We start from the raw sequence: 72089 nt of genomic DNA, 5'->3' as shown, positions 1-72089 counted from the left end.
AAACATAATTAGAATATTTTTATATAGTAGTTATTTTTAAAACTTCTTTTTTTGGCAATCCTATAATTTAACCAATGTCACATGCAAGCTCATAGTTACCTTGTAACTCCTATCCCACTTTTTTTTAGGATTCAAAATCAAAACTCTTTTATTTTATAAAAGTTAAAAAAAATAAAATTAACTCTTCATTTTTCTTATCGACAATTGCAATTACATATTTTAGCTACATTTATTTTAAAAAAGTTAAATTCTTTGCGTTGTGTGTGAAAATATTATTCAGAAAGATTTTTTATTAGAGTTTAAGAAAACATATTTAACTACCTAAGATTAATTTATTTTCAATATTAAACTATACTGTCAAATATATCATGAGATAATTATTATATTATATTTAATTTTGCTAAGTAAAACTACAATCGTAGAAAAGATCATGGAAGTGGGTGGTTCGTGTTTTGTGGCTAGCCTCATATTATCGCGTGGCATACGGAATTTGACCACTTGAATAAAGAAAACAAGTGTTTTCTTTAAGGAAATAAAACGTTTTTTTTTTCTTAAACGTAAAATATTTTTATTTCTAACTATATTAGGTATAATCCTTTTAATTAAGATAATATATAACTTTCCTGTTATTCCAAACTATTTTAAACATTTGCACAGCAAATAGTTTTTTATAGTAATTTAAAAAGTATTATTTTAAAGAATATTTTATAGAAGTAAAAAAAAAATAGCTTCCTTCCCTTTCTCATAAAACCTCAACTTCTAAATCTATAATCTAGTGAATTATTATGAGATACCCATAAAAAAAACGCAATTTCTTGAATCATGCTTAAATTTTTTATGTTTTACAAATATATGTAATACAAATGATTTTTAAAAACAAGTAAATACTAGCGGAAACACAGGTCAGTGCCTGTGTATCCGCATTTTTTTATTTTTTTAGAATTTTTTTTATTTTTTAAAAACAATTTCTTTTAATAACATTAAAATGAGAAGTTAAAGAGTAGTAGAGAGAAAGTGGGAAGTATATATAGGAGAGAGAAAGTGTAAAGTAGGATATGTGGGTTATGTGTAGTGGAAAATCATAAAAAAAACATTAGTTTAAATCAGAAAAGTAACGTACCAAATCTTCACTCTCTTTCTAAAGTGGTTCACAAAATATTACAAATATATTTAATTTTTTATTTAATAGAGAAGAAGATCCTTAAAACAGAAAAATAACTAATCAATCTCTCTACTCTCTCCATTCTCTCCACTCTCCAGTTAAATAATAACAAATAAAATAAATTTTAAAAATTATTTTATTAAATTTTGAAATTATAAAATGTCCAAATAACCAAAATAAATTAATACAATAAATTATTAAGTAAGGATAAAATGGAAAAAAAAATTAAGAGCAGTTAAGAGGAGAATAAGAAATGACACAATGACCATAATACAATAAAAAAATTAAATATTAATATAGGAATAAAATAGGAAAAGAAATTAAGAGCAGTTAATAGAGAATCCCTTTATATATAGGTATAGATTTAAAATTTACATTAATAATCATCAAAATCATTTTATTCGGTGATTAGATTTGTAAATTTCAAATACTGTTAAAAAATTATTAAAAGCATAAAACTATATTCATAAAAATAATTTTAAATAAATTAATTCATTAATGAATTCCTAATTAGCCAAACCTATTATCCTATAGCTAATTTTGCTACCATTAATGTTTTTACACAAATTTTATGTATGCAATCATTTTCTTTTCCATCCGCAAACGATATAATTTTATTTTTCTTGTTACAAGATGTTTTATTTTTTATATTCAATTATTAATTCTATTTGTATTATTGTGGTCGATTTTGATTTTGATATGCTACAAAAAGTAAATATAGATTATTTACTATATGGATAATCTCGATATACTTATGAACTTGAAGTGTCTAATCACTATGAGAATTCATGAGGTTTGTTGGATGATAATGAGTGCATTACCAAATCACATGGTTTAGCCCACATAATAATTAATGTTGAAATTCATTACTCTACATTTATAATTCTATTTAGTAATAAAACGTTTTAAGGTCTATAATTGATAGGGTTATTGATTTAAAAATAGTGTAAAAGTTGACACGAAAAGTGATTAAGCTCTGCATATACTAAACGGGGCATTGAATTATAAATTCATAATAAAGTCCAACAACTAGAATTTATAACCAATGGAGACAATTATTTTAGAGTGAGAATATTTTGGAGTTTCAAATCTGACCTTATTTGAAATATGATTCATGAAGACAGGTAGTTGTATGTAAAGGAGTTATTCTGGATTCTCATGATTTAGGGCCTCAAGATTCAAATATTGAGCCTTTCTCCGTTCATACTATACTATAGTATTCTTGTGATGCATGTGCGTGTGTATAAGTCATGCCCAATAGATTTTTATCACACTTAAAAACTTATATTATTTTATTATAATATAATATTTTTTGTTCTATCCAACTTGAGTTCGGTCGGAATCTAGATGAACTTCTAGTGATCTTCCTTTAAACTCTAGTGATTCAACTTTTAAGAAACGAGGAGACTCCTCATATGATAACATTCCAACTTTTAAGTCAAATTAGTAAGAACATAAAATATAATGAGTATAAAATAAAATTGGAGTTGAGAGTACTCCGTGTATTAGATGATCTATTCTGTAGAGCATAATCTGGTATATATAGACCGAGTTCTAACCTCTTCGCTTTATGATCATGATCATATCTTAATTGAGTGATTAAGACTAATTGATTGAGATCCTTTAACTTGTGCTCCCTCGTTAGATACAAAGGTTGAGAAACAACTATAAATGACCAACTATCGAATGAGACTCATGACCTAACCATTTCATTTCAAAAAATAATTGTTTTTTAATACTAGAGTGTTAAAAAAAACTTTATTTATAAGTTATTTCTCTAAGTCACTCTCTTCTTTTCTTTTTTTCTACACGTACATAGAGATAACGTGGGATTAAAGTTATTTTAGTTTATTATTCTTTGAATATATTAGATTTTAATAATTCGAATTTTATATATAACACTGTTCTGGTACGAGTCTCTAATATTAAGTGTGTCATCTGTTTGTAGTTTTGACTATTGTAGGATATTTATATGCACGAGTCTTCCTTCATCAAAGTTTGAAAATAGGGTTAGATTATTACTGTGTGATATCTCAGTTTCTCACCTGTTGATAGAAATGCAATTGGATGTTTTTCGTGATAAAAAATATCAGGTCGAACACTATAAAAATTATTAAATAAAAATATGATAAAAAACAATTAATTATTATATTGATTAAATGAAATATTATTTTATAAATTAAAAAAATATTAATATTTAAATTAATTTTTATTATTAATAAAAAATTATGAAATAGTTTTTAAATTAATATCTAATTATTAACTATCAAAATTTTAGCTATTAACTATTTTATATTCTAAATTAGTCTCTATTAATCTTTTAAAGATTAATCTATAATTTAAAATATTAATAACTAAAATCTTGATAGTTAATTTAAATATCAATTTAAAAATTATTTTATTAATTTTTATTAATAATAAAAACTATTTTAAATATAAATAATTTTTTAATTTCTAAAATAATATCTAATTTAGTTAATAGAATGACTAATTATATTTAATCTTTATATTTAGTTGTTATTTAATAATTTGTTAGTAATAGAAGTTATAATTAAGTACAAACCAATATTAACTTACAAGTTCTTCCAAAAATTACTCTTATAAAATCATTTTATGTGTACCTTTATATATATAACACATGCACACGAAATAAAAATTACGTTTATTCTCTTTCAAAAAATTTAAAACGTTCTATTTATAGTTTTTATGAATATTTAATTATTAAACAAACATGGACCATTGATCACGAGCCGCTTTTGGAGGGTAAAAAGGCAGCGGAGCATGCAGGTTAATATGGAACAGGGTTTACTTTCATACAAAATAATGTAAATTAAAAATCTGATTTAAAAAAGTTATGTACAAGAATCTTTCTAAATTATCTTATAAAAAAAAAGTTAATTTTATATTATAGTTTTGTTATTTCATGAGCAACACAACCTTACGATCTATGAAATTTAGACATTCCTCTTAAATGGTATGTCTGTGTCGGATACACATATCGGATGCGACATTTGTAGGACTCTTATGATTGAAGTGTCAAATTCAAAAAATATTTGTTGGATTTCTGACAATTTTAGCATGATTCTTACATAATTTTTTTTAAAAAAAATATATTAATTTTCTAAATATTCAAATTTATTGTATAAATTTTTATTATGATTATAAAAATAAGAAACAAATCATTTTGAACCAACTATGAAAAACATTTCTCTGCTAAAAAAAAATTAAAACATACTTATACACATAAATCTTTATTGTCGTATCCGTATCATATTGATATGTCTGTGATATATAATTTATGACCCTCCGTTTCAAGCCAGATTTTCTGTTTCGCTGAAACCACCAATCCAATTAGTCCTATTATTATTCTTTTTTAAATATAGAGTTTATTACTTTGGTTACAAATAATGTTTAAATAAATCTACTTTGGATTTGAGTATATACAGTATACTTCCTATTAATAAGTAATATGAGAACAAATTTTAATATACATAAATATTTATGTGTTTATAATACATTATTTTGACGCGTTAAGTTGGTTGTTTTCTTTCTGAAAAGTTGTTACATTTTATGGAAATTGATATATTTATTTTGAAAAGTTAAAAGCTCATTACTTTTTCGCTTTATAATATAAAAATATAAAGCGCATGTACTTTACGCGGTTTTGGAATATTCTGTGTTGGCTTCTAACTTACGCTCTTTCATTTGTAAGCCTCGTAACTGTATATGAACACCGAACACTTCAACGACCATTGCTATTGTGAGTGCCTTTTTCTTCTCTCTCTTTTTCCTTCTATATTTTTAAAATAAATTAATACAATTTTCAAGATAGTATAATAAAAATTAATTAAAAATTAATATTATATAATAATTTTGTAATCAAATACAGTGTAAAATTATAAAGTTTAGACTTTTAATGAATAACTCGTTTTTTCTTTCTACTTTTCACTCATTCAGTCCCATCAATGTATCCAACATCATTTATTTTTCACTATTTTAATTTCATGATTGTGATTCCCTTTGTTTCTTTTAAATTGTGAATCGCGTGAATACATTAAACGTTGTCACTTGTTGGGATAATAGGACCCAAGGAAGCGTTAATTTAGCTTCTCTTTCCTCTATTTCTATGTCTTTCTTGTTACATCCTTATTAATGTAGCAATTATATATTTTTCATTTTCTATTTGTGTATAATTAGACAACTTCTTAAATAATAAACATCACTATACATATCATGAACACCTGAATCAACTTACATTTAATTATTGATACTGAATAGTGGAGTTATGAAGTTGTTTGACCTTCGCAATAGTTATTTTCACCTAAAATAATATCATCTCATGCGCGTGTCTTTATCCAAATAAATAAATATAATCAAATTTTAATTCATAAAAATTAACCATTTTCCTTTACAAATATAAGAACTGAAGATTTATTAACAATTATAATTTTTTAGTGAATTCTAAAGTCCATATAAAGACTTATTTTTTAAGAAGATTAATGTTAAATTAATTTCATTCACTTAAAAATAATACTATTATTTCAAATAATAGTAATAATAATAATTTTCAATTAAATTAACAATTTACAGTTAAATAGCAATATACAGTTTTTTTCACTATCAATATGTATTGATTATTTTTTTTTCATTCAAAATGCAATTAATTTAACCAACTTCCATTTTCGATCCAGCTTTGACAAAGATGTAGGTGCAAAATTTGTAGAAGAGATATTCTAACACTACAAAAAAATTTATAAAATAAAATCAATTTTAGAGATAAAAAATAATTAGTTGTTACAATGATTAAATTAGAGACCACTTTAAAGACTAAATTTTTGTTTGATTTCTAAATTAATTTCTATTATTTTTAAAATGATGTCTAAATTAATATCTAATTAGCTACCAAGATTTTAACTATCAATTATTTAGATCTAAATTTGATAGTAAAATTTTTGGTAGATAATTACCAATTTAGAAATTATTTAACAATAATAAAAACTAATTTAGAAATCAATTTTTTTTTAATGGTCTCTAATTTAGTTACTATACCAACTAATTATTTTTTGTATTTGTGTAAGACTTTTTGAATTTTTTTTTATTGATTTCGAATTTATTTGAAATTATGAAAAATGTTACTCTGAAATTCTCTTTGATGATGTTATGAATAAAGAGAATTAGAGAAGAAAGGGGTATTGGTTTTGATTAAAAATGGCATGATTTAGAAGATTGGGAAGAGAAGAGATGGTTGAAAGAAGAAGGTAGAATTAGTGTGTGGAAATGGTGTTGTGGATGATTGTGCAGTGCAGAGGCAGTGGAGACAAGCACATGCATGGCACGTAATAAACGACGCTCACAGTACAAACAAACAGAATTAGAGTTCATCATTTTGATTTGATAGCATAAGGTTAAGTTCACTGCACATGCTATTCACGTGCGAAGCGTAGGCCAGTGTCGCAAGTCTTAGCTGGAGAAGGATAACGGCAACGTTAACGCAACGGGTCTCGGCGGCGCTGTCGGTGGTTGCCACTTCATTCTCTCCCTGACTTGTGCGGTGTCAGCGCAACCACATGGGAACAACCGACAGAAAATCCAAGGTTGTGTTTGGTTCTAACAAGAACAACCGATATGTCGCCGTCTCGAGGGATGTGAGATTTTCCCATGCACACCTTATTCAACAGTCAAACCCTCTCAATATTTGTTCTTCTTCTATCAATGGCCAATATCGTTCAAAGGAATTTTTAGGTCAATATATATATTATGAGGTGTATAATATTTTATGGATGAAGAACTTCATCAATTATTTTTAACAAACCTTCTCTTTCAATCGTGTTCTTTTATCAAAATATTTCAATTTAATTACGCGATTAAGGAATTCAAATCTAACTTACATATCCCAAAAGCAAAGAAAATTCCTAGTTTTCTTAATCTGTTCCTGAGCCTGATCAGTACGTTGGGTTGTCGGTCTGCAATATATCCCTATTTTATGGCGCATGGTATGCTTTTTATATTAAGATAATTTGAAAATTGTTGTAGTTTTATTTTCATGCCGACTTCATTTCGATCCACACTTTTTTTAATACTATTTTGTACCAAAGTAAATGTTTATGATTTTTCAATAAAAGCATATATTTGGATGCTAGTTATAATTGCCCCCTAATTTATTTTGATTATTCTTTTCAACTTAATTTAAAGGGGATAAATTGAAGTTAAAAACTTATTGATAGTTTTCTTTGATATTTTTAGCATTTTGACTAATGTTAATGATGTACAAATTTTGAAGGGTGCATTATAAAAAGGGTTTCCTGTAGAGAGATGACTACATTGTTGTCGGCAAGTTGGCATTTAAGAGGAATTTGTGGTGATTGATTTGGTCCTAATTTATAACCAGTTGACCAGCCAATAAAGTATTTACCTGGGTTAGAACAATGAGAAGATGAAACAAAAAAGGTATAGAGACTCTCTTTTCTCCATTAATTGCTTTTAGACTTTCTTGTAAGAATCAATTAGGGTAGTTCAACAGCCTTTGTAATTTATATAATAGCATTAATTAAAAGGGCATGCTTATCAAAATCTTGGTTTAGACAACGTCCAAATTATATGACAAAGAACTTTTCTTCCTATTCAAATATTTAAACCCACTGATCTGCACGTGTATGTATGAAACTATTAATATTTTTCTTCTCAACATCCACGAGGCTTATCGTGATGATTTTAGGTTCAAGGACACTTTCTTTTTCTTAAAGATTGAAAGATTATTCGGTTTCATGATTTTTAATTAAGTTACTTCAATTGTTTTTTACTACTCTTTGTAAGAATTATATTTAAACTTTTTATTCTTTTAAATTCTAAATTTTTTCATCAACAAAGAATTAATTAAATAAAAAAGACAAGAAGCATTTTAAGTGTGCTTCAACCTTTATGTATTGAAAAGTTTTAAGAGTCTAAATGAGAAGATAATGGATTAATTCTGAATGTATCAAAGTTCATTAAAAAAAAAGAGTCGAAAAACATCACTCTTCAAATGATCTAACAACAAAGTCTTAAGGTGCAGATGTTTGATAATTGGGAAATATTAAATAAATATCTTGTCTATCAATATATTTGATAACACTCAAAATTGAACAACAAATAATAAAAATTCTAAAAATAATATTTTATATCTTAAGTTGATCAACAACTAATCTATCGATCAATATAATTAAAGAAAGAATAGAGTTGTTTAAACTAGCAATGACTGAGAATAAGTTAAAGAATACCCACAAATATGGTGATTTAGATGTGGATAACATTACACTCGAGATCAATAATTTTCATGGATCTCAATTCTTTTAATTATTTTATGAGATAATAACCAAATCCCATCTTACCTATTATTTTCCAAATTTATGAATAGACTATTAAATAAAAACCATTGTTTGATTAGTGATTTTTGACGATAATAAAAATTAAATACACCAATTTTAAAATGCCTTGTTGAATATGTGCCTAAGATTAAGAAAACCTCATTTTCAGGTAAAATTGAAAATCAGAAAATAACTTGATTGGGATTTACTGTGTTCTCATTGTTCTCTTAACTTAGAACTTTTTTATTTATTTTTAATTTAACCTGTGAATACAGCATGTTTGTTCCCATTAAACCGAGAATTGAGGAATATGTACGTAACCAAAACAATTGGAAAATGGTGCAGTCAACGGTTATTTCCTAGAAATACGAGAATGTTTGAGTGATGTGGTTGCCCATTTTTGTTCATTTGACTCTTTCTAAACAATAAAATTATGTTACAAGTGTTAATAATACACTTCTCTCCATACTAAAATATTATAAAAAATAATAATAGTTAACGCATAGGCCAATTAAAATAGTTAATTAATAACAATTCTTAAGCACAAAAAAAAGTGATAAATGAACTAAGTTAAATTTATTTTTTTATGAAGACTATCTCAATCTTTCTGATTATTTAAAGTAAATGAATCAATCTTCAAAAACCACCTATTCTTTCCTGAAACTAAATCAGAACTTCAAATTTGAACTAACTGGATTCATTACACTTACCCTGTAAGTTTTATGGAAAGTGATGTTTGGAAGGGTGGTATTGAGTATGACATGAGTTGAGTTAAGGGTGTCAACAGCATCCTAGTTAAGGTCTGGGACCGGGCAATAAATAGGCAAGGGACCCGTCTAACGAGGTCAACCATAGCTATACCTTAAGTGTTCTCGAACAAATTTATAAGTTTGACCCTGCCAATATATTTTATTCAAAGCTACAAAAACCCTACCTACCAAAAACAGCTATTCAGAAGTTCTTTGATACATTAGCTGTGAGCCATTTTTTGCCCACGAAGACCACTATAATTTTGTATCAGGCATCGTGATCAAGACAAGACCACTTCAACTGTTACACTATAAACTGAAAGCAAGATATGGCTTTAAATTTAAAAAGGAGATACAATAAAAGATTACATGGTTAGACACTTGATATAGATTATAACAGGAAACGATAATTTTAAAATTACTGACGTGTATTCAGCAGTTTAAACTTTGACTCTAATTTCAAATCTTTCATTCATTGCTGACATATACAGAGAGTTTAGTTAAGCTAAAACTAGTTTAAAATATGATTGTTAGATAAATAATAAACATATCTCTTAAAACCGATTTTACTTACATTAAATCAAACATGATCAATTCACACAGGCTATTGGACTGAGGTGTCCTCATGAGTAAAGGCCGACCTCATTAAACTTATTGGGTTTTCTGTTTCACACTTAACATCGGTAGGGTATGTTTAGAACGCAGATACCCATTATCAATGGGTTCCCATGTGAAGTCTATGCCCAAAAATTAACTACTTAGCCAACAGTATGCGTATCAACTTGATGTGAACGCTTAAAAGCAACAAAGAAACCTGTTTAAGGACATGAACAGCACCGCTCAACCAAACAAGTATATCATGTCATTCAAAAAGGTAGAGCTTTGAGAATAGATCCTGAATTGCTCACTTTTCTAATATTCCGTTACTTCATAAACTGTATCAGTAGACCAGTTGACTGGATCATATATCAAACCTGGAATCATCTCATCCATGACTAAGAGTGGTAATTTAATATTTCATTAGAAACCGTCTAGATCTACGACTCCTTTGAGGAAAGATAAGATGACATTGACACCACTAGAGAGCAATTGTTTGCGATGTCTTGTCCCGTTTTATTCCGCGTTGTTTAGTCTATGGATTTCATTCACAATTGAAGCTTTCTGTGGGGCCTTTATTATCTATCTGATACAGAATTTGGACTCGAACTCGGCTTACTCAGAGACTACTAAAATTAGCATCAGGAATAGAAACTCAAACAAGTATAACCGAATTACAGAGTAAAATATATCCATATGATCACACCAAACAAAACTTTCCCATCAACCTAATATATGGGCATTTTAGAAGAGATCAAGACAATAGTCAACATAAACATAGTTCCTCTTAGTGTCTACTGTGGTGAAACCGGAAGTGGAGACAGGGAGAAACCCGCAATTTATATAAACTATAAACTAGCTACAGATAAAAATCATACTCTAAAGAAAATATATAAGCGCTACATTTTAGATCTAGGTGTGAATAAATTATCCATTTTATTCTTGAGCAGTTGGAGTAGCAGCCGGTTGAATTCTCCGTTGATGCACATCCCAATTATACACACGAGCAATTGTAACCTGATAAAATAGATATATATCAATAACTGAAATTAATTATTTTAAGAACCCTGTGAAAAGATTAGATGATGGATTACCGATACCCATTCTCAACAACATTTATACAAGATACAAAAAGCAGTTCAAGTGTCAATTCATGATATAAAGATAAGATGTGCATGGAAGGAAGATGTGAAAATGAGAGGGTAGAAAATGCTGAGTGGGCATCATTGTACGCTTGTTTTTAAAGAAAACAAAGGAATGACTGGAAATGAATCACTGTTTTTCATTGTTTATTTGTGAGTGTATTTTTCCACACTAAATAATTTTCATATATTTGTTTTTCCATTCCAAATAAAAATTCCGCATTTTCTTTGCCAAAAAATAACCAGTGAAATGAAACTTTTTATCTCAATTTCTACTTCCTTTTTTATGTTTTCTCACATTCTGTCCCTCCTGCTGAGAACTTCCCTTAATGGCATTAAACGGCCTGTCGCCATGCTGCTATATAAGCTCAATGTTCTTATGTTTATTTGCTTTAAATGGGAAGGTGTGGAAAATGCAGAGGCATATGGAACCCTTAGTTAGCAAGCTGACCTGAGTGATTGTCACCTGGTCCCTCAAGAACTGAAGATCAGCAATCAGAACTTCTAAACTGGCTCTAGCATTATCCAGGTTCTTCTGTAGAAGACCCGTAGCCTGAAACAGAAATATATACTTTATTTATACAGGGGGAAAAAGAAACAAAGAACAGAAATAACACCTAAAAACTAACATACAATTACCTCTTCTAATGAATATTCGAGCATAACATTTGCTCCCAGCCACAGGCACACCGAATCAGTTTCTTCTATGCGTGCTCTTGAATATATGCCTTCTGATACTTCAAAATCAGTAATAAGTTCCTGTATTTAAATTCAAATACAAATCTTAAGTTTGTAAAATAACTAATGATTTTCACTTGCAGTAAAAACTTTAAACAGATTACTAGAAATAGAAAGGTTGTATGAACAAATGCTCAATATTAAATTTTTAATGACATGCAATATAATGAGAAATTGATTGACAATAGTAACTTGGGACTCCTTAACAACAATTGAGCCTGAAATTTGGGTGGGACGGGAGGTAACTGGGATTGGAGGGACAGTGATATCCAAAACTGCATTCCAAAATCACACAAGAGTGGATTGGTCGCATAGGCAATCTCACAAATACAAATGAAAACCTAGCATACAATGAACAAAAGCTTCTTTATTGTACATGGATATCAGTCCATCGTCAGTCCTTTCATAGAGTTCATTTTATATCATTTTTTCTTTTATTCCTCTGTTTCCTCTACCGTAATCTTTCTAACCCAAAAGTACACAACTAAGCACAACTTTTGCACATCTTTGTTGTTTCAGACCTGCCAGATTTACATATATGAAAGTACTGGTGATGGAGAATCCTCCAGAAAAATGAAAGCCAAACATTTGTGGTTGGTATCTGCAAGAATCTAACATGTTTGAGCCTACAATGTGAAGGCATTCAAGTACATGCAAAAACATTAATACTCTTGTATGTGTGTCGAATCTAGGACTGGGACTGCTTCTCTATATCAGGAAAAAGATTGATCACGGTATCAATCTTATAGGATATGAGGGATAACACAAAAGCAGATTCCAGTAGCTTGAGATGTGGAATCAACTATTAGGTGATGATGACGATACACAAATCCCAAAGAGTTTTATCATATAGTACAAATCTAACATAAAAACTATAACCAAAAAATAAATCAAAAGCATATGTACAAAGAGATTCCATATAACTAGAAAATTAGAATAAGCAGCAGCAATGAAGCCTAACAATTAAGCATGGGGACCTGAACTGGCAACTTTTCATGGAAAGAAGGAAACTACATGCTAGCTGTCAACAAGAAAATAAAGGATATATCTAAACAATGGTCACGACCATAAAACTAGAGCAATGCTTGCATACTATTGAGGAATCAGGAGGTCTTGAGGATGTAGCAACATTAAAAAAATTATGGCATATTTTGTCGGGACAACTATATGTATTGACAGAGTAAGATGCATACAATTTCAGAGTTCAGCTGTCTGATAAAAGTTAATCTGACCATTACTATCTTGACACTTTTGTAAGATAATAATAACTAGAAGTATCTTTTACCTAAATAACATTTACTATTATAATTTGTTAAGATATAGTTTGTTATAGAAGATCAGGATGCACACGAACCTCACCAGTACCCTTCTTAGCTTTCAATGTAGCAACAATGTCTAAGCACTTTTCAATATCTGGTATCTTTGCCTGACAACAACCACAACAAAAGTGTCACTACAATAGGTTGGTTAGATACCTAAACAAAAAAAATATTGGATATACTCACTTCAGAGTAACTTTAGATGAATCATTTTATGTTTACATTTTTTTTGCCAAAATAGAATAAAAAGGGAACATATTTTCCTGTTTTACTTGAAATTTTAAAACTAGCAATTGGTAATAAATCAATAAGATTGTTTTAAGTTCTTTCTATACCAGCATTCTACTTCAAAGTATGAAGCCTAGACAGTTAGGAATGGCCAAAATTCAAAATATATGACAACTTTAGATTGGAGTCTAAACCTATCATCCTACATAACATCAATGCAACTGAACTCAGCCATGAGGCGTGAACCCATGTTTGTTCTGGTTACATCCCATATATGTTTCAAAAACTACAGAATTAGAACCGTGACACATGACACAAGACCCAAGATGAATGATATTAATCATGTGTTACAGGAAAAATAGTTTGCTTGATCCCATCCAACAGACACCTAAACAGGTATAAAAATGTCAAATTCACACTTGATATTTGACAGGTTAAAGTTTTAACTGGTGCTATTAATTCTAACATAAAATACAATAACTGTTTCTTTACCTCATATTTCTAGCCCGCAGACAAAATACCAATAAAACAATAATAACATAAACGTATAACCATGCCCCATTGTAACTTATCAAGAAATAACAAAGTATAATCTATTAGATATATAGGGAAATGAAACCTGAAGATCCCTTTGCTGAGCAAGAAGCTTCATTTCTACTACCTTGTATTGCTGAAGTCTGCAAGGAAAATATGATAGATCCAAATTCATACAAACACTAATGAAAGTACATTCACCATGGAAACTAGAAATATATTCACATATAAGTGTTCCTTTCAGTGTCCAAATGAACTTATGGTTTTGAAAGTATCTTTCAGAGCAAGAGAAACTTAATATTTCTGCATAATTAACACATTAGTAGCATTTGGTAGACAAATTAGAATGGAGACCAGTGTTACAAATGGTGGATGGCCAAAATTCTGCCACATAAACACATAATTGCAGCCTATGGAGCTGCCATTGCAGGCCTTCCTTCACAGATTGCCTATGGGAATTTGCCAAAAAATCCACTGTCATTTAACTATGACAGGGACATTTAATTCCTTTCCCATGTTTGGTACATTTAAAAATAGAAGAAAATTGGGTACAGGGTTAAAAATTGGTACATTTTGGTATAACTAAAGAGTTAGATACCAAGGAGAATAGTTTAGATCAATACCATACATACCATTTAGTTTACTAGTTAAACACATCATATTGAAATAATAATAATGATGGAAAGAGGTTCATGAGCAGAAATTCCATTTAATAATAATTGTTAGGACTAGCGTACAAGAGAAGAGTCCAACTCAAAACACTAGCCCACAAGATGGGAAAGTCACACGAGACTTAAGTATGACATAAAGTAGCTTATCCTACTTAATGTGAGACTCTTAACATTGTCACCTCCATGAAGGACCAACATCTACAACTGCTTCGACCCAATCAACACCAACCTAATGGCAGTCAATTTATCTTTGACTGTTTCACTCGCCTATTAGTGTTCAGTTTGCCCCTTAATCCAGCTAGGTATCAGTTTCTGTACTTTAACTCTCAATAAACACACCAATTGGTAGGACTTAAGCACAAAAGAAAAGTCCAACCCAAAAAACTAGTTCATTAGGTGGAAGAGCCTCAAAGTTCAAATATTAAATTAGATAAGTTATCCTACTCAATGTGGAACTCCTAACAAATGGCTAGATTATACAAATTGCACACTTTATTAATCAAATTGTACACAATTTAAGCATCATGCATTGACATGTTCCAAAGATCTAAAAAGGGAACCACGTGGACTGCAACCTTAAAATGACATGAAAAGCTGCATTGTTCATTAACCACTATTCATATCACAGAAACAAAAATAAAAACAGACTATAATTTCATGTAGCTTAACAGAGATTGTTTATCCAAAATAACTCCCACACCATTCAGCCTCTCCTCATTTCGAGGTAATAATTCATTTAATGTTGCACAAATTTCCTCCCATGTAGCAACTTGACCAACTGAGATAAGGCTTTATTGTTGTATGCACAAATTCTCCCCGTTCCAAAATCCAGACCAAAAGATCCAGCCTAAAAATCACCCATATTGATCTTCTTCAGCTCAGCTTGTTATGTCATCCCTATTCCCTACCTTTGCATAAAAATACTTGATTTCCCATTCAATCAACTTTAGAAATACCTACCAACTCCACTTATAAACTCACATCAATTTTTCTAACTCTATCACATTCTTTTGAAAATCTTATTACTTCACACGCACCATCGACAATCACTATGTCACACACCCCACACATTTCTCAACCACAGTCAAATCTAAGCACATTTACTCGAGTCCCATACTCATTTATAAAGGAAAACTACAAGGCACTGAAAAAATGCAGATTAATCTAGCTAAGAACTAACTTAAACTTGGAGATGATTACCACACTGATGCAATCCCAAAATTCTACTAACGAACAATAGAAGCTGATTTTTACTATCAAGACAACCAGAGGAAAATAGTAAGCAGATCCTTAAAATTTCAGGTTTCGAGAATGTCGAAAATGAGAAAGTAAAAGAGAAAAATAAAGATGAAAACCTTTCTTGGAGAAAAGCGAGGGCTGAACCAACATCGAGGCCCGATTCAGTGAGGTAAGTTTGGACATCCTCCACGAATTGTGCCCCTGGTATTCCTCTTCGTTCCGTCAGCGCCGAACCTGAACCTGAACCCGAACCCGAACCCAAACCCGATGTTGAAGACGAAGAAGCCATTGTTGACGCTCACACGCCGCAATACACAACACGACGCTTTATCAGTTGTCGTTTAAGTTTGGGTCCAACCGTGGACTTCTATTAGGCCACGACCAAAGCCCATACTCGAGTTTGGTTCTTTCCTCCTCTTAAAGTTACTTTTTACACCACCTATTTTATACTAGCATCACTCATTTTTTTGTGGTAAATTTTATTTTAAATTTAAACATATCCTTAAAAAATAAGAAAAAATATCCCACACTTAAAGGAAGGTTTGTTTTCAAGTATAAAATTGTATCTCGATACATTATTAAATATTATGTTTAAAACTTTTATTTCTATGAACATGTTTGCCTTGACGTCAGTAATTTAAAAAAATATTTAGTTGAAAATTAAAATTATAACTAAAAATAAATATAGAGGGTAAATTCCCTAGCTAACACCATTTACACTTTTATTTTCTTATCTAGCACCATTTTGTTTTTATTTCCCTATCTAGTATCCTTTTGTTTTTATTTCCCTATCTAACACCCTTTTATTTTTTATTTCCCTATCTAGCACCATTTAAAAAATAAATAAATTAATTTTTTTTTATAATTTTAATTTTGAATGTATTAAAAAATAAATATTTTTAATGTTTAAAATAATTAGAAATATAATTAATGAATAAAGAAATGAGTTTTTACAAAATAAAAATAAAAAAGTAATAAATTTAAAATATTTAGTTTAAAAATTATTTTTTTAAGAATGAAGAAAATAAAAAATTAAACTCTACAACAACATAAAAGTTGAATCTATAAACATAATTAGTATTTATTTTTATTATTATTGATGATGTAATCATGTTAATTTCAAGTATAAAATACAGGATATAATTATAAAAAAAACAAGTTGAATAAGGACTGATATGGACATAAGAGAACAACATGATCGAACAAAAAAAAATGTTCATATTGTCAAACACCAGGACACACATAAAAAACTTCTTCCAAAATTATTGGATTGTGCACTTCTCGTCATTAATTATGTTTCATTTCGCACAAACTATTTAATGTACAATTGAAGAAAATATTAAATGAATGATCATCTTTCATTTATTTTTCTTTTTATGATCAACATATACTTATTTAGTATCATCTTATATCTCTTATATTTATCTTATTTATATTTTTTTATATTTTTTATCTTTATCTTATTTTGTTTTGCCTTTATTTTATATATTTTATGTTTTTAGTTATTATTATTTTTCTGCCATTCTTTATTTATTTCAATTTTTTTTGTTTTTATTTTATTGTTGTTGTTTTTATTTTCTAGACTTATTTATTTTTGCATTTTTTTTCTTCTCATTTTTAAACATCAAGGGTAACATTTTGCATTAGTTTTTTTTTTAGAATTTTGCATTTAAGGTAAACACTTTAATATTACTTGTGTGTCAACTATTAATTAATACTAATTGACTTTGTTTTTTTTTTATAATTATGTACTGTATTTTTTACTTGAAATTAACATGATTACATCATCAATAATAATCAAAATAAATACTAATTTATGTTTATAGATTTAACTTTTATATTGTTGTAGGGTTTAATTCTTTATTTTCTTCATTCTTAAAAATAATAATTTTAAACTAAAAACTTTAAATTTATTACTTTTATTTATTTTTATTTTGTAAAAACTTATTTCTTTTTTCATTAATTATATTTCTAACTATTTTAAATATTAAAAATATTTATTTTTTAATGCATTCAAAACTAAAATTATATATAAAAAAATATTTTATTATTATTTTATTTATTTTTGAAATGGTGAGGAAAATAAAAAAAATAAAAAGGTGTTAGATAGGGAAACAAAAACAAAAAGGTGCTAGATAGGGAAATAAAAACAAAAAGATGCTAAATTGGAAAATAAAAGTGTAAATGATACTAAATAGAGAATTGAAACAAATATAGAAGAAAGAAGTAAGAATAAGTATTTGTTGAACACATATCTAAGCCAAAAGAGTTTACCAATTGCTTATGTTTTGTTTATTTATTTTTTAAACATTTAGGGTAAAAGTACGAAATGTTCAATAAAATTACATTTTTTTCCAATAAATTTTCGGTAAATTTATTGTTTTTACTAAAGAGAAAAGTGGCATTTCCCTCCTTTCTCGTATAGTAAATTAAAAAAAATACGGGAGCATTTGAGAAGGCCACGTATTTCTATTTCAGATTTACACCATTAATGGGCCTTTTGGGCCATCATAAATTCCATCTTGTAGTTAAACCTTTCAATACTTCCACAAAAGCAAATCCAAAAAAAATTTTTTTTAGCAAATCCAATGAAAAAGTTGGTTTTAATATTTTTGAAAATTTTAAATAATTTTAAGTGAAGCATAATCTCAACTTTTTAAAATAATTTGCACCTTTACATCCTTGTATCTCACTTTCAGCCGCAGTGTGTGAAAATAATTTTATTATTTGAATGCGTGAGACTGACAAGAAGATTTGTTGTATTTAATGTTCTTCATTGCAAACATAATTTTTTTTTTTAGTTTTGCACTAAATATTTGAATCTTGATAATTTTTTTTTTCAGGATTTTGTGGCTTCCAAAAAAATGAAAAAAAAAATAAGCAAAGAAAACATAACCATCACGAACAAAAACACCATAAAATCCTCAACATACTAAGAAGGATATTATTCTTAGTATATTATTGAAATTAAAAAAAATATATAGAGGTGCACGAATAATTTTCAAAAAAATGGTTTTTAACTGAAGAAAATAGTTAAAAAATCTACACGCATGTCCTTAAATTATATGCATATCCAATACCAAATAGTACAAAAAAATGGGTTGAAGAATTATACTACTAGCATTTCTCCTAAACGTATTAACATGATGGTTGATGGCTTATGAAAAATATATTGTAAAGAAAAAGGGAGAAAGCAGAGAGAGGTATGGACCCAAAGCACAAAGAAGAATATTTGGGATGACCAAACTATTTTTGCGTCACCAATTCAATTCCATTTGATTCCTATATATAAAAATAAAAGTCCTTAAACACTCTGTCTCACATTTTCTTTCTCACTTCATTTTGATGGAAAGCCACTCTCTCAATTTTATATATATTTTTCTCCGTCTTCTATCTAGCGTATTTTAAGAAAGGAATATGTGTTAAGAGTCAGAATTGAGATGATATTTGTATGATTGGTGCATCATTTGCAATAAGGTGGCGTCATGATGTGGTTGAAAAAAATGATAAGACTTAAAATGAAAGCATAAAATTGTCCATGCCTTATCTAGCACTAGGGAATAATCTGATATCCAGGGTTGGATTTGGTTTACTCTTGTTTAATGGACCATGTGTTCAATTCATTGCACAAACGTAGCCCTCAAGACTACAGAGTTTGCTTAACCAAGTAATGGGTAAGTGAAATGGATCATAATCTAATAATTTCACACTTTATCAATTCACAATGGCGGCTACTGGCCCTGCCACGTGCACATCAACTCCACCATCTACAAATCAATTTATTGCCTATTGCCCTTCATATTCTCCATCAACGATTCCACCATTTTTTTTATTAATTCCTCGAACTGATGTCAGAACAATTCTTAAATACTAAGTATGTCAAAGCACTCTATATGGGTTTGTCAGCGACCACATTTAACAAATCTGAGCCAATAGACGAAGATCAGTGGTTAAATTTTGTAAAAAAAGGAAATTCGTGTAACACTTGAAAAAACATTTAAAATATGCTGTTAAAGCTTTCGAAAATGTCACAATCAAATGAGACTACAATGCTTCAAGAACAACACTATTCCTAGTGAAGAAAAGGGTGCTTCATAAGTTTAGGTTCAAGTTTGATCTAACTGAGCTTTCAGTAGCACTGAATCGCATTTAAAAACAAAAACCTTCTAATTAAATATAAGTGGTTTAGATTTGATTTTATCCTACGCAAACCGAACCGAATCATGAGCATCATAGCATCAATTCAATTATTACTAAGGTGATTGCTATGCTTCTTCAACACTGTGGGGGTGTTGTATTCCTTTGACAACATCAACATATGATATATCTAAGGGTCACAAAACTCAAGTGCTTTTAAATTTTAATTTTGTTTTACCCTACAAAAATAACACCAAATAATACACATAACGTATAACATTTGTGTCCTATATCTAAGTTGTATATTCTCTTCTTCACCTCAACATTCACATGCCCTCAGTGTCACATATTCTCTTAACATTACATGCACATTCACTTCCCCTCGTTGGAAACTGACGTATAATTCTTCATGTTTATTCCTTTCACAAAAGCTACATCATGCCAAGGCTTGAAAGAAGGAACCAAACTCATTTCAAATTCTTTCAATAGAATAAAAAAGGATTAAGTATCTCAATTTACACCATAATTTCATTCTTTCTCCGGATTCAATTATAAAAGAAAAAGTTTAATACACTAAAATATAAACAAATTTAAACTATTGAAAAATATTCTCCAACTAACTGAATGTTGTTTTAAATAATTTTTTTATTCTCATATACTATAAGATGAAGTAGACTTTAAATCTAACTCGAGTTAATGTGGACACTCCCCTTATGTCGAAATTGTCATTCATTAGGATAAACTCTAAATAATTCAAATATCATATTAAAAATAGACTAAACACAACTTAACCTTACAAAATCGAATAATAAAATGAGGTTTATATTCATTTATATACTACGAACTATATTGACATCTAGTAGTTGTGAAATTTCCAACATACTATAATAAAAAAATAATTTTGAAATAAATTTAATAAAATTAACCAACTTTTTTTTTAATTAAGATAAAAGCAAACTAGTTTGGATTATAATTGAATAAGTGATGTATATATGAAGTTGAAATGTGAGAACTAAGCAGAAAATATGTACAAAATAAGAATATGTTAATATTATTGGGAATCTTGAGAGAGAAATTGAGAGAGAAGTTGAAAGAAAAATTGAGAAACGAGGTAGGGAATGATAATGATGATGATAATTGAAGAGGTTGACGGGAAGAAGTTAAATTGTGGTTGCATTAGGCATAAGTGTAGCCAATAGAAAGGGGTTTTGGGTCTAAAAAGTAGTTTGGGGAGTTAGAAAGATAAGATGGAAAATAGAGGCCAATCAAGTTGTTCACAAAGTCACAAAACATGCTAATCATGCTACTATCATCTTTAACTATGATACATCTCTTATCCTACCCACAGAAAATGATGTATGTCCTGCCTCAATTAATCTATATCAAACCACTAATATCATATTTTCTCACTATCAAATATTAGGAACTTATATCAAAAAAATGTTTTCTTAATTCATTCACAATTTTAACCTTCTTAACCTCTAACAACTTCCCTCACAATTTTATAACTCTGTCAAGTATCCTTCAAATAATAAGGCATAACAAACTTAGTTAAAAAACTAAATTTCGAGTTTAAAAGCAAGCACAATACGTATTGCCTCTTTCTAATACTTATCTTCATGTATTGTGTACCTACTATAACTCTCCTCTTGAATAGGAAATAAAAAAAATACCAATATATATAACATGCCAAAAGTTATTTTAAATTTTTCAATTATTTAGCTATTCTATCTAAAATTTTAATATAAGTTTTACTTTCAAATTTATATGATGATTTTGTGAAGAAATATATTTTTTTTCAATAGTATTTTTGAAATAAATTGGTTCTTCAATATATATATCATAGACCAAAATTAAAGGAGTACATATATAAAAAGTTGTAAATAAGATAAAATGTAGAGAAAACTGATCCCAACCCTAACGTGTTGATGCAATAATTCCATAGTACCGTTTGGGTTTATTATGATGATAAATGCAATATAAGATGTTCTAAATGGGTGGTTAGTGTTTATAGTTACCCTGAAAACGCAAGGCAAGGGCAGCACATGAAGAAAAAAAAATGATGTTATTAAAATTGGAAATATTGTGTTGACTTTTTGTTGAATGAAAGGGGGAAGTAGATTAAAACTAGGTTTAATGTGTTGTGTTTTGAAAGGTGGGTCATGATTATTTGCAGTGTTGTGATGTGTGTAAGTGGGACAATGGTTGGGTGAAAAGGTTATACTGATTGGCCTGAGTTTAAGAGAGGTTGCCTCCATCCAATTCATCATGCTGTTCCAAATTAACTATAAAACTAACCACCCTTTGCCCTTTCCTTGTCTGCACAATTCATAAAACAAATCTACCAAAACAACAGAATCCACTTTATTATTTATTATTATCACCTAAACATTGCTTCATTACACATTATTTTTCTGCAATATCATTTATTAGATATCACTAAGAATATATATATATATATATATATATATATTTCAATTTAAACTTTAAAGAAAAATTCTTACAAATTACAGTTTATTGTTTTATAGACAATGAATTAATTAAATTAAAAAAAATAAAAATATTCCAAGCCATATACATATACATAAAAAAGAGATTATATACCTCCAAATCATAAAAAAAAACCTATAGCAGGGCAACTCAACAGGGATAGACCCTACAAACTACAATTAGCTATAGAAAATTATGTTTTTTTGTTTTACCTTATAAAATATGTTTATGAAAAGCAATTAAACATCTCTTGACTAATAATATTTAGATATGAAAGTTTTAACTACTAATTAATTAATTTTTAAATAATTAATAGTTAAAATTTTGATAATTAATTAGATATTAATTTATAAACTATTTAATAATTATAGAAATTAATTTAAAAATCAATTATTTTAATTTAATTAATATAATAATTAATTATTTTTTATCTATAAAATTAATTTTTATTTAATAATTTTCTTGTAGCGTTAACTTGTCTATTTTTCATTACATATTTCTCGGTTACCATATATCATCTTGATATTTGTCATCTTGAAGAAATGATAATGTTTAGTTTTGTGTGAATAATAATGTTTAGTTTTTTAAATGATGAAATGGAGATAGTAACACTTACATGTAAAAATATTTATTTTGATGAAGAATAAATCAAATAAAATATCAATATCAGAATTAGATAAAAAAAATGCCAAAATTAATTCGTAGAGTCTCCATATTAGAGTGGACAATCTCCTAAAGTAAAATACCAATAAGCTTGTAGTTACAATAAATGCACAAGTTTTTATTTGTCTTATCATGTACGTGATTATATCAATATTACCATAATTTAGGGTAAATTAGATTTTTTTTTTATTTGCTTTGAAAAGTCTTTGGTACTATACTGTGACTTGTAAATGAAAGTCGTGAATTTATCCTGACATCTTGAAGACAATTTTTATGTTTGGCAAAATTAGGTTTTTTTTATCGGTAAAGAATGGCAAAATTAGGTTACTTGCATTAATCCTTTTAATTAAGACCTCACATAATGGGAGCCACGTGGTACACTGGTTAGGTTGTCTTTTCAGGTTTTCATTCGTTGAAAAATATATAAAATGAACTCTTATAACTTTTCATTTTAAAACCTATATTCTTACCCAAGAAACCAAATATATTGTATTTTATTTAAAAACATCTTTTAATTGTGGCGAACAATTAAGATGTAAGGAATTTTTTATTTCCTCAACTTTTATACTAATAGATGCTTTTTAAATACTATATCCATTTTAAGACTTTCAACAGAGATGAATATTAACTTTTGTATATACTTTTATTTATTTTTTTACTTTAGGACTTCATTCATTTCTAAATCTGAAGTCTCAAAAGCTAATGATAATAAAGGTTAAAAATGAACGGTTATTGATGTACATAAAATATCTTTAAAATCTTTCATAACTAAAGTTAACTTTGTTGAGTAACTACAAAATATTAATTATCTTTTACGAATTTTAAAAAATGAGGAAGATTAGATAGAGATAAACTAGTATATAATAAGTTAAGTGAAAGAATATTTCTATAAGCTACTTTTGTATATAGTTTAGATTTTGTAAACGAGTTGGAATATTTAATTACTCCTATATTTAGTCTCTCCAATGTGTATTTTAGGGATCGAGATTTTAAAAGAACCCAGTTCATGTAACTTTTCCCATCTTAATTATAACATGCCTCCTAAGTTTATATACCAATTAAATTAATATTTTAGAAAAAATTATTAAAAACTTCAAAAAATTAATTTATTTAACACAAGTTTTTAAATTAACATTAGACATAATAATAAAATTTAAAAATTATTAAAAAATAATTGTTTTTTTTTATCAAAGTATTGTAGTTTTGAAAATTATGATTTAAACACCTATTATTTTTACTATGGATAAACAAAATTATATCAATTAGATATGTTGCATTTATAGCACTTTTTAATTTCATGCATTTGTATACTTTATCATACAAAAATATTCGTAACATGCAGGATGTATTTACTTTTTTGTGTGTAAGTCAAATTCAACACATTACACCACATGCATCTTAATTACCTCTTAAACCTTATAATTAATCCCAATAAGTTAGTGACATGGTAATTTCTCTAATTATTTAATTAATGTATTCATCAACTAATTAAGTGCAAGGTTGCATGACTTTTTATACACAAAGAGTTGGGAATCCCTCTTTAATTTATAGGAGATTATGACCCATGAATATTGGTAAGTAATTCATTGAATATATTCAACTATGGTCATTCAAAAGTTTTTTGGAATTGTAACTCTCTAGCGAAAATGTAATGAGCATTAATCTCTTTATGAAGAAGTTTTCCTCTTATTCTAGGTATAAAAGGGAACTTCTGAGAAAAAGAAAAACAAGTAAGTGAGAATAGCAACATAGAGATGAATGAGAGAATAGATAACCACCATAATGGTGAGATTAGAAATCCCAGTGAGATGCTAGAGAGACTTTGTATTTCATCCTTCTTGACTGATATTAGAAATCCTAGTGAAATGCTAGAGACACTTTGTATTCCATCATTCTTGGATGAGATTAGAAATCTTAGTGAGATACTAGAGAAACTTTGTATTCTGTCCTTGTTAGGTGAGATTAGAGAGTAAATGAGAGAATAGATAACCACCATAATGATGAGATTAGAAATCCTAGTGAGATGCTAAAGACTTTGTATTTCATACTTCTTGGGTGAGATTAGAGATTCTAGTGAGATATTAGCAAGACTTTGTATTTTATCCTTGTTGGGAGATATTGAGTGTTATTCTCACCGTGTGAAAAAAACAAATATTGTAATCCTAATTTCATAGTGTAGACATTTCTGTCCCGTGGGTTTTACTTCTCAAGTTGAGGAAGTTTTTCCATGTTAAAATTTTTTTTTGTCATTATTCTATTTGCTCTATTTTTTATTATTTGCTTATTACTTCTTCAAGTGCCCATTTTATATCTACACAAAAGGGAGAATTAATTTTGATTTTCCGAACAACACACTACATAACATAAGAACTAACTATAAAAATGTGCAATTGGTCCAGGAATGAGATTAGTATATCGATGCTTGCATAGCCTTGTTTTAGGAAGAGATAATTTTTGTATCATGTACACACTAAGCAAAGGATTGAAAAAAAAAGTGACGTATACATTAGAAATTTACAAATTTACTGTTATATGTAAAAAGAATAAAGATAAATGTTACAACTGTAAGACAAAGATTATCTATAAAAGACAAAGATACAAAATTGACCGTTAGGTTTTGATAATCTCTAAATACTCACCCGCAACAACAACAAAATTCCATTATTTTACTTTCTTACTTATGTTTTTTTGAAAAAACAAATTATTTTAAAATATAATTTAATTAATAAATTTAATATAAAAACATTTAGGAGCTTTTTGTTTTGAAGTGAAAAACATACCAAATATATTGTGTTAAGATAAAATTACAAAATCGAGAAATAAAGTATTAGAATTTCAAAAATAAAAACTCATTTCAAAAATAGGTTTTTTTAATTTAATCAATTATATTTTAATATAATGATGTTTAGAAATTTACTATAATAAAATAAATAATAAATAAAATAAGTTTTATTAATTTAAATTTTGATATTTTATAAATTAATTTATTTTAATATATTTTATTTTGAAATAAATTTTTTATTTATCAAAATTTTAGAATAATATTTTATTTTATAATAATATATTTTATTTTTTAATTAATTTTAAAACAAGAATAAATTTTTAATTTTATATTTTTAATATTTTAAATAAATTAAAAATTCAATCATACTCATCATATTACTTCCAAATTTTAATAAATTTATCTTAATACACTATTTTTTTACTTTGATAACATTATTCTTTCAAATCACTCTAAATTTACTTTCTTAAATTCTTACACGATTCGTTCTTAATTCTAGTAAAGCATAAAATAAACTTCAAAGAGTGTATTTGTTTCCATAACAAAATATATGTAAAAATGGTCACTACAAAAAAAAAGGTTTATTATCGTGGGGTAAAAACGGAAGACTAAGTATGAAAGAGTTCAATCAGGAACAGAAGGACTTTCAAAGCAAAGGCGTGCTGACATAAATATGGTGTCATTGAACTACATGCCACCAGCTGTGTCCAAAAAATGTCGAACGATCCAAAAAAACAAAACAACAGAGACTAAGGCCAGTGAATCAATAATATTTGACCAGTGTAAAAAATACAAAACTAATAAAAACAGGGGACAAGACCAGTGAATCCAGTAATAAAAACAGGGGACCCTTACTGGTGGATTTTATGATTCTGGCATATTAAGTTTACCTTCACCATGAGAGATGCACACAAAATTTAAGGTGTTAGGGCAAGAATCACAGAGAACCACTGAAAATCAAAGCACAATGTTAGGGCAAAACCGAGAGTAGGAATAAAAAATAAAATTACACATAACACAAAAAGAAAGGAATCGAAATGAAACCTAGGGCAAAACTGCGAAGACTCCGTTTGCGTTCTCACGGTGGCACGACTACTCCATCACGTGGCACGTTGCTTATGAACGACAGTGCTCAAGTTGAAGCTGAAGGCTATTCGAGACTTCTCCCTGACACACTGCTTATGAACGACAGTGCTCAAGCTGAAGCTGAAGGCTATTTGAGACTTCTCCCTGGCACGCTGCTTATGAACGATAGTGCTCAAGCTAAGCTGAAGGCTATTTAAGACTCCTCTGAAAAAGGGTTTAAAATTTTCTAAAAATATTCAAAACCTTAAAAATTAAGAATTTTCAAATAAATAAAAATTAATTGTTTGCGTGGGCTAAACCTTCAAATATTTAAATTTTTATTATTTTTATACTTTTAATAGTGGCCGTTTCACCCACACAACTTTTTTTATTATTTTTTTTAAAGTTTGCGTGGGTATAACCCACACTTTCTCACATTTTATTTGAATTTTGTGAATAACAAAGGCTTATTTGACACTATTTAGTGTCGATCTAAGACCTTTTTTTTTTTCCAGCTAATTAAGCAATTTCTTGTTGTGGGTTGATTATATATATATATATTATTTTTTTCTGATAAGAAAATTTTTATGACAGAAAGAGTTAAAGATTGATGCATTTTAATAATTATAAAAAATGGGGTGTTGAATGGTGATTGGTCACATAATTGTAGGAAAAAAAAGGTATTTGTTCGAAAATGTGGAAAATTTGTCGGCAAGGAAGAAGACGAAGGAAATATGCAATATTAAGGGAGTGAAGGTTGAAACGGAAGTCCTGAGAGACATCTGCAGATAGAGAGTGGGAAGCATATGGGGTTGCCATCTCCACACAGACACTATAGCTGCTTTTTTTCTTTTTCTCTTTTCCCACTTTATTTTTTTTTGTTTAGTTTGATGGACAAGCCATGACCCCTCCATGTGGTTTAGGGAAACCTTTTAAATAAATTATTCAGATCTTTCAAATGCTTGTCCTTTTCTTTACCTTAGCTTTTGTTGTACTCACATGGAGCAGGCCATATGAAAAAAGCATTTTACATTGCAAAAGTAAAGATACAAGAATAAGTAGCTACCAGTGTTGGTTTCCTCACATCACATGCCAAAGAGAAGAACTGCCTAGCAACATGGTTTCCGGTGTTCCACTGTCTCTTCCCACATGTCACTATCATTTTTCATCTCTTTCTGCCCTAATTCTCATATATAACATTCTAACACAACGTAAAATCTTTTTTTTTTTCTGTAATATAATATATAATAAATAATTTTTTAAAATAAAATATATTATAATATTATAACACGTCAATCTTTAAAAAATAAACTAATTATAATATTTTTTTCCTTTTCATTTTCAGCACATACATAAATTATTTCCTGAAAGAGGCTTGAGGGAAACAAAAGAAAGACCAGGGGGAACAGATAGATAAACTGTGATGATGATGATGAGGACCTTGTATTACCTGAAAGTGTGTGGCATCATCATCGTGTGATTTCGTACAACCATTGGTGTTAAGGTAACACTAAAGAATATTCAGTGGAAATAATATCTACTACAAGCTCTAGAAGAAAAATATGATTTGTATGATTTATTCTTTAATATGCACTAGGAGGTCAAATTTATTTTGATATTCAAGAATTTTATAATTGTGTTTGCCGATGTGATTTAAAAAAAAATACAAGTGTTTATGAAATAAATAAAAAATATGCGTGGAGTTAATTTAGGCTTTTACTTGTGAATTGAATATAAAAACAGTATAGTTATTGAATTGTTTATTTATTACACCAATTTTATAATGTATTTGCCAAAAAGAAAATAAAATCAGATGTTCGTGTAAATTATAGACCAAAGTTTTATTTTGTTTATTTTTACTTGTTGATATTATTTTCATCAATTATTTAATTAATTTAATTGGAATGTCTGATTTCACTCTAGTTATTTCAGAATGAGAGAAACTTAAAATCAGAAAATAGGAATCTCCTTGTCTTTTCCTCTTTTGATTGGTGCATTTTTAAGTCAAAACAATTTCATTTTCATCTCTATTTAGTATTACTAATCTTCTTCTTTTCACGTGGTCTTTGATATCTTGATGGATTATATATATTATTTTGGTAGAACTTGGTATGACATTGAAGTGACAGAAGAAATGATAAAGAGTAGAAATGTGAAAGCAATGAAGAAGCTTAATGTTTGAGTTAACGGGGACAAAGATTTGTAATCCTCATCACCACCACGTTACCCACCTAAAATTTACAAACATGATAAAAATAAACCAAAATGGTTACGCAATCAATTCTTTAATCCATGTTCTTAAAGCTACTCTAAACTTACCTTTAATATATAATTAGTGTAGTCATAAAGCACAATCTGATTTTTTTTTTATCAGCAAGAAAATAAAGCACAATCTGATAGCTACTTATTTTTAAGTAACGACAATTAGTTTGAGGCCCCGTTGTATGCCACAAATTAAGCACTAATTATTTGATGCTATATTCCTAATTAACTATCATTGTGTTCCCAAGGGTTAGTGCTGCTACTTTGCCTCGCCTCTTTAATTACTCTTCTTCACAATTTCAAAATCAACTTCTAATTGTGGAATAGTTAATACTATGTGGCTGTCATAAATCACAATTTGCAAGTTTCAACACTATTTATCACTTTTCATTTAATTAATGAAAAATATAAAGAGAGAGATACTCAAATATCAAGGCATCCCCTGTTTATAGTAATGTTTAATCAATTGCCTCCTTTAAAGGTCAAGTGGTATTATTCTTTTTGGACTTTGTTTGATGGTTAGATTGTAATAAGAATAGATAGTATAATGAAATTATACAAGAGTAGGGGAACAAAATACTACCATTATCTTGTCGTATTTTTTATGTACACAAAATGGTCTAGTAGAAGATTAATAATAAAGATAAATATACTCTTTGTGGTAAGGTATTTGAAAGAGATAATTATGTGTTAATAATTATAATAATAATATTAATATAAATAAAAGTGATAGTGATGATAATCATAAACTATATATAATGATAAAAAAAGGTAGTAAATATTTGTTGGTGATAATGATAATGATAATTATCAATTATTTTTATTTTTTATGAGCATGATAATTATCATTATTATATATGTAAACCATTACAATAACAATAATATAACAATTGTAATAGTAATAATTGATAATAATAATAATAAAAACAATAATTAAATTTGTAGTTATAGTAAAAATGATGAAATAAAAGAAGTGTATAGAAACGTGTAGAAGAATAATTTTTATCTACTGTTTGTCATCTTAACCTGTGGTATTTTACAAAAAAATTGCTATTACAACGATTAATTTCTCTTGATAATGCATAAAATTTGTTGATAAACAAAAATTGCAGACAAAATAAAAAAATATGTTAAGAAATTTGGCAAAGGTAAGTGATTTTTGTCCATCACAGAGAAATTTTTTATCAATAACTTATTCATGACGTGTAAATTACTGACGAAATTGTCTATCAATAATGTTCACCAGCAAATAAAAAATCTATCCATAGCTTACTCTTTTTTTTTTTAAATTGACAATTATGTTTACATGTACATTTATACTAATACATAAAAAAAATAGTGTGAAAGACAGATAACATAATTAATCAAGTAAATACAAATATTTCAACAGATAAAAGGAAGACTAAACCATAACATCTTAGTTGGGTAAAACAAAATTAAAAATCTTTTTACTAAAGGAACCTTGTTTAATAGAATCTTTCACTTGGTTGGGTCATCAAATCTTTCCGTTGAGTTCTCAAATGTACTATTCCTAAGAAATAAGTTCAATTTTTTTTATCAACCAAAAATAAGTTAAATATTATGCTTTGTAGATGAAGAATGTAATATAATTTGTTTAGCTATTTTTGCCATAACATAAAACTAAAAGGAAGTTGTTACCTTAATCACTCCATGATTAGGGCATGATGAATAGGCAAACCACACATAATCTAGTTCTTCTTCTCTTGATCATTACCGTGAAAGACATTTAGTCTCACTACTCATTCATACAAAAACAAATTAAGCTAAAAAAACATATATTTAATTTATGAAATGTTTCTGAAATTTGCGTTATAATAGAAAGAGAGAAAAAGATGTGTATGAATTTTGGATTCTCACCTGTCTTGCCATCCATTCTTTATAAAGTTTCACTTATTTGTAACACTTAAAAAACACAAGGGCAGTGGATTTGGAGATTTGAAGAGGAAAATGATGGACCAGGGAAGGAAATACTAGTGTTTAAATATGGGATTGGAGAGACTTGAGGAGTAATAGTATAGATAATGTAAAGTCTCTTTGGTGGAGGGACCTTAAGAAAATAGACTTGAAGCATTAATGGAATAGGTATTTGGAAGATAATATATGTTGAGAAATAGGGAATGGAAAAAGGATTAGGTTTTGACATGTTAAATGGGTGGGGAGTGATGTTGAAAGGAAAATACTTAAGCTTATATGACGTAGATATGGATAAGGAAGTAAAAATAAATGATTTGGTCTATTCATTAGAGAAGAGAATTTGATCTTGAGTAGTTATTATTGACTCAGGTTTGGTGTTAAGGATGAACAGGTTTCGAAACCAATGTAATAGAGATATTGATACGACATAGACATGTATATGGAAATAAGTATAATCTCTAAAATGTAGGACACAGATACACACATATAATATTATGCATAATGAAATAATAGGGAAAGATAACTTTGTATTTGAAAAGTTATGGAACTTGAATGAAATGTCATTTGCACAATGCTTACTATGGAGAGTGTTTAGAAACAGAATGCCAACTATGGATAATTTAAGTAGAAGCATTACATGTCTCCCTAATACACTTTGTGTCCTATGTGAACAACAATTAGAAACTATAAATCGTCTGTTTATAAATTATTCAATTTCTCTTGTTTGTTTGATATTGATGTGTAATGAATAGTTTGATGATTGATATTTTGAAAAATTGTCACTATTTATGTTATGATGACCTATAAATAAAACTAAAATTTAAGTTTAACTATACATGAAATCTAACAAAAGAATATAAGAAGTTTTGTTTTTTTATAGAGATGAAATATAAGAAGATGGATGAATTGTGAAAATAAAGGCTAATTAAAACCCAAATTTCACATAAAGTTTTTCAAAGAAAGAGATGAAACTAAATTATAAGGTAATTTTGAAAATCTGGTATTAATTCTGCTAATAACTTATGGGATATAATAACCACTTTCACATAATTTTCTCTTACACAACTCATGTGACACCAATCATCATGTCTATGTCTTTCCTCCTTCCCCATCTGGCCATCTCTTTCACCAAATCAATTATTCATCACGTGTAAAAGTGTATGAAGCAAAATTTCCAATATTATTATGTGGTGCTTACTAACCGCATAGCTTATCTATTAACTGTATAGCTTATCTGTTAAATACAGGTTGTGGAAACTTGAAGCCAAATATTGCTTAATGAGGCTTCTTACCTCTAACAAATATTTTCTGTGGCATCAGACAAATTGGAATCGGGTTGCTTTTCAATTATATTATAATAAGAAGCCAACATCCCTTGTCCTTTTCCTTTACAGCGTAATCATACGAAACCATATGATCAAAGTTCAAAAGTGACACCCCGTAGAATTCGTATGAAGAGAATTGCGTGGAATAAAGTATTGGTTCATTCTTGGGTAAATTAATCGAGAATATCTTTGTCAGAAGAAACATTTTTAGGAGAAACGCATGAGCAAAGTAGAGGACAAGAACACAAAGGGAATAAATTTGTTAGTTTCTTATTCACTTTTCCCTTTCTTGAATCTGTTTAAGCTGTGATGCTAACATTTGTGTTACGAGTGTTTTTTTTTTTTTCATTAAGCAAACGCCATATTGACCAATGACCATTGTCACTTGTTTGAAAATAGTGAGGGTTTTTTATAATAGGATGGTGCAGGATGTGGACAGATACACTACAACCAAACCAAGGGCCTCTATTTTATATTCCTATTTCGGTTTCTTTAGTGTTTGTTTAATGAAAAAAAACCACATTTGGTCCTCCTTTTGCATGTTTTTTGGGCATTGTCAGAATCCCCAATTGGGAGACCCTGGCATGATGTAAAAAGCAAAATTCAATAGGCACATGGGAGGTATTGAATTCTGGTCACTGATTACTGAAAAAAATGAAATAAATAAGTGCAACCATCACGTGATAAACTTTAAAAGCAGGTACTAGCAAATGTTAAAGCTTTTGGTTCTGGGTGGTCCTATTGTTGAAGAATTAATTGCCCTTGGTGGTAAATTAACCCATCCTCTCCTTTTTCTAAGCCATTTTTCTTCATGAATGATGATCCTGAAATGGGGGTCTGGGAGGAGGATGAGGCACTACTACTGATAGCGATGAAACTCAGGCACTCGTGTGCTCTCACTGCCACCGAAAGTGAGAGGGGCAGTTTTTTGTCTGAGAGTGAAAACAGAGTGGACAGGTGTCAACTCATTAGTGGGCCAGGGCATTTGCCCCATGTGGAGTGGCATGTGAAGCATTAACCTCAGCTTCTCAGATTCGCCTAAATTCATGAGTTTATGTTTTGTTTTGTTTTGTTTATTATTTATTTGGGGTGTGTTTTGTGATGAAGGGTTTGGGTGGTAGAGGTTGGAGGAGGAGGTTAATATGAGTGGGGAGGTGCAGGAGAAGAAGAAAGAGAGTGAGAGAGAGAGAGAGGGTGATGTCAAAATGTCAGGAGGGTCGTACGAGGTGGGGGCGACAAGCCACATGGGACCATAGTAATGTGTGGAATAAGCATGTTTTTGGCACTTTCGGCAAAACTTTAGAGAAGTGCAGTTAGCTATGCAATTTGAATGACACAAACTTCCTTTCCAAAACACTACTCCTACGGGGTAACTAACGGGTAACCTTATCATGCTCCATGCCATTCCATTGCTTACTGAGATAAAACTCTTCCCACAAATTCAGTATCACAAAACCACACCAATTAAGAAAAAGCTGTCGCAACCCATTTTAGTTCCTCTTTCAATACCACTGCAGGTGCCAATCACACAACCTACCAAAACCTCTATGCCTATATTTTCAAATTCTAATACACATTATTTTAAAAGAAAAAGTACTTTTTTTAAGTCCTCAACAGATATTTATACTTATCCATAAATTTCTCACAGATAAATATTGCAAAGAAAACACGAGTATGACGGCAGAGGCAATTTAAAAATCTTGCTACTAACACTGCACACCATGAATTCCTTACATTAACAACATCATTTTCATTAATTGGTTTTTACCCTCAAGGGTAGGATATATAGTTCCGATTGTAGGCTGCTTAACTCTAACTTGCCACCTACTTCATCATCATAATCATCGTCATCATCGTAACAGCATCCTTTTCTTTAATCAATCTACCACTTGATTTGGACAAAAAATTGAATGATAACATATAACATACGTTTAAGTGTTTTTAGGAATCAAAACAGACCCACAATCAATATTTACGCGACCCCTAAATCATGCTTGTCTGGTAGGCGATATCCTTATGAACGTCGCATGCTAATTATGTATGAGATTGAATTGGTGGAAAGGAAAAATTGAAAAAAAAAAATGAAAATAGAAGAAGATATAATATGTATGTACTGGACAATTAACATAAGCCGAGACGAGTGAGGGTGAAAACGAGGCAAATAATAACAAAAATCAAGAGAGAAAAATATATGACACGCGGCACAGTCGCCGGAAGGTGGATCAACTCGGCGGCGCGGAGGAGGAGGAGGAGGAGGAAGAGGAGGAGCCGAGGAGTAACTGAGCGAGATCCGCCATGGCGCGAACCTGCATCTCGAGCGCAGGTATGTAATCGATGGCTTCTTCGAGAATGATCGGAAGCGGTTCTTTCCTGCAACCGGGAACCAACCGGCCGAGGACTCTAACTTTGCGCTGAACCGCGGGAAGGGTTTTTCCCTTGAGGCGGAGGACGCTGAAGCGGGGCTTCTTGGGGCGGGGCGGGCCAACCACCTTGTGTCGCTTGTGCGGTGTCTTCCTGAACTTGAGCTTGAGGCGGTTGGTGAGGATGGCGCGGCTCCAGCGCGTCCTGCCGCGGGCGGCGGCGGCGAGGACTCTGTCGGCGGCCTCGTGGACTGCCTTGCCACGGCGGGGCGCGTCGGCGGAGATGTTGACACGCGCGAGGGCCTGGTGGAGCTTGGAGGAATATAGGTTCTGCTGCGCGTGGGTTTTCCATCTGGCGTGGGAGTGGTCTTGGTGGGGATGTGGCTTGGCGGGGGATTTCTTCTTCTTCTTTACGCGGTGGGAGTCACGTGAGCGATCGGTTGGGTTGGCCATGAGAGAGGAGAACATCTCCAACGATATTAGAAAAGGGTTTCTATTTCCGGGAAGTTGTTGGATTCAGATGAGATTCCGATGAAAGAGTGATGAAATTATGCGTAGATTCTAGAAGTGAGAGGAGTGGGGTTTGAGGTTTGAAGGGCTATATATAGATAGATAGTTAGATTTATGGGTGTGGGTAGATCTAATCTAATAAAACCACTGCAATCCAACACACACACACACTATGGAAAGGAAAATGGGAATGAATGAATTAATGAATCGATGAGATGAGATGGTGTTTGGGTGGGTGAGGTGTCTCTTCAATCCCAGCTTCTCTTCAAGGGAGAGAGAAAGGGTGGAAGAGGACTCTTATATAAACCCATTTTCTTCCCTTCTTAACCTAATTACTTCTTAATCCTCCTTCTTTTCTTTTCTTTCCTTTTCTCTAAAACCATTTGTTTTGTTAAATGATGCATAATCCTATTATGTCACGCGTGAATGATTGGTTTGTTACGTCCTTGTTTAATGCTAATGACAATCAAAACTGTCTATTTAATACTCCCAATAATTAAATTATTTATTTTTCGTCATCGATATATTATTATTACGAAAATTAAGTTTAAATTTTGTGTGAGTTAGCATTTTGCTTTGCGTCAAAATAATATAATCTCTTAACGATAATTAAGATTAAATTGTGATTTGAGGCATGAAAAAGTGATACTAGTTTCATTCTTTTGTTTGTAATAAAGTATTACAATCCATTAATGATGGATTATTGCGACTTATGCTTTTTCACGTTGGATTGTCTCTACTTTTCTTTTCTTCCTTCTTCCCATCTCCAAACTAGAGAGCATTTCAAATATCTTCAGTGGATTTCTTTTGCTTACCCCAACCAATTTCATTTGCTAAATATTCCTTAAGCCACATGTTGATGTTTTTATAACTGAAAAAATGCCACTTTTTTCTTCTTCTCGTTTTTCATCCTGGTACTATTTCAGTATTTTTCTTTATAAACATTCATAAAAGATAAATATTTTTTTACGTTAAAATTAATTAATATATTTCAAATTTTTAAAGTTTAAATAGAATATTTATATACGAGTTTAGTAGCAGTGCAAGAATGAAGAGGAGAAAGAAAAAAAAAAAGAGGAAAAAAAGGTGATTTGGTAAACAAGAAAAATAGAAACGAAATAAAAAAAATACGTGTAATGTAACCCACAGTTTCTATTTTCTTAAAAAAAATGTGAAGATAAAAGAAGAAAAGTGAAAAACAGTATAATGTTGTGTATTAAAAAAGCTTTCTAAATGAGTTACACTTCCTACTATGAAATAAATTTTACATGATAAAAATAGCACATTATAAATTTCTTATCACCCGTTCATTGATGAAAAATTGTATTATATTCACATATATAGGTGAGTAATTTTTAAGATTTTTTATAAATGTATTTCTTTTTAAATATTCTTTTTAAAAGTAAATAAATTGAAATAAATATTTTTAGCATATATAAATATTGAAGATAAATTGTTTTGAAACACATGCTTCTAATAAGAATAGATTGAAATAACTTATTCTTTTATAAGTATTTGTAACTTTATAAATTAGGTATACGATTCTCTACAAGTTGGCCCTGATGGAGTTTTGGAATAAATTAAGTCTAAATAGTGAAATAATGAGATAAACAAAAAAAAAATGATATTAAGTTGAGATGACGAAGAAGTTTGTATTAGATTAAAGGCTAATTTAGAAGAAGATAATAATGTAAAAAATACTATATCTTTTTTTACCAAAAAATAAAAATATATTATAAGGGCACCCAATCCTATTTATAGAGCAAAAAGATTTTATCCCCATATTGGTTTCTGTGTGGTTATATTATATTTATATGTTAAAGAATATAAATACCATAATCACATGTACTTTCCAAAAAAGCATGTAATTTCAAGACAAAAATGTCAAAACTGTTGAAACGATTTCACCCTAAAACATAACATGTTTCTAAGTTTGGCGCATGGCTTAAGCTCCTTCTTCAACCACATTGCATAATTTCTTCTACATATGAGGGTTGTAGATATTTTATACCTTGTCTTTCATTATGAATTTATCAATAAATTTAGTTACCATATCAATAACACTTTAAAAAAGCTAATAGCATTTACTTTTGTAAAAATATGGAAGAATTACCCATTTAAGGGATCTTTAAGACTTTTAAAATAACATTGTATGTGTTATACAAGGGATTGAATTAATATCAACATTTCAAACCAACATAAAACATTATTTATTATACGAGCAAAATAATTGTATTTCTGAGTTTTTTATGTGCAAGAAACTTGGTATATATTTGAAGAACTTTTGTTTTGGTGAACCTAACATTTTGTGTTGTTGTAACTTCCCTAAAAGGTATGGCAACACTCATGGACCCAACGGAATCCTCCAAATCACATCCAAAGGATATATGTCTTCACAAAGCTATTATGAATTTCCACTCACTCATCTAATTTTGAGAACTTGATTAGGTTCCAGAGAAAGACACACTACTAGTACAAGGGTTCATAAATAAATTTATATAATTTTTGTACATAGCAGATGATAAAAAAGGAAAAATGTGGTAAGATATGGTTTATAATATTACTGTGAAAGGAACACATATTAGAGATAAAATGTAGGTCTAAGTAGTATGAAATTCAGTTCTTTTAAATAAGATTTTATATTCAACTTTTATTTTAAATAGGAGAGATATAATTGGAGGAGAAAACATCACTAAACATTGTTATTTAATGTTTTTAGTAGAAAATAGCTGTCCATAAATCGGAAAAATATTTTTTACCAATTAATTAATTATAAGAAAATTTTTAAAATATGTGTCAAAGTAAAGATATTTTATTATTAGGTTGGATAATATGAGAATCTAATTCAAATAAGTTAGATTAAGCTCAAGTCAACCAAATTCAGTTCTGTCTGAATTGCTTTAACTTAATGTAAATTTAACCTAACAAAAATAATAATAATAATATATTATATATTATGACTATTATTTACTTATTTTAATATTTTATTAATTAAATGTATTTTTTTAAAAAAATATAAATGATTTAAATATTAAATAATACAATTTATTTTAAAATATTCTCAAAAAATAAAAAGTTATAAATTTGTGATCCAATTATCTAATTCGGTCAAAACTCAATCTAATCTAATTTAGAATTTTCTATTAGATAAAATGATAAATATTTTGAAAAGTTGAATGGGATTAGTGTATACTGATTGTTTGTGAGAAATAATGTAGATTTTGAGGTTTTTGATAATAAAGTAATATAAAGGATGAATTGAATGCAATGTAATCGAAACACAAAGGCATGTTACTTGAACAGCTTAACCAAAGACATTCTGAGATTTTTTTGGTGTGTTCATGAATTCGGTGGTTGTTGTCTCTCTTCAAATCTTACAGCTTTTTTTCATTTATTTATGTTGGCAACTTCCGTTGAATGAAAGCAATGCGTTTTTCTGCTTTCAGAAAATGTCGTTAGCGTCGCCTCGGAAATAGTGAATCATCCACCAACCTATGTTTCCATCATAGCAGCCTTTCAACCATTGTCACTTCTTTCTTATGAAACAATAATATTTTTTAATTAATTTTACTTCAGTTAGACTTACACACTTCTTCCAACACTTTTTTTTCCTAGCTCCATGGAGATGCTGTGAAAATATGATATATAAGTGATTATATTTTTATTTTACAAATTGTTTTTTAAGCCTTTTTTTAAAAATAAAATAAAAAATCTTCACAAAGCTTATACACGAATTAATTTGTAAAAGAAAATTCATAAAATTTCTCCAATTTTCTTTTTCAACTTGTACACACACACACTTGTTTCAACTAATTAAAAATCTCATTTTTTTTTCTTATTTTTCTCTCTGAAAAAAATATTATAAAAGAAAATGTTCGAACATATTCTACATTCTTTTACACAGGCATATATTTTTTATACAAAAAAAAATATTACAATTATAATATTTGTTGTTTAATTTCAGTGGAAAGTATCATTTTAAACCAAAAATCAATTATGTCTTGTGTAAAATTTATAATGTCTCAATAATGAATTGAAAAGTATTATTTATTGTTTCAAATATTGTTTCATGACATCTTTCTCATCCTTTTAGAAATATACTATAAATAAGATTTTAAAATAACTTCACTATCTTATGAAACTACCTATATATTTTTTATCGATAAAAAATAAATAAATTTATTAAAGTATTTAAGGAATGTTTAAATCCTAAAAATTAAAAATAAAATCTTTTTTAAACCACAAGACTTATACGTTTTATTTGTTTAATTTTGTTCTCCTTTTACTTATAGACCATTTAATGAAGAATTTCCTTTACAAAAAAACACTCTACACGTCAAGAGATATTATTCGTACTCCTTACCTTCTAGTAATTGTTTTTAAGCTCATTCTTAATTTATAAGGTCAGTTCTAACCCATAAACAACGTCTTATAATTATTATAATTATTGCCTATACGAATTAACCTAACTTCACGAATCACAATTTAGTACTATACACACATTGTCTTTTTCCCTAATGGATATTTCATATTGTTTACCTCATCACCCTTTGCTTCGTATCCACACAACACTAAGGATAAAGTATAACACTGAGTACATAGTCTTCCACTCTCAAAACATAGTGACCATGAGGTTGGAGTGATCAACTTTAAGTCCTCCATAACCATAGGTTAGTTTGTTTCCGAAAGAAATAACTCTGTATCGAAAAAAAAACATAATTCTAATAACGTTTTGGTTAGTCAATCAACAATGTCTTTTTAAAAGTGTTGCTTTTAAGTTTTTCAAATTGATTATATGAATTAAGCACAAGTAATTTTGTATACCACCATCTAGCTCTGAGTGTGAAACTGTTTTTGCAGCATTTGAATTTTACAAACGCTTTTATGTTGGTTGAATGAATCGAAGTTTGAAGTTGTACACTCATTTAATCCTATCATGTGTGCTTATATCTGGCTTCAAACTTTGCCCCCAAAATGAAAAGCAAGCACCATAGTGGCAATCAAAACGAAAGCTCTCACCCATATGAACTTTGACAAATTCTGACAACATTCGAGTTGTGGTTACTTTATTACAAGAATTGAGCAATTCCATCACTCAGGAATGGGGCATGCACTATTACATAGGCCCCAAAAATTATTTCTTTTCATTTTCGTGCAATGATTAATTATTGGGTTTGATGATATGCTAACACCAAAATGAACAAGTGATAGATAGATGCATGTGCTTTCTTGTGGCACTTTTCTAACCTTGGCAATGCTAAGAGTTTTGGTTGTGGCTTTGGAGTTTTACTCCTTTCAGACTGTGGATAGTTATGCTCCACATTAACTGAAATGGACCCCCTTTATGCACTCTCTACCACAAATATTCTATCAATATGCAGTACTCAATTATTTCACTGTTAGCCCATCAGAAAGAAAATATGGTGTCTCGTGTTGATTTTTAACTTTTGTTTCAGAGCTTGCTTTCATCCAAGTTCCCATTCGCACATTGTGCTATGCTTGGTGCAAATTCAGGGGCCTGTGCCTTGTTCCTACATTGGACGAAGTTTTCGATTCAAAAGACATACAATAGAAACTAGAAAGTTACTCATCTGATCATATCAATACCTACCAAGTGAGGAATGGAAATATCAAATGCAATTTTCTTTTCATCTAATGAGTGACGTAGTATAATAAAAAGGTTAGATTAGAAATTTAATATAAGAAGTAGTGTGTGTGAATCATTCACAGTTGTTAAAAGTAAAAGGTGAGGGCTGCTAGCTGCGCATATAAATACAATTGCGGATATCATGGTGGATGATTTTGATGTTTCATACCAAGTTAGAGATTATTGTGAATGCATTAGAACCTTTTCAGATTAAGCAAGCATATAATCATAGGTATTCCACAAGTTTTATTACCCGAATTAGGAATAAACAAACATACAGGTACGAAAGCGACACAAGACTTTAACTTCCATATAAAACTGTTTATCCACTATTTGAACTCGATCGAATTCATGTACCATCTCAAGGTCACTCGATCACTAAGGGTGGTGGCATGCATGTGAACAGAGAAACAAGAATGTCCACTAGATTCCATGTAGTGCTAAGGAATCAGATTTACTTTTCCTACATGATTACCTAGCACGAGCCAGTGGTAAATAACAGCCAGTCATCTCCCTAAGTTTTGGCAAAGAAACAATTAAAGAATATATAAAACACACTATTTTAGTGCAAATTTTACTTTAAGCAAAGTTAGTTCTAATATCTTACTCTCATGCATTGGCTTGAAAAGTGCATTCATGGAGTACACCAAAACTTCACTTTTTTTAACAACTGATGGCTGGTCATAGGCTAACTCCATCAATCAGATTTCAAAGAACAACACAAGTGAATTGAAGTTGTTTTTCAAACAATGGTTTTTTATGAATCTTATCAATAAGAAATAGATCTAATTAGACTTCCTTTAACAAGAATAATAATTATATATCTTATCAATATTACTATTTATCAGCGTTCTCAGCCACTTTCTCCCCTGTTTTTAGCAACCTCGTGAATTGGAAAGATATAGAAAAAATAAGTAGTAGCAAAACCAGAATAAATTTTTTAGCTTCTTAATTATGACTGGCTTCGCTCCTAGCTTCTTTTTTCTCCATACTTCAAAACAACTCCAGGTCAACAATCAACACTGTTGTTTGAATTTATTCATTTGTCTTCTCCTTGTGAAGGAATAATCCTATTTTCTAATAAGAAAACACAGAGTGTTGTTGCTCCACTAGAGGTCTAGAACAATCACAGTGATGAATTGTTTTTTAGAAATTTGTATTATGAAATTTTCTAGTTCTAAGAATACAAAAGACTCGAAGAACTTGAGGGAGAATATGAACCACCTAAGGAAAGGTTCAGAAAACTTTATTGCCATATATAGTAAAACTGACACAACTATAACATATAGCAAATTTATCCTCTAAATTACTGACACGTGGAAACCTACTAAATCAACCTAACTGATTAATGGCTTCGCATATTTCCTAATATAGCCCTTTCCTTCAAAGAATCATTGTCCTCAATGATGGAAAGTTAGAAATTTCTTCTTCAAGTCATAGTAGTATTGCCAAGTTGCATCCTTTGGAAGAAGGTGTTTCTATTTCACCAACACTTTAGTAATTGGTATTCCTCTTCTTCTGACTGTCATACGATCCAGAATAGCTTCAGACTCATTTTCAGCAACAAACTTCTTCTTACTGATAGGGGAGATCAGTAGTAGTAACCAAGTTGCCCATATGTTTTATAAGTTGAGAGACATGGAATACATTGTGAACCTTAAGCTAGGAGGTCAAGCCTATAAGCCACACGTGTGTTCTTCCAAACCCTTGTTCGCCTATGCATTACGAGTAGCTTCCGCTATGGCTGAAAAACTTTCTTATGGATCATGAAGGTTGATACCATTACTCGGTACCATTTACTAGATGTTGAAATTATATATCCAAGGAGACGTCAATGGAACTAGTTATAGTTGAGGCATGTTTTTTACTTTTGTATTTAAGATCTTCATGATAGTACAAAACGTCAAAACTAGATTAACAACTTGAAAGGAAATGGATAGACATTGATATGCCAGCTGGCCTTTCCCAACAAAAAAAGTATAACCATTGATAAAAAAATCCAGAATGGATGGTCAAATTGAAAGGAGAAAGGGTACACCGTACACATGGATGCCCCAAGTTTCAAACAGAGTAGACCGAACATGATGCAGGATGAACAATGCTGGAAATTATGTTTTCTAACTCAGATGTATCAATGCACCACGTGGTAGATCAACTACTCGTGTAAGGATTTATTAATACAATTAGGAATCGGTTTTCGCAGGACTAGATATTGACGAGTATTCTGGCAGAGAGTGGCACCCACTAACGCAAATTACTAGATAAGTTCATAAATTACTCCTGTTTTTTTATCTTTTGGTAAAATGTTCTGTTAAATTTATGCTAGCTTCTCAAGCTGTGGGTCCTATCACTGAACTCAACGGTTTAAATTATCTTGGAACATTAAAAATGTTATGCAGTGTTTTCCAGATGTTGCTCATGTGTCTGAATAAGACTTATATTTACTGGGCCAGGGGATAGGAAATGTCCTAGTGAGGTGTTGATCAACTGATTCCACACTTTCATCAATTGAAGAATTTAAGATAGGCCCCGCAAAAGCAGAGAAAGAGAGAATGGCGACGTGAACTATAAGCAAGAATAGTAATAGCTTCGTCAAAGAAAGCAGCAATGTTTGAATACATATTATCAAGATCACTATATACAAAATACAAACGAATACCAACTCCAGAAAAAAGAAAAGAAAAGAAAATGTCAAAAGTTAAGAACGTAGTCATCTATTGGTTGTATAGGTAAGGTTCTTCCTCTTTCATATGGTACAATAGAGTTTTTCATTTATTCCTTCAATTATGGACAGGTATTTGAATGTAAATCGATCAACATTATGTGGCATCGGCTGATTATTATAGTCATTATCTAACTCTAAGGTGATGGTCAATAAAACTTGAACCTAAACAGTGTACGAGCAACTGTACCTAGACTACTTTTCAGCTACAACTTCAAACTAAAGCACATGCCAACCTAAATACAAATAATTTTCAGATCTTTTCACTGGTTGAGTAAGGTTCTGTTGGTGCAATTTTTATTCACATAAACAGTTATTTGTCCACCTTGCGTTAGCTTCAAAAAATTTGGGCTTAAAGTTCATAGTTCCATAAGTACAATGTGTAATAAGCTGCAATATGAAATACAAAATATAGGGTTTGGTAACCTGGTTTTATGAAACAAGTTCAATTATTAAAACCGGTTTAAAATCAGTTCAATTTCTGAACTGGTTCGTCGAAACAATTTGATTCAGAACCGGTTCTTTAAAGAGGTTTGCATATTTAAATCGGTTATGTTCATATTTTTGAAAACTGGATTTGGCACACTCCCTTGGCTAAGGTCGGTAAAAACAACCTCAACTGACCAGCATGTGAAATCCATTGAGTCTATACCAAGAAAAGCATTTATAGGTCATACCATTTGCAGCTGAATTGGTTGCCTACAGAAACAAAACTGCCTATGACTTTGTTCTTTGTGAATATTGAAATTTTTTTCCTCTAGATTTGCTCATAAACGCTGACAATACAGGGAGTTTTACTCAACGAACAAAACTTTTATAATGCATTAACACACACCACACGTAAAATTAAGGTTGCCTTATAAGATCGGTTGAAGTAAACGTAAACCAGATAGTTTCATACTTATCTTTAGCTAACAGCATTAATCAACCACATCATACAAATACTAGTATTCGCACATACATGTATAACAACTTCAATGGCAGTCAATGCAAGTTCAGAGCAATTCTAAACTTCCAAGTACCTTAAGTCAAGTGTACGACTAAGAACGAGCTATATCAATTTCACTAGAATTTTCAGTTAAAAAGATACACTTACAAACTACATAACTAAAAATCATAACACTTTTTTACCCCGTAATCTAAAAGCATATCAACCTTTTGCTATAATGATTCATGTTGGCGTCGATCCTCTGTAAGGGCTACGAGTATCCGAGGTGAAGAAAAGCACAACTGATACTGCAATTACCCAAATGAAGATACACAGAAACAACATGCGGTTTTTCATAGAAATTAAATGAGCAAATTGATCTCTCTCCTCTGGCTGGGTATAGGTTTGGAGATCGCTTACTATATATTCAATTATTCTATCCATAAGCTCTATTCTACGTTGGGGAGCAGCATTAACCGAATTTAGGATCTCATTTTTAACATTTCTGAGAAAATTCACAGTAATCTCAGCCTCCACAGAATTAAACTTAGAAGTATTTATTTCATCTACACCAATACAATTAGTGGCGCTAATCACTCCCGTCGAGTCAGTCAGCTTTTTAGGAGTTAAATCAGATGGAAGCAAAGTCATCGAGGAAGGCTCTTCCAAGAAGAAGGTCTGAAACATATTAAAAACATTTAAATGAGATGAAGCCTCCACCATCCATACAAAAATGCTTAATAGATCCAATATTCCAGTAGATTTTTGCAATTACAATCAGATTTGCATTGAAAATTTGGATATTATAATATATATATATATATATATATATATATATATATATGTGTGTGTGTGTGTGTGTGTGTGTGTGTGTGTGTGTGTGTGTGTGTGTAAGTAATCAACGCAAACGATGAACACAATTTCGAAGCTTCACTTTAGGTAGCGTTATATTATCTTTCCTCACACGACTCGTATGGCCTGAATGCGACAAAGAAACATCACAATAAGCATTGGAAGAAACAAAACAGTGAGATCAGAACTTACCGTGAGATCTTCGTTGCGATTTGCATCTGAGATCTCGGAGAACAGTGATAAATCGACGGAATCTTCAGAAACCGATGCAAATGCCGCATTCAAGCTTTTATCGGTGATCTGGCGACAGAGAAGGAAAGAAACGGCGAGAAATTGAATAAAAAAATGGAAACAGAAAATAAAGACGAAAGAAGTGAGAAGTTAGGGTTCATGAATCGTGTGCCTTGTTAGACTTCTTTGACGAAAAATCCTTAGTTCTGCCATGGTGATTCTCTGCGGAGCGCGCGAAAACTTTGTGTGGTGTTTGATGCTCTTTCATTGGCGGGAGTTTAACTGTTATCTGAATTTTTTATTTTTTTTAACTTTATAAAGGTGGAGAATTCGAAATTGTGTTACTGTTATCACATAACAAACTATTGTATTTTTTCCTTTTTTATATTTTATTAAGAATTATTTTTTACATGCTTTATTTTGCTTTAACAAGCTAATTGTATGGCTTAGTATAGAGATCATCTTTTTGAAAGAATCATGACCAATAATATTAAAAAGGTGTTATTGTTAAAATATATAAACAAATATCTCATTAGACCATCCATTTCCAAAAGTATTTATCTACCTCTTTTGAAAAAGGTTTCAAAGCTTATTCAACTTCTTTTAAAAGTTGACCTTATTTCAAAATTATCTAATAATTAACCTGTAAATTATGAATTTTACATATTATTTTTTTATTTTACCAAAATTAACACAAGATCGTAAAATATTTGTAAAATCATCTTTACAATATATATTGCTTTCAATATAAAAAAAATCTCTAATTTATTATTAAAACTGTACAATTTCGGGTCCATCCAGAATTTTAGAAAGCTCCATAACTTAAAAACTATCTCGGATAAAAACTTAAGGATGTGTCTTGAATAATTATATATTACCCATAACATTAGGTTACGAGATTTAGGTGATCAGAAAACTTCTAAACGAAAAAAATAATAATTATCCTAAGATTTCATAAAAAAATAAAAATATATGATTTTTTTTCTCTCTATGACATGTAATAAGAGCAGATTCAATAAAAATTTCCAGAAAACTTTTAAAACAAACATTTAGTCTGTTATTAAGGAGTCAAACAGAGATTTTTATATGGACAGTATATAAAAAATAAGGCTAAAGATAAAATATGATCTAAAAATTATTTTGTGTTAGTTCAAGAGAAAAGTTCAATTCTTTAATCACTTTAAATACTCCCTATAAAAGCTTTAAACCAAAACAAAAATAAATAAAAAATGATATAATGTAATTTTGTAATAGAAGATATGTATTCCAACTTGTTTATCATCTGAAAGTGAAGCTTATGTGTAGAGTGGAATATGGATGAACAAAACATAATGCCCGAATCCGCGGCTAAATCTAATGCTTTTATGCCAACAAATCAATACTAATATCTTACCGAGAGAGACTCTATCGCTTGTCAATGTAATTTGTACAGTTCTATTGTGGGAAAACTAGCTAACTAGGGTTCACCTTCCTCCTCTTCCTCCTCCACCTTCTCCAAGTGGAGCACCATTTTGCATAATTTTAATGATAATTTTAGTTTCTATGTTTATAAAATTCATAATTTTACTTTTAAATCTTTTCTTCTCTAATTTTAGTTAGTCTTGCAAGAGTCCAGAAAAAATCTTCTTTCTTCTGAGACTATTGATTTCTTGGTCTTCTTTTTTGGTGCGAGCTTCCGATTTGTGTTTTTAACTTAGACTGGATATGACTTGTAGATTCTCACTTTTCTAAGCTAAGTCAACTGGATTTCTCGATCTCCTCTCACCGATGAATGTGTGTACCTAAAAGGTGTTTCGATGCTAAAGTTAGAATTGGTACTAGTTAATTATCAGATAAATTCACTCTACTTATCTCTTGGGTTGATTACCTATTTATAACACTTTCTTATTGTACTTAAAACCCATTTAAGTTTTTACTCTTTGCACTTGATCTTCTTTAAACATACGTTCTATGTTTTGGATCTTTTAGATAGACTTTATCACAATAACTATTTATTTATTATTTATTTATTTATTATTTATTTATTTATTTAATTTTCATTTTTCGATAACCTTTCGTTTTTTTATCGGTCCACCTCTCGGCTGTAAAGAGTACATTAGTTATTTAATTTTTTTATTATAAATAGTTTTGTTCTTTAAATTTCTTTTCACTCAATTTTGATCCTTAATTTTTAATTTGTAACTTTACTTAATTTTTAGTTTTAAAAATATATTAAATCATTGTCAAATTTATTTAATAATTTACTTAAATGAGTACTTTTTTTGAAGATGTTTAATTTCGTTAGTCGAGTCGATTATTTATATTAAATAAGTTAAGTATTACATTTTTTTTTGTATAATTTAAAAAATAATATTATATAATATTTCGCCGATCAACTTTATTTTACCCTATAATCACCTGTAACTTAGGCTCTGTTTGGTTCAGAGCGAAGAAAATGAAAGATTCACTATTTGCGAAGAATGCTCAAATATCAATGCACATACAGACAAAATCACACGGAAACCGAAAAAAAGAATTTCATCAAAACTTTCTTCGCCGAATGTGAAGAAAGTTGCAATCTACTAAATAATATATATTTATTTATTTAATTAATTGCAATTTACTTTCTTAACCTTTTTATTTTATATTTAAATTATTATTATTTTTATTTAAAATAAAATTATAATTTAAATATAAAATATAATTAAAATTATAAAAAATTATTATTATAAAATAACATAATTAATCATGTTATATATAATAAATTATAAATATAAATAATAATAAAATAAATATTTTTTTTAATAATATAGAAATAAATTTATATAATAATTATATTAATTACAAAAAAGTAAAGATAAAAATAATAATATTATTTAATATAAAAATAAGTTTTTATTAAATATTTATAATTATAAAATATTTAAATAATATTTTAATAAAAATAATTATAATTTATAAATAAATAAATAAAATTAATTTTTTAACAATTTTTAGATATAAGGATAAATTTGTAAACTTACATTCTTATCAATTAAAAAAAATATAATTTCAATCATACCTATCACATCACTCACAAACTTTCATAAACTTTCCCTACACTTTTCACTCTATTTATCTTAATCCAAACACCCTAACTTTCTTTACACTTTTCCTTCAAATCATCTCAAATCCACTCCCTCATTTCCACTCTCCCATCCAAACAAAGCATTAATGTTGATTATGTATTTTTTTTTATCGACAATGTTGATGATATGATACACAATACAAGTTTTCAATTTATCCAAAAAAAAATTCACATGCATCATTGCGAATATTATTAAGATGATATTACATCATTCAACGGTTTTATAAAATTAATCTACCTAAAAAATTAATAATTTTGTATTCTTATAAATAATAAATATTGATGAATAGTATTAAAAGTTCAATTTATATATGACATGCAAAATTTATTTAAACTTTTATATATTTTTTAAATGTTAATAATCTATTTTAATTTAAATTTTAGCATCATAAATTATAACATTATATATTTTTAATTATTCAATTATTACTAACTCATTAATGTTGAATCAGTATTTGTTTAATTTTAAAAACATTGAAATTTTCAAAGTCTGTATTCTATGAAATGTTAATTCAAGTGAATGCATGTGTCAATAAATACAAATGACTTAAGTTCATCAATGTGTGTGGATGAGTGTCAGTGTCTCTCCTTCCAGTACATTATTATTTGCAAAAATTTCTTCAAATATTACTCGCTTATTCCTACATAACAGCGGTTTAAGTTTCTTTTACTCACATTCAAGACTAGTTAAAATAATTAAAATAAATTAATATAAACAAATAGTTAAAATTGAAAACTAGTTAATCATGGCTTCTAAATAATTAAGGCTTGGAGAATGAAAATTTCAAACTTATGAGAAGATATCCAAAATCAGAATATAATATTGGTTACCAACCTTCTCTTAAATTCCACTTGTTCGTTTTTAAATTATGTCATCCCTATCAAGCCATAAAGACTCTGCAGTGTGATCGTGGCGCATAGGTGCTGCATATGGGATGCAGGGAATGTAACCAATGGAAACGAGAGAACAAGTTATTTGCACTACCAGGATCAAAGTTATTCTTCAGAAGGGTCTTTGTAATGGTATGAGTTTCAGAGTTCTTTTGTATCTGCATTAGGTTGGTTGAGATCCTATTGGTTGGATTTTTTTATGAGTTCTAGTAACTCTCAAATACTTTATATTATTTAATTAATTATTTGCTGATCATAAAAAAAAAAATCAAGCCACAAAAACCAAATAACAACCAATAAAAAAAATCATTTAAATTTTCCATTTCATTATATGAAAATATGATCATTATTGTTATCAGACATATATACACAAATGATCATTACTTAACCAAAGCCTTTGTATTATAATTTATTGAAGTGAAACATATTAAAGGGAATGTATATGCTTTGTCAGGGTAGCAATGCAGGGACAGGTAAATTAATGTTGTGTAGGTATTGTTTTTAAATGCAGAAACCTAGTCTTTTGTAGAGCAAGTGTAAATAGGTGGTGTAAAATGGTTGGTGATCCTATATATATATATATATATATATATATATATATATATATATATATTGCTGATAAAACCAAGATGATGAGTGTTGAATATCATTGCTAAATGGACAAAACATTGAGCAATAATACAGACCATTTATTTAAAGTCATTCAAAAACAAACTTCACCATCCCATCATTCTTTTGGCTCCTTAAAACACTCCTCTTTCAGCACTATCAAACTTGATGTTATGCAAATCTTGACTGAATTGTTAACATGTTCCTATGTTTTCGTGGTTCACGTGGTAATTTAATTGCACTAGTTTACAGTTATTATTAAACGTACGTTTGTATAATTCATGTTCTTTAAGCAACTATTTTTCCATCCAAAATTTCATAACTAAACCTCATCTCCACACGGATTAATTGTTCGTAACAATTGCCAGTCAACTAGTCACAGTACCTGGAGGCTGGAACAATAAAAATATAGCAATTTGTCTCCCATTATTTAATCACGAAGCGGAAATTTTGCCTTTAATGATTGAATAATTGAACATAAAAACCTAGAAATTGCAGTACTTAGCGATCATAACAATAATTTCATTTTTGGTGGCCTTGCCAAGTGGTAGAATGGCAGCGAATCATGAATTTAGTGGCAACCCCACTCATTTTCATTGCCATCTATAGTGCTTCCTCTTGGACTAATCTACACCTCTTTCCAACAGTACTGTCACAACAATCGCCTCTAGCTATAAATTCCCACATTTTGCAGCAAAATCGTCGTAGCCTTCAAACATTTAGCATATAATTAGGTACTAACTGGTATACATGTCTACAAAATCTCATGTATATTAGCTTTCCATGTTCTACATTTAGTTTAGTCTTGTTAATTAGTCCGTGATCAATGATCAGTAATTATACTAAGCTCTGATAACTCACGGTTAACTAGGTTAATTTTTTCTCTAAACCTTACTTTAAGCTTCAATAAATAACAACAATTTGATTAAGTTTAGATTTTGGTCATAGTTAAGTGTCAAGAACACGAGTTTAGTTTATTTTTAATGGTCTAAACATCCTTCTTGTGCATGAAAACTTTTGTAAGAACTTGTGTTAATTGTATATGGATGGGAATACCATGATATTATGTGTCTTTGATGATAAATAAAATAACATATAGCTAACATAGCTTGTATAATTTCATTATTAATTAATTTTGATGGCTGTATTTATTCCTTTTACACAGGTTTTTGGGAAATTGTGAAGCATGAGGACCTTATCACTTGCACTCCTTTTTGGCTTCATTATGATGGTGATCATGCTGCATGCTGGTGCAGTGAAGGAGCGTGAGCAAAGAGCAAAGGCAAAACGCTATCTACTGAGTGAAAGTGGTTTTGGTCGAAAGGGCATGCGAAGCGACACGAATGAGCACCCCATGAAGGATTCTGCAAGTGCAAACACCAACACTGCTGCTTCTGTCAACAGTAACAAAGCCAATAATAATGATGACACAAATGAGAGTTATCAGAACTATGACAATGGTTCAGGACCAGTCCTTAACAGCCACCACTATTTCCATATTCGCATTCCACCCATTAACGGCTAGTTCTAGTAAGTAGTTGATGAACCTATGTGCATGGTGATGTGTTGCATGTTGTAATGAACACACCGGTTAAATAAAGTGCAACTAGGCTTGTGTTTATGTGTGTACGTGTTCATGTTAGTTTCACAAGGATTAACTAGTATGCGTCCCTGGTTACTGGCTAGGGCAAGTGCATGTATGTATGATTTTCTGTTTTTGGTTGATTTTCTAGGTAAAGAAGATTTAGGAAACGCTAGGGTACTTCTTTAGTTTCATCTTTTAATTTCTTTATTTGCTATTCGATTGGTTTGGAAATTCTTAACAAAGTAAACTAAATACCTACCTTCCGGTTTTCAACGGAAGAACCAAGAAACTTAGAAAAATATTAAGTGATTAAGAACTACTATCTAATCATATCTAAGTTAATTTCTACATTACATATTTGTAAGAAATAATCTGGACTTAATCTCTTAATGATGTCTCCAACTCTGTCCAGTGAACTAAAAGTAAAGGCAAACAAATATAATAAAATTGAGTTATTTTGAACATAGAAGTTTAAGTCAAAATTAGTGTAACTTGGTTTTGTCGGATTAGGTATTTCAACGTTATTATATTCTCAAACTCCACAAATCTTCACTTCATCACTTAATTGTATCCCCTTTCCATTCAATTTTGACTTGATTTATTGTCAATAAAATTAATTTTTTTTTGGCAAATAACCTAATTAAGCTTTATCAGTTCAGACTTAATTTTTTTATTAAATTCAACGTGATCACGGTATATTTTAAATAATTTTTATATATTTTTCATGTTTTATGTTGTCCTTCGATATATATGCCCGTTGAGTAAATTAAAAAAAAAAAGTAGTAATGGAATAATGAGATGATATTATTGTTATTATCATTGGTAGGGGACCTATTCTAAGACCTACGATGCATAAATAGACTAATGTGTACGCAAAATCCATTATTGAGACTTAATTTTGTAAGATCAATATTCGTTTTAAATTCTATAATTGTTAACCTTGTAATGTGAAGTAAATTAAACACCAAATTATTCATCTTGTGAGAGTTAAATTATAAATGGTGCATTTTCACATTAATACAACTGAAATATTGGAATGCTCAACTAGTACATATCACATATATTATTTTTGTTTTCTGGTGTCTTTGTCTAGTTGTATGTCTAAAATCAATTTGAAATTTGGGGTATAATCCTGATTATCCAGAATCTTGGGAAGATAGAAACTTATACAAAATGGTAGCCAATGCAAAGGTGGATTATGTTTGTAGGTTTTTTGGCAACCTGATACTGGATTCAACAAGGAAGAACTGGGAGGAGCTTCTCTCCTACATGGATCTTTGGAGACCAATAAGTTGACAGACCCTCATTAAAGTAAGCTGCAGAGCTGATTTTGATGAGGACAGTGACAATGGTGATGGTGAGCAACCAATCTAGACTCATAGATGTTTATCTTTCCTTTGACTACAACGGGCTCTGCTAGGATAATACACTATTGTAGTCTCTTTACACTAATAAAAGTACTACATGTCTTTCTTTTTGTACTTTTTTTTTTTATAGTAGATTGAGATGCTAGTTTGTAGGTTTTTTCGAGTGGGATGGTAAAGGACGCCTCTATGTAATTTTATTTTATTTTGCTATTTTGGAGCACCTGGTGCAACAAAATTTAGGTTCTTAGTTTATTGACAAAAAATAATAATATTAAAAGTAGAGATGAAAAATAAAGTCTATTAATTTTCTTCACCAAGCTACAAGATAATTTTAATTAATCAAAGCACTCAACTTACAAAGATAAGATAATAGTCTAAACTTTTTCCTTCAATTTTACAGAGTTTCTCTCTTTTAATTTAAACTACTACTGCACAGAGTAGCTTTACAAAGATAAACCATAAAACAGAGTATCAAAACATCTCCCATATAGTTTACAATTTTTTCTTTCACCAACATAAGTCTCTGCTAGATGGTTTTACAATAAGAAAAAACTCACAAGCAAAGTAGCATAAATATCAATCATCTAATATACACCAGAGTCTCTTTCTTATATATTTCACTTGCAATAATAAGAACATCCAACATGGATATACGATATCACCGACATCACCTATAAATATCCAATATTAATGACATTGTATAATCACATAGATTTTAAGCAAACCTTTGGGTATTGTATCCATTTCAAGTAAGAGAATGTAATTTTAGGAATTTTATAGATCATCTATACCCAAGTATAGAGTTGTGTCATACATAATAATTCTTCAACATTAACCTTAATGTTTAAATATAATATTTTTTCTTATGGTTCCAAATCATTCAAATTATAGCTACCCACATCCATTTCCATATTTTATTGTGTCTTGCATTTATTTCAAATAAATGGAACTATTGAAAATGTTGCATTAAATTTGTGTGGTGTACTGATTGAATTCCAATTCATTTATCACACATTTGCTAGACATAATTTGATTTTTTACACCCTACAATGAGATGTGTTACAATTTCATCTTCAGATTGACAAAATATGCACAAAGTACCATGCAATATTAGTAGGCACTCTCCCCTTCACTAACCGCAAACACAATATGTTGAGCAACAGAAGATACTCGAGCACTCCACAAAGCAGAAAAATCAAATCCACTAAGTAGACAACTATCATCTTGCAAACAATTATAAGTTGACTTTATTGTATACTTCCTATTTTCTACGCTCCCCCACTTCCATGACTCTTCTTCTTCCTCTTTTAAATTTTTATCCCCTAATATTTATATAATATATACTTCATGTTGTGTTTTCCAGACAAATCTCCTACGTCTTCAAACAATTATAAGTTGACTTTATTGTATACTTCCCATTTTCTACACTCCCTCACTTCCACGACTCTTGTCCTTCTACTTTTCAATTTTTACCCTTCAATATTTGTATAATATATACTTCATGTTGTGTTTTTCAAACAAATCTCCTACATTTTCATCCTAAGTTTCACTCCCATGTTTACTCATTCCACCTTAATTCTACAATTTTATTTTCTTACCAGATATAATCTACAATTTAGGGAAACAATTTTTTTAGAGATTCCTAAGTAGTCCACACATCCTCCGAAACTTAACCTAGTTCCCTTTCCAAATCTTCCATTCTACATTATTATTGAACTAGACAAGGATCTAACGAATAGATAGAAGTAACACATTTTTTAAAACCTTTTTTTTTTGTTAATGACATTCAATCTAACCAAAAGATAGAAGTAACACATTGTTTTATTGATTTAGTGATGAATTAAGAATGTTAAATATGAAACGTGAGTAAAAATTTGTTATAAAAAATTATTTTTGAATAATTTAAAAACCCAATAGAACTGAATCCAAAATTTGGATTACTTTGATGGTTCACAAATTTGAGGATATAGTTGTATTGTGTTCCTCCGCTAACAAACAAGAACCAAGCAATTGTGAAAGAGCATTAACAACAGTTCTTCCATCTATATACTCTTACTTACAGTACTCACAACTGAGGCAAGATGTCATTCATAACAAACAAATCTTCATGATAAGCCAGAGCCGAATATGTCTTCTATGTGTGCTTTCAAATTTATATATATTGAGATGGATCAAAATATGATGATATATTATTTATTGAATAGTACACCATTTATATCTTTATACTTAATTATATATTTTTAAAATTCATCTTTAGATTAATTGTTTAGATAAATTTTATTTACAAAAAATATTAATCTGAAATTATTTAATGTTATTTATATATATCAAAATAAACAATATTTTTCTTAAAATTTATTTTTAGTCAACATGAAAAATCGTAAAATAAACTATAACTTAATAGTTGAATAAAAAAATATTTTTATATAAAACTTTTAATTGTATTATATTTAATAGAAATTATATTGGTGTAATCTGATTATAAATAATCAGATTAAATAATAAAAAACAGATAAGGTGGGTCAAAGATAGAATAACTTTTAGGTTGTTAGAATTTAGAAAAAAAAAATTAAAGAAAGGAATTTTAAATTCTCTTCCTATTTTTGTAGTGATAAAGAAAATATTGTTATATTATATGACATTCAAATCAGGGTATCTTTTGTTTTTTCATAAAAAGTATCTTTGTTCTACCATCTTTCCTGATTGAAGGTTTTCATAGGTGTACATATAATATCTCTTACAAATTTTTAGCTTTACTGAAACTCAAATAAAGGAGAGATTCAAATTTGGGTTCTCTTTCTGTCCCCACTTTTTTTTCTTATTAACTAGTGTTTTAAGAATACATTTCAAGAAACTAAAAGATTATTTTATTGAAAATAATGAGAAAGCGCGTCAAAAAATATATACAAAAACAATCTTCTATGCATTCTAATAAAAACACCTCTCCTTTCTCTCCAAATCCAAGAAATCCCCTACTTATAGCGTAATTTCCTCCTCACAGTTTTCATACAAGGAAAAAATTCAGATCAAGTTATTTAGACTTCATATTAAAAAGTATTAATTATTTAATTATATAACTATTATCATAAAAACAAAATATTTTAAATAACTATTCGGGTGAAAAACCAACGCTGCCTTTGTATTTGTTTTACTAACAACTTGTCTCCTATTTTAGGTTAGGTGAATTAGTCATATATTCCTTAATTGAAATGATGCGAGGCTATATATATAGTACATATTGTGACATTACTATTGAGATCAAAATAATGAATGGCAACAACAATGAAGCTTGGGACATAAAGAAGTATGAGAAAAATGATGTCAGAGAAAAATTATTGTATATATATTTTAAACGCTTTCTATTTTGTTTTAGGACGAGAATAAATTTGTATTTAATCACTACTCTAATTTAGGGTACTTTTGAAGGCTAGTTAATTATATTTATGAATCTAAACGATATTTAAGTATTCCTAGTAACAATGTCTCAAAATGTGATATCTTTTCATCAATACTTTGTAAACTATTTAGTTTGCTAAATGACTTAATTTCGACTAAGATTTTTTAACAAATTTACCCTAAATTTTTTAATGAATGAACTTCAATTCGTAGATAAAATCAATAGTATAAATATAAATCATTATAAACTTTAGACGTTACACCATTATTACATTATTAGTTTTGTTGACTAGCCAGACATATCCTTAACCCACTAATACCATGGTTATACAAAAATGTTTTTTGTTACCCCCACAAAGATATAGATTATCAAATAATTTGACGTGGACACTAACCCAATGCATACAGGTTATAAACATCACTAATCATTCGATAGTTTATAACTTTTAACAAAAAAGATAATTCAATTCAATCATGATTCATAAACCTAATTACATTAGGATGCTTCATTATACAAGAAAACTCTGACATAACTTCTGATCAAAATATTTGAATTCATTCAATCACCATGTTGACTGAGGATTATCCACCAACTCTCATACAACCTTGCTCGTCCACGAAATTTACACCACTTCCAATAACAGCATTACGTAAATCTAGACAAGGGATTTGGCGAATTGCTAATCAAAAGTTACTTTCTGATTTCTTTCCCTTTTTTTTTCCTTTTCGTTTTGATGGATAAAATTCTAACAAGTGTTACAAGTTGGAGCATGAATAAGTTGTCTGGGTATGAGTGAGAGAATACGTAGGAGCACTATGAATGGTATATTCTAGCAAGGTGCCAATGGAGTATTTTGTGGGATTGGCACAGCTGGCAGAACACCCGTATAAGAGAAGCGTACGTGTTTAGAATCATAAGAGTGTCAGTGATCGAGCGCACATCGAACTGTGAGTGGCGAATTTAGAACTGCGCCTCTGGATATAAGGTCGTGGTTTAAGAATAAAACAATAACAGTTATATCGTCGTGAAAATGGCGACGAACCTTCTTGTCAATCTTATAAAGGTCTGAATATCGCATCTCACGTTTTCTTGCCGCTTCTTGTAGGGCAGCCTTGATAAGTTTCTTCGCACTACCCTGCATTCATTCACAATTTATAAGCACTGTTAGAGAATGAAATCACAGTTTAAAATACAATATCAACAACCAGCGGCTAATAAAGTTATCCCTCAATTTCCGCTTTCTGAAACATAAAATGCAAATCCATATCACAAAATTGCATTTCTAGAACTTAATGCTACTGAATATTCTACATTTACCCTTCAGTACTAGCAAGACAGGTCTCGAGTTTCGCAACTCGTTGACAAAACTAAAAGCTAAAAGAATAGTTTCATGTCAATCAATTATTTTATTGGTACTCCTCCAAATGATCAACAATTCATCCACTATTTTTCTAGATCTAACATATCTTTACATAAATCCTTTTAATGATCAAAAGTAATCCAACTTATTTCTTTTCATAGTTAGCAGATCTTCTCATAAATTTCTACTTTATTTTAATTTTCTTTTTCCAAATGTGAGAGCATGTATTAAGGGCAATCCTAAGATTATAAATCACAGAATGGCCAATCCTCTCCTAATATGGTTTATTTCATACTCAAAATGGCATCACCAGGAATGAATTCCTCGACAGCTTGGTTAAGGCTCCAAACTGCTAACATTTATGTCAACCATGATTGGTTTCTAATTTGACTGTTTTATGTCAACCACAAGTATAATCATTCTTATGGGTCCCCAACAGGGAAGAGAAAAAAATAAGCCAAGAGGATAAGGAAAGAGAAAATATTTTAAAACTAGAGAATATAGCTTTTCGAATATATTATTTTCGTGGACCAATTGAATATTCTCCTGTAAAAAAGATTTTAATGGTTCAAAATGGATTAATGAACTTCTTTATCCATATTATAATCCAACTAAAACTTATTTGATAGCCACCCTTAGGGGCCACACATCACAAAGCTCGAGGAATAGCAAAGGAGTACCGATTAAGTAATTAATTGTATTTGATTAAAATAACAAAAGATATAGTGAGAGTGTATATTTGCTCTATTTCTAGAGATTATTTTTAACAAGCGAATTGTGTTTAACCAAGTTCAAATCAAATACAACCCTGCATTATGTAGTCGTATTAGATGACAGAAAGGCACCATGAACCAAGCTATGTCCAGTACACAACTACGTACTACCAAGAAAATCACAAGGTAAAAAAGAATCTTACCACACGTGGACTGCTGTGAACAATATCCACTGCTTGATCATTATTCAGGTGCTCCCATAAACCATCTGATGCAAATATAAGGAAGGAATCATTTGGTTGGATTGGATGAGAAATAACAGTTGGATTAGCAGACAAGAAAGGCATGTTCATTGGTTCGGGGAGTCTGAATTTCGCATTAATGGGTTCCCGGTTAAACTGCGCATGTTTCATATATACGTCACCTATAGATCTAGAAACCTGCACCAAATATCATGGAAGTATGCATTGCCATTAATACAAGAGTGGAAAGTAACGTGGAAAAATAAGATAATGGTTGCAAGAGTTATTTGGAAAAACATAAACCATTAATATCATAAAATTGAACAACGGAATGCAGTAGAATATTGAATAAGAAAAACATATCTACAGTTTGTGAATACTGCATTCCTTTTTCTCATACGATAACAATGCAAAAGGTTTCTTTACACAGAAAACTAAGTTAACCAACAAAAAATCTTGATAGATACTATCTCCATTATTTTTTAAATGTCCACCTGTAAGGTTATATAATACCTAAGAAATGCAATATATTTTCTCGTTTTTGATAAAAAAAAAGTAATGAAGTATATAAGTTTTCATCTTTTATTTCATGATCAGTGAGTAAATTAATTTAAAAACAGGTTTGCAAGGATATAATTGACAAAAAAATAATTTGCATTAAATTGAACTTTGAAAATAAAGATAAATAAGAACAAAAGTCTTTCAAAAAACTTACCAGTTAAAAGAAAGTGAGGGAGTATACACAAAACAACAGCAAGTTGAGTAAAAGCGGAATTTCTTGAATTAAAAAAGTATTTTAAAGTACCGATTCTTTTACATTAGTAAATAATCAACTTAAAATACTCCTCAATCCCTGCCCCCAGCTCACATCTTTCTTTTTCATATATAATAATAGTAATAATAATAATAATAATAATAATAATTTATTTTAATGAAAAAAATTGCTCATACGTTTCTTTAATCTTTTTGAAACTAGGAAAATATGATAAAGGGATAACCAACCCCTTCATGCAAAACATAGGAGACAACATTGTTTCCATAAAATAATTCCGGCCTATTAGCCAAACTTCCTTCCCTTTTCTGAAACACATACTTTCTTATTCCTCGGTCCTTATACAATCTTTCCTTATTCTCAGCCTGCCCACAAATTCTATTTTTTGAGTTCCATTGCGATCTTTTTCCCTAGATGATCTGAAAGAATGATTAGAAAATAAACTAGACCTAACAATGCTACTACACTTGAGAAAATAAACTAGACCTAACAATCCATATTCAAATAGTGAATCGCCAAGCTATTTTTTCGGACCGTGCATCGTAATTTCGAATAATAAGACTTGGTACGATAAACAAAATACTTTAAATATATCATATAGATGATGTACCAAGATTATCAAATTGAGATTCGAATCACTAATCGCCCAGCTATTTCTTGAATTGTGAATCACAATTTGGAACTGTAAGATTCAGGTACAAAAAAATTACTTTAAAGTAAACAATTTAAACTCTCTTAATGTTTAAATTTAAAAAAAAAAACTAGAAATAGATGAAAACAACATAAGAAAAAATCAGACAAAAAAACTATTAGTAATACCTTAGTTTGAGAAGTCTTTATTTTAGAAAAAAATGGAAACGAACCGATTAAATAGCTAAATAAAGTACATACATTCAATGAGTGAGTGATGAATAGAGGTGGAAAGTAATCAATAGCAGATAGCGGTACGGAGTCTAAAACCACTATAGCAGGATGGCCACTATTTTTATCCTTAAGTAGATTTATATTGCATTGTGTATTTAATATATGCTTAAAAATAAAGAAAAAAAGCCTAGAATTAAAATCAAATTCTGATAACTTTCATGACCAAGTGGTCCAAAGCAAATGCGGCAAAACAACATATCACCATGTCCAAAATTGGAAAACAGCAAGAAGAGGCTAGGTTGGTAGTGTCACTAGAAACCTCATCGGAAACGCTGCTGGAAAAAAGAGAGACAGAACGCAGGAACACGAGAGGAAGTTCAGAGGCAGAATGTGGGAGGGAAGAGCTGATTTGCAAAAGAGGGGAGAAGATTGTGGGTGGTATAGGTTAAAACAGAAAGTTACTCTTCAAGTCCTTTTGGTTAAAACCTAAATCAAGTCTATGGACCTGTGTGAAACCGCATGATCTGTCGCAATTATGGCCGCTTAACAGCCTCAACCCCAACAATGACACGACACAACCTTCTGGTCCAAGGGGTGCCACTCCACTTTGAACCAGCGCAATAGCAAAGCAAACGAACGCTATTGTCTACTATGAATCAAATAGGATAAGTTTAAATTCTGTGAAAGTCCTTCTTACTTTCATAGATTCATTCATGTATTGTATGATACAAAGCCACTAAAATTCATCTTGTAATGCAAATCAAGAGATAGTCAAAATGCATCGAATTGTAAGATTCTGGTATATGTGCACCAAATCACATTAAATGCATGTCTAGTCATATAAACCAGCAAAACCATAGTTGCATAAAGACCCTACAATTTAGTTCCATATGGCAGAAGTAATGGTTGAGTTGAGCAATACAGTGTGTGTTAAAGCATGATGATAATCAAGATAAATTAACCCCGCAATATAAATATAAAACACAAATTAAGCTACTTGCCTCAAATGTCTTAAGGTTGGCAAGAGATAAGTAAAATATAACATAGGCACGGTGAGCAGAATACATTTATGCATCAAGGTTAAGTTGCAAACAAGTGTATCCTTAGTCATTAGAATAAAGCCCCATTTAGATAAACTTATCCATTAAAGCTTAAAAAAGAAGAAAATAAAAGGTAACAATGAATTGAGTCTCTCATAAACTACAATCAACTTATGCGTCTCAGCTTCTGGATAAGTAAGATTAAAGAGCTTCTGTAAATGTTAAGTGCACAAGTTAATTTTAGCTTATGGGAGAAGTTCAATACATTTTACATTCATATTTCCGATCTACGAAAACTTATAGAAAAGTTTATCCAAACAAGACCTAAAAATAGGAACAAGAAATTTTCTTCTTGGGTTTTTCCATATACTAATCTACGACATCAGAATTAGTTCTTAGTGCGTCTTAGGCTCTGTAGTGAGTATAAGCTGTCCCGTTATTTTGTTTCTTATCAATCAATTTTAATGTCATTCAAATCGATAATTGCAAGCTCTAACTTTCTGAACTTTTAACAATGAAACTAATGACACTAAACCTATAATGCATAGACATTTCAAGGAGCCGCACGTGAACAAGACTTTATAAAATACATGTACGCAGGGTTGTGGCTGTATCATATCATGTGTACTTAATCAGAGGAAGAAGTGAACACTTTTGCCTGATATATGTTATATGTAGCAATAGCTAGGCCTCACCATTCATAAGTTCAATTGTTATTGCATTTGTCCTATTGACACTTGGATCTGAAATAGGTTACTCCATGCTACTGGGGAATCCTGGGAGTAATCGCTCATCTTGGAGTTACTCCATTCAAGCTTCAACTGTTTTCAAGGAATTTGGTAACTATGGAAGAAAAAATTTACGCTACTCTGGTGCTTATTATTCTTGTATTGCATTTACTGTACTGATCATATCTTTAAAAATTCTTCTCACATCTCACACCTCATATGGCAGGATTCCTTTACTGGCCTACTCTTGTTGTTTAGCACTTGGAACAGTTAGCATGCTGACAGATAATAAGACATACAACGAGCTTAGCAAGTTTTTTTGTCTTGATCTCCTTGATTGTCTTTTATACGTTTCTGGCTTGGTTGTTGCTTTATGAGGATATTCTATTCAACTCTTTTCTTCATAACGTTTCTTCCTACCCCAATCATCTTTTATAGGGGCAAAAAGGATATTTCTACTTTCAGGTGGAACAAAAACAGTTTATACTCGATGGCATTGCTTAATGAAATTAATTAGAATGCACTAACAGTGTAAAAGTTTTTTATGAAATATATGAAAGTAGATTGTCGATTTTTTGTAATAATAACTTTAAAAGTCATTTCAAGAGTGATTTCTGATTGATTGATAGTGTAAAATTTTAGATAAAAATATATGAAAATTAAACTTCAGTTCAATAAAATGTCAAACACCTAGCTTCACTAACTATACTTCCCAGGTCTGTCTCTGCTTCTATTTCATGGAGCTGTATGCCACGATGTCTTAGCAAGTTAATATGATTAAACTTGGGTGAACGTGGGATTCACAGTAAACAAAAAAAAAACATAAGAACAGTTGTATAATTTTTTTATGCGCCAATAACAAAGTTAATGTATTGGAATGAAAAATCTCCTTTCATCAGGCAATTTGGAGGAATTTCTGGCAACAATGTTGTAGAAGATAAAAGATGGGAATGAAAATAGATTGTACGAGGAATGAGCCACAAACAAATATATATCACTATAATAATACAAGGTAAAGATAAATAAGAAAACACACAGTACAAGAACAACTGGGGCTCTGGCTTTACTTATTATTTTGAGTATGTTAACATATATTATTTTCATAAACTATAGATTAATGCAGCATGTATTATTGTGTTAACACATATTATTCCTGCCTCTTCTCTTTAGAAGCCTAAGGAGAAAGGTTCAGTTGCTTCAAAACCCAATACCCAAGTTCCTTCTTCACAGAACTTCAAGCAGAAAACTCAACAGAGAATTGAAACAACTAATATTTAGCATGTAGCATGGTTTCCAAAAATTACCTGAATTATGCCCTTAACTCTCCATACTCCATGTCTGAGGACAACAATCTGGGGGTCATCCGGGTGCAATTCCTTAAGCTCCTGCCTAACAGCCTCAATATTCGCATTGTGCTCCGTGGACAGCTGAATCGCAGCCATCCCACCAGTGTTGCCGACTCTCCTACCCAACACAGCACGGGAATCTCCAAGACTCGCCAAAAACAGCGTCTGCCGACAAATAACTCCAACCAAACAACACGTTCCAGTGGTCGCAATTTGCGGCCGGGAGTTCCACAACTCCGTAACAAGCGCTGTGAACCCCTCCTCAGTCCGCCGGAACGCCTGTTGAATGGCCTCAGATGTCACAACACTCTGTGACTCGGCCAATATCGCTGCAGCACAAACACCACTTCTAAGACAACAACAACATACCAATGGCTCCAAAAGAATCTAAACACACAACAATCATCAACTTTCCACATAGACACGTGATAATATTAAAAAAAAAGGCCGCTAGAGACACATAGCTCCAACACAAATAACCAGCACACACCTTTCAACTGTTCGTGACTCTCGTGAAGACTGAAAAGCACAACTACTTTTAAACGCAAAGATAAAATTCACGAAAAGCGAAATTACTTATAACTAAAAACAGTTCAAACTCAAGATCGAGAATTGAAGTGAAGCTACAAGAAAGAGTGAGTGAGAGAGAGAGGGAAGGAAAGATTGAATCTCTAACCTTGGAGATTACGGAACAAGTTGTCGCAAACATATCGCGAACAATCAGGGCCGCCGTGGCCGTCGTAGACACCGACGAAGGTGCCGAAGGGCCCGGACTCGATCTGGCTCTGGTCCTCGAGAACCTGGTTGGCCTGGACGACGGCCATGGAGAAATCGCCGGCGGCGAACCTTCCGATGTCGCGGAACCAGAGGAGGCCGTCCTTGCATTCTCTTCCGGCATTGGCGTCGTCACCGAGCCCGAACGGCTTCCAACAGCGCGCGATAAGACTCATCAATGCCTGGAGCATCCCACATCTCTCAGAAACCCTAACCCTAGGCCCCCAACACCCGAACCTTTCCCACTGGGGGCGGCGTGCTCCGAATCTGAAGAAGGAGAGAGGAAAAGAGAAGGGTGTGGAAGGGAAAAAAAGGGAGGGTGCGCAGGATAAGCAGGGGCGCAGGTTAACGTGAAGGAAAGCGTGTGTTCGGTGGTAGAGGAACAGGAATGGGCTGGTTCGTTCTCTTGTTGGGAGAGGATGGTGTGGGGAAGCCCTTCTTGTTGCGTGCTTTTCTTTTCAATGTCTCTTTTATTTACATTTTCTTTTTCCACTTTCCTCTTCCATTTACAATATTTCTTTTCATAATTTTCTTTTACTTTTCTCACTTATCTCCTCAATCATCTTCCACCTACCTCAACTCACTTCAAAACACATATACATCTCATTTTGAGTTCAATCTTCTCAATCAAATTTAAATATATTGAACAATTCTTTAAATAACTAGTTCTACTGTTTATTATTTCAGTGAGTTTAAATGCTCATATATTATATATTATCTTTGTACCAAAAATTATATTATTAATTATTAACAAATATTACCATAGCACCCTTCTAATGCAATTTTTCATGTGCAGTGGTTTAACATCACAAGTGTATTTCTATTTCACTACCTTAATTTATTTTTACTTATAATGTCAATAGCTTTTTTCTCCTTTATCATGATCTCTTTTTTTTTCTTATCAATTAGTCGCTATAATTGGGAGGATAGTAGTTAAAGGAAATAAAATAATAATATTATAAAATATTATTTATCTAATATAATTTTTATGTTTTTTTAATATTTTTTACGTCTCTTTTCTTTGAGATTATTGTATATTATAATAAATAAAATTGTTATATTTCATCATGTCACTTTAGTTATTTATTCAAAGACAGAGTAGACTATTTTTACTTCTAACCTACTGGGTGTAAATTTTAAAATGTTAAATTCAAATTGTGCTGGATTCAATACCTACAAGAGATATAAACATCAAATAAAACTCGGAGGATTATCTAGAAATGATTACTAAAGAAAGATAAACGTTATAATGGAAACAATTTATAATAAAAAACTTTATACATCAAATAAATTTTGGAGAATTATCTAGAAATGATTAAAAAAGAAATATAAATGTTATAATGGAAACAATTTATAATAAAACCGTTCACTTTATACTAACAGTCTCCCCTTGATAAATGTGGTGCATTACCTATAATATATGATGACACCCTAACCTTGGTCATAATTTTGGTAGGTTGTTGGCCTAACAAACATGTCTTAATAAATTATTAAGTTATTATGATTGAAATTCTCAATAGCATGATGGTTGATATAAGTTTTTTTTTAAAATAAAAGTTTTTGTTTTATATTTTGAACGAATATATACACATCTTTTGAGTTTGTTCAATAACATGTATAATTTCATTAAATTTAACAACTAAAGCAGTCTGAACATCAAGGAAAATAGAGAAACCACCAATATGCTCCTTCATACTCCCACGAAAAATACCACCACAAGTAGCAAGACCAAGAGAACCCTAGCAGCACCATCAGTGTTTAACTTAACCCAACCTGAAGAAGAAAACTTTCATCTAATAAGAAGAGGAGATAAAACTTTACCACTACCAGTATTAATATCAAAAAGCTTAAGCACATTAAAATCAAACATATCATTTCTCATGTAACTTTTAGACGAACTACCCACTATAAGAGTGAGTGTAACACCCCATAATTTACTTATAATTATTACAATACCGGTTCTACATAATTCTATACAAGCTTACAGTTTTTCAAAATATTCCTAATACATGATTAGGATTTATAGAAATACAAATATTTACATATCCACAGCTCAAAATAAAACTCTGTAACCTCTAAGGTTCTCCTGCACCTGTATGGTCATCTGCTCATGTACATAGTACAGTCATCGCAGTTCAAACACAGCAAGAAAAGCAAGGGTAAGCTACTGAAAATAGAATTTTATAATATACACACTTAAATCCAAAGAGAAAACCAAGTTACATGATCAATTTCTCAAATTACACAATCTTCTTCAATTCCCAACATTAAAACAATCACATAGATCTCACATGGATCTACACATCCAGAATATTCAACAAACAACGTCTTCCGGAAGACCCGTATTAAGTAAGTCCTACCAGAGACTAACACCTGATCCAAAGATTACCAGCGAATCCAACAGAAAGGATCAGGGTAAGTTCAATACAACCCAAGCCGTGCATCTCATATGTCACGGTGTGCATGAACTCCCCCATCAGCTTCTCACCACCTGATATCTTAGTCTATGTGACTTAGATCATCAGTGAAGCTCGGAGATCTCTGTTACCACATAGGCATCAATACTTAATACACAGCAAACATCAGTCCATACATTATCCCGACATCAATATTTAATACACAACGAACATCAGTCCATACATTATCCCAAATGTATGAATTCAATTCCATACCATTTCGTCATACAATATAATTCAAAAAGTGATCCAAAATATTCAAAAGTTTATTTGACATAAAAAAAATAACACTTTAATACTAAATCATCAAAACCGAATATTTCCACAAATTTAAATAATATATAAACAAACAACCCAATATATATAAACACACAACATCCCTGCAAGAAAAATTGAATATTGGGACCACGTCCCTTCCGCATTCAGATCTTCTATCCTAGGGTGCTATTAAAAAATTAAATTTAGCTTCCCTTACCTCAATTGCTTGCTTTTCAAGCAACTTTTAGAATTTTATTCCCCACCGTTTGGATAAGCTTCAAGATTTACGGGCCTAATGCAAATTATCCAAACAGAACAAAATTTCAGTATATAATATAATAAGTTGAGAGGATTAAACTTCTCAACTGACCCCACCAAGATTGATGACTAAATCCTAAGGAAAAACATAGAACAAAGGATATTTAGAGTAAAAATGAACTTACTCTGTTTGAAAATCTGATCGGGTAGAAATGTTCCTTAACTCCTCTGCTACAGCGTGGTATGATCAGATTCTAAAAAAGATGAAGTTTGGGAGAGAAAATTAGGAGAGAGGGAGAGAAAAGCATATGGAGGGAGAGAGAGAAAGAAAGAATGTGTGTGACGGGGCTGCTGCTTTTTTTTTAAAAAGCGCTGTTACATTATCTCCAACTACAAAAATTTTCGTCCTCGAAAATGAACTTACCAAGAAAGAGGTTAAGGTATGATGCTCGTATCTCCTCTTCAATTTCCCAAGTGGAATCTCCAGATATGAGATCCCACAATACTTTCACCATGGGAATACTTCTTCCACGAAGTTGTTTCACTTGTGAATCTAAAATTCTGATTGATCTCACTTCAAATGACAGATTTTCTTTCACCTGGATAAAATCAGACTCTAGAATGTGGCTAGGATTGGGTACATACTTTCTTAGCTGAGATACATGGAAAATATTGTGAATGTTAGCTAAAGGAGGAGGCAAAGCAATTTCGTAAGCCACAGGGCCTATTCTCCTGAGAATTTGATAAGATCCTATGAACTTAGAAGTCAATTTCTAGGATTTTAGTGCTCTTCCTACACCAGTGAATGGTGTAACTCTTAAAAAGACATGTTCACCCGCAGAGAATTCTAAAGGTCTTCTTCTTTGATCTGCATAAGATTTTTGCCTGCTGAGAGATGTTTTCAATCTTTCCTGAATCATTTTGATTTTCTCATTGGTTTGTTGTATTAATTCTGGTCCAATTAACACACTCTCACCATCCTGAAACCAACACAGAGGTGTCCTGCACTTTCTTCCATATAATGCCTCGAAAGGAGCCATTCCTATGCTAGCTTGGTAACTGTTATTGTAAGTGAACTCTACCAAAGGTAGAATTTCATCCCAACTGCCCAAATGATCTAACACACAAGTCCTAAGCAAATCCTCTAAGGACTGGATAGTTCTCTCTGATTGTCCATCAGTCTGAGGATGATATGCTGAACTAAGTCTGAGTTTAGTTCCCAAAGCTTCTTGAAGTGTTTGCCAGAATCTGGAGGTGAATCTGGGATCTCTATCTGAAACTATGCTGGAGGGTACACCATGCAATCTGACTATTTCATCTATGTAAATCTGGGCCAACTTCCGCATAGAGATTCTCAAGTCTATAGGTAGGAAGTGTGCCGTCTTTGTTATCCTGTCCACTATGACCCAAACAGAGTCATGCTTCTGCAAAGTACGTGGTAAGTGGGTAACAAAATCCATTGAGATACTGTCCCACTTCCACACTGGAATGTCTAACTGAGTTAACATGCCTCCAGGCCGTTGATGTTCAATCTTTGATTTCTTACAAGTCAAGCAAGCAACTACAAACTTAGCTACATCATTCTTCATGCCATGCCACCAATAAGACTTCTTGAGATCTTGATACATCTTGGTCATCCCTGGGTGTAAACTGAGTTTGCTTTTATGATCTTCAGATAACACTGTTTGCTTTAGTTCATTATCCTCTGGTATGCATATTCTATTTTTGAATCTCAAAATACCATCCAGTCCTAAAGAGAAGTCTTTAGCTTTATCAGTATTTAATAAGCCCATGACGTTCTTCAATTTTGAATCTTCCAACTGCTTCTCCTTCACCTTCTCCAGAAATTCATTAGTTATAACAAGGGTATTACAACTAATGCAATTTTGAAGACATGGAAACCTCCAAATTCATACTCCTGAAATCTTCAATCAATGCTAACTCTCTAATCATAAGCGAAGACATTTGTATCTTTTTACGACTCAACGCATCTGCAACAACATTTGCCTTCCCAGGATGGTATATCAGCTGGAAATCATAGTCTTTTAAAAATTCAATCCATCTCCTCTGCCTCATATTTAACTCCTTTTGATCAAACAAATACTTCAAACTTTTATGATCACTAAACACATTAAAACTAACTCCGTAAAGAAAATGTCTCCATATTTTTAAAGCAAAGACAACTGCTGCCAATTCTAGATCATGAGTTGGATAATTTCTTTCATGCACCTTTAACTGACGAGAAGCATAGGCAACAACTTTCTTATTCTGCATTAGAACACAACCCAATCCCTGATAGGAAGCATCACAGAAAACTTCAAAAGACTGATTGGTATCAGGGATTGTCAATATAGGAGCATTAGTCAACCTTCTTTTCAACTCTTCAAAGCTTTTCTCACATTGTTCAGTCCATGCAAAAGGATGATCCTTTCTAGTCAATTGGGTCAAAGGAGCCACTATTTTAGAAAAACCTTTTATAAATCTCCTGTAATATCCTGCTAACCCGACAAAGCTTCTAATTTCAGTAACTGTTTTAGGACGTTCCCACTGAAGTACAACCTCCACTTTAGAAGGATCTACTGATATTCCCTGTGCAGAGATGACATGTCCTAAAAATTGTATTTCTGACATCCAGAAGTCACATTTTGAAAGTTTAGCATATAACTGTTTTTCTCTCAAAATGCTCAGGACGGTTCTAAGATGTTCTGCATGTTCTTCCCTTGTACGAGAATAGATCAAAATATCATCTATGAACACTACCACAAACTTATCAAGAAAAGGTCTGAATATCCGATTCATATAATCCATGAAAATAGCTGGAGCATTAGTCACCCCAAATGGCATAACCAGAAATTCATAGTGACCATACCTTGATCTAAAAGCAATCTTCTGAACATCTTCCGCTTTCACTGAAATTTGGTGATAACCTGAGCGCAAATCTATCTTAGAAAAGACAACTGCCCCATGCAACTGATCCATCAAGTCATCAATTCTAGGAAGAGGATATTTATTCTTTATTGTTAACTTGTTTAATTGCCTGTAATCTATGCATAGACGTGACGAACCATCTTTCTTCTTCACTAATAGCACTGGAGCTCCCCATGGAGAAACACTAGGTCGAATGAATTGCTTCTCCAATAAGTCTTCTAGTTGTTTCTTCAATTTAGCTAACTCCGCTGGTGCCATCCGATATGGAGAAATTGACACAGGGCCTGCTCCGGGAATCAAGTCTATTGCAAACTCTATCTCTCTTTTAGGTGGAAGTCCAGGAATCTCATCAGGAAATACATCCATAAACTCCTGAACTACAAACATATCTTTTTGTACTTTATCAGTAACTATAGAACAAGCCAAGAGCATAAAACATTCTGCACCTTCTCGTATCTCTCTCTCAAACTGATGAGCTGAGATAACCTGCATTCCTTCTAATTTAGGGAAAATTAACTTCTTCCGACCACAATCTATAAGGATATGATTAGCAGACAACCAATCCATTCCCAAGATAACCTCCAAATCTTTTAGAGGTATACAAATCATGTTGATCTTGTATCTCTGCCCATCTATAATTACTGGACACTCAGCACACATGGAAGAAGTTACTATAATACCTTCTGTTGGTGTAGATACCACCAACTCAAATTCTAATTCTCGGACTGGCAACTTAAGTTTCTTAGCACAATCAAAAGATATAAAAGAATGGGTTGCCCCAGAATCAAACAATACAGATAATTGTGTTCCAAGGATAGAACAAATACCTCTAACAAGGCTATCAGACTGTGAAGCTTCAACTCCACTAATAGCAAAAACTCTGCCAGCAGCTTTGGGTTTTTGATTACTATTTTGTTGTACTTGTTGCACTCCGCCAGAATTTGGAGCTCCCAATTGGACACGACAGTCTTTTGTTGCATGACCATACCTGTGACATCTATCACATGTCACATTTAACACTGGATGAGGGCAAAATCTAACAACATGTGGCCCACCGCATCTAAAACATCTGAAACTAGGTGGTGATTGAGAACTGGGTCTTCCACTGCTATAAGATTGAGGTTTGAAATAAGGTTTCTTTCTATCTTCATATTTAGGCATGCTTTTAGAAGGTCCTCCCACTTGAGGCTTAGCAAGTCTGCTACTACTTTTAAAACTCTCCACTACTTTTGCTTTCTCCACTAGGGCAGGGAAAACTCTAATGGACATAGGAATCACCACTTCTTTAAGTTCTTGCTTCAATCCAAACTCAAATTTTCTACATCTCCAAGCTCAGTCATGGTTTGGGTGTAGAATCTAGCTAGGTGTTTGAACCTAGTAGCATATTCTGTGACTGAAAGATTTTCTTGTTCCAGCTGCATGAATTCAATTTCTTTTGCATACCTGACACTATCAGAAAAATACTCCTCCAGGAATCTTACTTTGAAGTTCTCCCAAGTGGCATCTTCTCTTTTGTCTTCCATCATTTGCTTCATGCCTATCCACCAAAACTCAGCTTCTTCAATAAGCATATAGATGGCATAAGATAACTTTCTCTCTTCAGGGCATTGAGTAGCTTCAAAGATTCTTTCGATGTCTCTCACCCACTGGTCTGCTCCATCTGGATTTTCCTTGCCATTAAATTTGGGTGGATTGTGTCTTGGAAAATCCTCCAGACTAAAAGTATGGGGTAGTTGATGAAGCTGAGATGCTTCAACCGCTAAT

The 72089-nt window shown here is 30.6% G+C and overlaps 4 protein-coding genes and 2 long non-coding RNA genes across 8 annotated transcripts; 1 reads left to right on the top strand and 5 right to left on the bottom strand.

The window, feature by feature from the left end:
* Nucleotides 1-10486: 10486 nt before the first annotated feature.
* Nucleotides 10487-16060, bottom strand: PFD3 (prefoldin 3). The gene is made up of 6 exons (XM_068639867.1): nt 15839-16060; nt 13898-13955; nt 13086-13157; nt 11633-11752; nt 11445-11546; nt 10487-10868 (listed from the first exon to the last, which is right to left on the bottom strand). The coding sequence occupies exons 1-6, from the start codon at nt 16009-16011 to the stop codon at nt 10788-10790; spliced, it is 606 nt and encodes a 201-aa protein (XP_068495968.1). The 5' UTR covers nt 16012-16060; the 3' UTR covers nt 10487-10787.
* Nucleotides 16061-26544: 10484 nt separating this feature from the next.
* On the bottom strand, nt 26545-27079 carry LOC137833121 (uncharacterized). The gene is made up of 2 exons (XR_011084679.2): nt 26839-27079; nt 26545-26744 (listed from the first exon to the last, which is right to left on the bottom strand). It is a non-coding gene; the product is annotated as an uncharacterized LOC137833121 (long non-coding RNA).
* Nucleotides 27080-34463: 7384 nt separating this feature from the next.
* LOC137831948 (basic helix-loop-helix (bHLH) DNA-binding superfamily protein) lies at nt 34464-35569 on the bottom strand. The gene has a single exon (XM_068639864.2). It carries the CDS (start codon nt 35207-35209, stop codon nt 34604-34606), a length of 606 nt encoding a protein of 201 aa, XP_068495965.2. The 5' UTR covers nt 35210-35569; the 3' UTR covers nt 34464-34603.
* An 8992-nt stretch (nt 35570-44561) lies between these two features.
* LOC137833529 (protein SINE3) lies at nt 44562-45902 on the bottom strand. The gene is made up of 3 exons (XM_068641873.2): nt 45804-45902; nt 45593-45700; nt 44562-45226 (listed from the first exon to the last, which is right to left on the bottom strand). Exons 1-3 carry the CDS (start codon nt 45897-45899, stop codon nt 44792-44794), a joined length of 639 nt encoding a protein of 212 aa, XP_068497974.2. The 5' UTR covers nt 45900-45902; the 3' UTR covers nt 44562-44791.
* A 5036-nt stretch (nt 45903-50938) lies between these two features.
* On the top strand, nt 50939-51858 carry LOC150027337 (uncharacterized). 2 transcript variants are annotated; one of them, XR_016521553.1, is made up of 2 exons: nt 50939-51108; nt 51403-51858. It is a non-coding gene; the product is annotated as an uncharacterized LOC150027337 (long non-coding RNA). The 2 variants fall into 2 exon arrangements; XR_016521554.1 differs by having other exon boundaries at nt 50944-51005.
* A 5136-nt stretch (nt 51859-56994) lies between these two features.
* LOC137831945 (putative protein phosphatase 2C 42) lies at nt 56995-64950 on the bottom strand. Of its 2 annotated transcripts, XM_068639860.2 has the most exons (5): nt 64328-64916; nt 63610-63980; nt 60284-60355; nt 58863-59099; nt 56995-57721 (listed from the first exon to the last, which is right to left on the bottom strand). In XM_068639860.2, the coding sequence occupies exons 1-5, from the start codon at nt 64614-64616 to the stop codon at nt 57509-57511; spliced, it is 1182 nt and encodes a 393-aa protein (XP_068495961.2). In that variant the 5' UTR covers nt 64617-64916; the 3' UTR covers nt 56995-57508. The 2 variants fall into 2 exon arrangements, with proteins under 2 accessions (XP_068495961.2, XP_068495962.2); XM_068639861.2 differs by lacking the exon at nt 60284-60355 and having other exon boundaries at nt 64328-64950.
* Nucleotides 64951-72089: the final 7139 nt, after the last annotated feature.

This window comes from Phaseolus vulgaris, chromosome 6 (genome assembly GCF_051622355.1).
Source record: "Phaseolus vulgaris cultivar YP4 chromosome 6, ASM5162235v1, whole genome shotgun sequence".
In the NCBI taxonomy this organism is placed as follows: domain Eukaryota; kingdom Viridiplantae; phylum Streptophyta; class Magnoliopsida; order Fabales; family Fabaceae; genus Phaseolus; species Phaseolus vulgaris.
Note: the sequence above shows the minus strand (reverse complement) of the source record. Positions and strands in the feature narration are given on the sequence as shown.

Excerpts from the sequence above, each read along its gene's own strand:
- PFD3 (XM_068639867.1), bottom strand. The coding sequence starts at position 16,011 with ATGGCTTCTTCGTCTTCAACATCGGGTTTGGGTTCGGGTTCGGGTTCA. Across the intron at positions 13,956-15,838 it reads CTCGCTTTTCTCCAAGAAAG|ACTTCAGCAATACAAGGTAG; the intron begins GTTTTCATCTTT and ends TTTTCCTTGCAG. Across the intron at positions 10,869-11,444 it reads ACCAGGTGACAATCACTCAG|GTTACAATTGCTCGTGTGTA; the intron begins GTCAGCTTGCTA and ends CTATTTTATCAG.
- LOC137833529 (XM_068641873.2), bottom strand. The coding sequence starts at position 45,899 with ATGAAAGAGCATCAAACACCACACAAAGTTTTCGCGCGCTCCGCAGAG. Across the intron at positions 45,701-45,803 it reads CGTCAAAGAAGTCTAACAAG|ATCACCGATAAAAGCTTGAA; the intron begins GCACACGATTCA and ends CTCTGTCGCCAG. Across the intron at positions 45,227-45,592 it reads ATCGCAACGAAGATCTCACG|ACCTTCTTCTTGGAAGAGCC; the intron begins GTAAGTTCTGAT and ends AATATGTTTCAG.
- LOC137831945 (XM_068639860.2), bottom strand. The coding sequence starts at position 64,616 with ATGCTCCAGGCATTGATGAGTCTTATCGCGCGCTGTTGGAAGCCGTTC. Across the intron at positions 59,100-60,283 it reads ATCTCAATTTGATAATCTTG|GTTTCTAGATCTATAGGTGA; the intron begins GTACATCATCTA and ends TATTTGGTGCAG. Across the intron at positions 57,722-58,862 it reads TTCACAGCAGTCCACGTGTG|GGTAGTGCGAAGAAACTTAT; the intron begins GTAAGATTCTTT and ends GAATGAATGCAG.
- LOC137831948 (XM_068639864.2), bottom strand. The coding sequence starts at position 35,209 with ATGTTCTCCTCTCTCATGGCCAACCCAACCGATCGCTCACGTGACTCC.